The sequence below is a fragment of the Pteropus medius genome, unplaced genomic scaffold (assembly GCF_902729225.1).
Source record: "Pteropus medius unplaced genomic scaffold, Ma_sr-lr_union100, whole genome shotgun sequence".
NCBI lineage: Eukaryota > Metazoa > Chordata > Mammalia > Chiroptera > Pteropodidae > Pteropus > Pteropus medius.
In genome coordinates, this window is record NW_024347791.1 from 25,865,741 (window position 1) to 25,926,688 (window position 60,948).

Genomic DNA, 60,948 nt, shown 5'->3' on the forward strand with positions numbered 1-60,948 from the left:
TTGTGTTCCAGAAAATTTTTTTATTTTAATCTCACTCAACTTTATTTTTTTATTTTTCATTTCTAAAATGATAAAACACAATCTTAACTTTTTGAAATTTCCTTGCTGATAAAATTTTGTAACTATGGAAGCATGAAGAATTGAACTAGTAATGAACTGGATTCAGATACTATATTAATAGTCTATTGCTGCTATTTATAAATTACCAAAAATGTATTGACTTTAAGCAATACTAATTTATTATCTTACATTTCTGTAAGTCAGGAGTCCAATACAGATTTTCTTGGGCTAAAATCAAGCTGTTATCAGAGCTGCATTCCCTTCTTTGGCTCTAGGGGAAAATCTAATTCCCTGCCTTTTCCAGCCTTTAGAGGCCTCTCTCTGGTCCTTGCACAAAATCCCTACATTTCAAAACCAGCAATGAGATAGCATATTCTTCTCATGCTGTCAGCTTTCTCTGATCACAGCTGGGATAGATCCTCTACTTTTAAGGACTCATGTGGGTGCACGTGAGGGTGCACCCGATGTCTTCCAGGGTTTTCAGGGAGTTCTCTCCCCTCACCATTTCAACTTCTTTTGAATTCTCGCTCTTGTATGCATACCCTTCTCCTTCCCTGGCCAGTTTCATGTCAATAATTACCAGCTTTTCTGAACGGATTCCTGGCTCCTTCCTTCATCCCCACCCTCAATTCCAGTCTGTTTTATGCCATTTGTCTTCTCTTTTGGCAGAAAGGTCACTGTCGTTATAAAAATTTTTTGTCAATAAAGTCAGTGGCCTTTAAAAAAAAAAGGCTTTTTTTTTTTTTAACCCTATCAAATAACTTTATTCACACAAACGTCTCTTAATTTACAAAGCCTCAGTCATTCATACACATTAGGGGGATCCACAGTGTTCAAGTAACTTAAATATAATGTATCATACCAAACCAAGTAAATCAAGTACAAAAAATATTCATTTAAAGTTGTTCACGCATAGGTCCTAGATTATCAGCTTCTGTGCAGAAAAAGAAAATAAAGGAAAATAGATTAACTTATATTTGAAACGAACTTTGTACTTGGGTTAAAACCTCTCACACCCAAGTCAGCCCCACTCGACTGTTGAATCGTCACAACGTACTTCCCTGCTCTGAGGAAAAGAGGCCCCTGGAGCACAAAAGATGTCTTTAAAATGTCCCTAAATAAACTCCCTTCCAAGTCCTGTGGTTTCTCATGGAAAAAGATGTGGGTGCCTCCCTTCTGTTGCCCCTTACAATCTTAGGGGGGCTCTGGGCAACCAATGGAAGTGGGTCCATCTCTCGATGGCTGTGGATGCTTACATTAGTCAACCCTAGAAGATGGAATACCTCCCCGTTTTCCTCAGAGGGCCTCTCTCCAAACAGGAGCCCCTGACCTTCAAGCCTAGGTGGGCAGGATCAGAGATGGACCTGTGTTGTCTCGAAGGCTGTGCCTCACTCAGCCTAGTGTGAGAGGACGGCCAAGGTAGTGTCTCTGGATCTCAGCCCCAAGCCTCTCTACCTGAAGAGCTAAAGAGTTCAAGCTTGGCTGTTGTCAGGCTGCCAGTTCCTAGGAGACTCCAGCAGCTATGTCTGTCTGGGGCCACCAGACAAACCAAGGAAGGGGAAAGGAGTCATGGGAGATGATAATCCAAGAGCCCCACATGCCCTAGATGGGAGGCACACTCGGTGGGTAGGACTGGAAGCTCAGGTGGCATGGAGCAAGACCAGGGAAGAGTTAGAGTCCCCTCTTTAGGGGGTGGAAGCCTGAATCCTGATTCTCCAAGTTTCCAAAAGATACTCTGAGGCTGAAACCCAGATACCTATCCTATTAAGATCTGTCTTCTAAAAAGGTAAACAGCCAACAGCATAAAGGAGTCTCACAATGCCAGCTCTTTTCTTTTCCTTAGAAAAAGACTCAAGCAAAAATAATCTTATTGCTCCAAACACTGGTTCTCTAGGAGACAACCGATATCTTAAGGAGCTGAGAATCTTGGAGGAAGGGAATGCGAGGCGGGGAATGTCCGGGGGCCAAAAAGCTGTGAGGAAGGTGGCAAGTGGTCTTAGCACTGTAGGGTCAGGGAGCAGAGGACGTGCAGGGTATGCACCCCTGCCCCTGGCATCACTGCCTTCATTTACTCTGGGGCCACCACTGGCAGTGCCATAAAGGAGGCTAGGCTTTCCAGAGAGTTATTCTCCACCTACTGTTGGGCATGTTTCTCCTCTGGCTGTAAACAGGTTATTTCTCAAGTAAACATTTAATACACTCCCTCGGAAAGGCAGCCATGAGGGGCGAACCACATGCGGGTGGGAGGACAGAATTCCCATCCCCTTGGCCCAATGCCTCTGGGATGAGAAGAGGTTGAGGCCTGCAACTGAGGACTGGGCCCACCCCAATATTCCAAGATGATCTCCTTATCTCAAGAGCCTTAACCTTAATCATATCTGCAAAATCTCTTTAGCCATGTAAGTAAGGTAAGTCATTTAAATGTCCCAAGGATTAGGGTCTGGGCATCTTTGGAGCCATTATTTCCCTTCATCAATATATTTAAAATCAACATTTAGGAGAGGGAAAAAAAAATGGTAACCAAATCAAAGTCGTGACGGAAACAAGGAGAAGCATCAAGGAAAAATTGCCTTGGATCTAGACGAACAAGCCATACAACTAGACAGAAATCCAAGAAATCACTTTGCAACGACAGAAGGAAAAAAACTTGACATTTAAATTTTGGGATCAATTAATCAATGCATATAGAAATATGGGGACATTTTAAACCAACTCTTCCCAGAATGTATAGTACCTGTAACAGGCTAATAATAGCCTCCCAAATATGTCCACATCCTAATGTCAATTCCAATTTGGACATACACTCCACGTGTCTCTGGCAATAGATCAGTAGTACATGGGCAGACATTCTTAATAGAATTCTAATATGATTGTGTCCAAATAGAAGCAAGTAAAGAAAATAATAATACTTGCTGATTTTTAGGTATTAGAAATAATATTTGAGTTGGCTCTCTGTAATACTCAATCCTAGAGGGTTGCTAAATCTACCATTTTATTCCAACTATGGAACTATTAGGTATCTTTTAGAATTCTAAGGTATCACATAGTGATTCTAGCCCATAGACTATGAGTGTCCAGATAGAGGTATATTAAATACTCTAGGCTGTACAGCCACATGAAATAGATCAAATTTCAAGGATGCTAACTGTTATAAGGATGATATATCAAAGTTTTGATTTGAGGGAAGTGATAAAAAATAGTAATCTATTCCCTTATAAAACTGAATGCAAGTTGGTGGATGCAACTAATTGGGAGGAAGTGATATATCAGGTTAAAAAAAAGTGATAAATAAGGTTCAAAAGTTATACATATATATATATATACACACACACACACACACACGTGTGTGTGTGTGTGTGTGTGTGTGTGTGTATGCTCTAAGCAGTTGACAAATGAAAAAAAAACAATCTCATTCATTGTAAATTGCGATCAAATAAAACCATATGGAAGGCAACGCTTTTTCAGAAAAGGAATATTTGTTGTATTAGGATATCAGAGATTTTTAATTGACTTTTACCTAAAATCATCTGATTTTAGTTTATTAATTTTCATTCAACTTTTGATGGGAACAGGGGCATACATAAATTAGCCACTTTCTCTTACTCCTCTAAATCTTGAGGTATATGATATTTTCTTTTTTTAATATTTTAAACCTGAATCTTAAATTGAATTAATCTATTAATAGAATTTATATTTCACATTTAAAATCCATAATTATTTATATATGTACAAGTTTTATTAATTATAAAATTCGTCATCAAATTTTTTAATCATCTTTATTCTACAAAATGAATGGAGAAAACATAATGATAGTTAATCATAAAAACAACTTGGTTGTACTTGATACACTGCTGTCTATAAACCTGAGGATGAATGGATGTCATAAGTGAGGTCAATTCTAGTAAGCAAACCATGGATGAATGATCTGAATCTTTTTTCTTTCTGAATCCTAGTGACTCGCAGAAAGAGGTCATTTTGAGGCCCTGCTTTTTGCATAGATGCAAAGAAAGCCAAAGAGCAAATTTTTTCATTTTCTTTAACACACCTAGACCCGTTTCTTAGTACAGTTCCACATCTTGTATATATTTTGTTCAGAAACAAAATATCAATGTGAAATAAAATCTACCTTTCCATAAATAGTATGGCCAATAAATGATCTTCCATATGATTTCAAGTTTCATTGTCAGTCAGCTTTGTCCTGGAAAAGGTAAAATTCAGGTGCAAAGTCACTACCACCAAGAAGGAGGAGGCTCACCAGGCTATGACCGCTGTAACTTTTAGTATTCATGGTCTCTACATTGAAAATCATTCCTCAAAAGTTTTCAATTCAATGCTTATAAGACTGTCAACTAAGAAAAGAATATTTGGCAGTAGATGAGAATATTGGAGCTGTGATTATTCTTAAAATACAAACTGCTATAATATATTGTCCCAGGAAATGAAAATAAGTGAGAATATTAAATCATGAATTGCTTTTTGTTTTGGCTTTGATATTTCTATCTGGCCAGCAAATCAATTATCCTGAGACTGTAAATTTGATTCTAAAAATAGTAACTAGTTAATTGGAGAACTAACCTAAGGATAATAGTTGAGGTCTATGTATAAGTAGAAATAAACCTATCCTTTCTTTGGAAACTGACTTCTAGCATGCTTTTTCCTTTTTGAAGAAAGACTGCTAAAATACAAAATATACTTTAAGAAGAATTTAAAAATCCAGTTTTAAACTGCCTAATTAATTATATTTGTAGAATTATTTTAAAAGAAGTATTCTCTAGTCTTATTTCAAGATTATATATGTATATATATATATATATATATATATATATATAAATTATAATCACTTTTGGAATTTAGCTTTCTATTGCTATTTTTAAAGATAGTTCAGGAGAATCTTTAAACAGAAAATAAATATATTACTTAGGCATGACAAAATCCTATATTAGGAAAAGTACTCTGACATGTGACAAATTGCAAAAGCTAAGAAGCTTTTAATCAGCAAAAGAGACACAAGAAAGAATAAATGGTATATTTATAATTAAAAAATGTACTTTAGAAAAATATTCACTTGAACTGACATGATATGTTGGAATCCAATCTTTTTAACACTTCAGTAAAACAACTGTCAATTTGTAATCTAAAGAGGTACTTCTTTTTTTTTAATTGAACATATTCAATTGTCTTTTTTTACGTTAATAGCAACATACACTTGGTGAGCTTTTGACTGAATAGATCATGACAAATGTCTAATTCTGGATATATGCATATTTCCCCCATGAGCTCTTTCGATATTCTAGCACAGTACTTTAGCATGGGACATATGAGTCATGTTTCTCTACGTACTAAAACATGTCAATGATTCTGCATGGCTTAATGTAGAGATTTTGTGCACTAGCTGTATTCAAACTGAAGAGAGGTGGGATGTGGGTGGCCCAGATTTACACTGGTGCTGGAACTATTTGTCCCTGGAGCCATCCCCATGCTTCTCCTGCTCTACTAGCTTCTAAATCCCACCCACTTCCACTGCCTAGAAAATATGTCCTAGGATCCAAAGTTAGCTGCCTTCCAGCAGTGATTAGCCTATGGAAAACTCTGACTAGATCTTCTGGTATGGGCAGTCTTTTGCAAAGACTACTTTTTTTTTTTTTTTTGGTCTCAAGTTCCACAGAACAAGTTCATCTGGTTGCAAATGCTCCTTGTAGTACTAGCAACTTGGTGCCAGTAATAACACCTTCTCCCTGTTTTCTTCATCTCTTAGTCCTAGAAATGGCCATGGTTTCCAGATAGCTTCCAAGTGCCTCACCATCCCCTTAAATACCAGCTTTTCATCATTTGTGCAGCAAACCATGTTCCCTCTGTTATAAATACATGTCAGATATTTGCCTTTCTTAGGCTTTGACAGATACAAGACCCCCACATATTCTGTAACTAGGACTGCTCCTTGTTTATACATAGAAATGCTGGATTTCTAAGAACTCTTTTGGATGAAGAGGGGGTTCTGAATTCACATAAAAGGTTTGAAACTCTTAGTCTAGGTATAATATCCAAATTCCTGGAGAACTCAACACCTTCAAGTCTCTATCCATAACCAGATTTGCCATTCTTATTTTTAGTTTCTGCCCAAAGTAAATTCCAGGAACTCTAGCCATATACTTTCCCATGATTATACCTTTTTGCTAATACTATTGTCTCTTTCTGAAAACTATCCTTTTTAACTATCCATGTTGAAATCCCACCCAAAGTTCATGGTCCTGAACAAATATTGGAGATTCTCATTATTTGCAGATTTCATAGTTGCAAATTTGCCTACTCAATAAAATGTATTTGTAATCCCAAACTCTATACTCATGCCTGTTGCTTAGCAACCTCCCCAGGAGCTTCCTAGGTGAAATCTGAAATTGGCTCCCATAGGCAGAGGATAGGGAAAGACCAAATTAAAAGGGCAGACCACTCCAGATTGGTAGGTGGGAAGTTTACTAAGTAAGGGTATTTACAAAGCTTGTCTTAGGCAGCCATGAGTAGATTTCCATACCCACCCACCAAATCTTAAAAGTTTTATATAGAGGCCTTACCTGGGTTCAGTTACTCACACAGGTTTAGTCATATACCCAGTCCAGATGGTCTCATCACCACATTACTATCTCAAGGCTGTGTCTTTGGGCTAGCTCAGGGCAGAGGAGGCAAGTGGAGTATACATTCCAAGGACAGTGAAGAGAGTGGGACCCTCCAATTGCCCTGGTCCAGCTGGTGGGTCAGACCAGCAGTCATGGCTTCTCGATGATGTTCCTCAACAATGGCATTTTCAGTCACTTGCAGACAAAGGTGAAATGGCAAAAATAATTTCCCATTAAGTCTCTCAACACCAGTATTCTAGCTGAGGTCAAACAAAGGTGGTATTCTGCCTTCTTATTTCAGCTTTCCTACTGTAAACAAATTCCTTTTTCACAATTTATTTAGTATCACATTTTCCATGGTTTTTTTGTGTGTGTGCATATCGTACATAATTTCACTGTTTAAAATGGCTCTCAAGTGTAGTACTGAAGTGCTGTTTGGTGTTTGTAAGTGCAAGAAGGCTGGGATGTGACTTATGTATAAAATGTGTTAGATAAGCTTCATTGAGACATAAGTTATATGCTGTTGCCCATTAGTTCAATGTTGACAAATCAATGATACATATTAAATAAGGTGCCTTTAAACAAGAAATATGCATGAAACAAGGTTATGTATTGTGTGACTTAACCTTGTGTTGTGACCAGCTGCTCAAACTCAGTATTCCTCTGGAAGCAATTATTTAGTACTCACAAATTCAGTGTTCACAGTGAATTTATAGACTAAAACTAAATGTGAATAAAGAGATTCTACTGTACTCCCCTTTCTAGGAAGCTTCCTCTGATATCTCTTTCTTCCATTTATTCCTGCTTTAATTTCCCATAACCTTGTATCTGAAATCCCTTCCCTCTTCTAAGTTATGCTTACATATTCAGGGTAAGCAACAGAAATATTTTAACAGAATTTTTCCAGAAAGCAAATTCAAAGATGCAAAGCAAGTCAAGAATAGAGAGTAGTTAAGGTCAGTAATCCAGCAAAGGAAGGCTAAATAGTCTGCCAAACCATGGAGCCACAGTAAAATATTGAAAACATATATTTGCAACCAGAGATGCGGTAGCTCAGAAAAAATACTAAACAAGTAGATTCCAGAAAAAGCTCAAATTGGTATTTCTATGTGTGATCAGCTTTTACATGCTCATCACAAGATGGTTTTAAGGAAGACTGGCGACATCGAAAGTGCCAGAAATTAGGCAGAACTCCATCATTACTTCGAACCTTCTATTATAGTTCTTTATAGCCATGTCATATCCTATATAGTAGACTATAAGCTCAGGATCTGAGTATGATTCATATGTTTTAATGTCTAAAAGTCTCCCACACATAATCACTACTACAAATATTTCTTCAATAAGTACATGCAAGAATAAATCTTATCTATACTCCATTAAAGTAAAAACTGCAACTTTTACTAGTTAACGATCTGAATCTCAGGGAGAACTTTTTATTACTTAAGTTTCAGTTACATGGCTTATGGTTATTTTTCTTTTAATATTTGAACAACTAGACAAACTCTTTATATAATTTAATATAACTAAAGTGTTATACCATTAGTGTGGGTATTAAATAACTTGCAGTTACTGTGTTTTCAGTGTTTACATTATTTTTACAAGAAGCTTAGTAAATATAAAACTTATTAAATTACTTATTTTTAGTAGATCAGGCTTTTTATAGAAATTATAAATTTAAAATTTGTGAAGTGGGCTTTATGTATAAATGGACTGACATGTTTTTAAGGAAATGACACTATTTCTATTGGTTAGTGCCATTACCTCTTATTCATATCTATCACATTTTCTCAAAAGTATTTTTGGTTTTAGAAAATATAAAATATTAGGTATAGGTTGAATTTTAGCTCAAAGGTGATCATTTGTTTTATAATTATTATACATGTCTCATGTAGTATAATGATAACATAGAATATATCTAAGTCTACTCTTTGTAAATTTTTTCTAGAATTTTAAAAACACTTTTCCAAAATCTTTGGGCCAATAAATCATTTATTATATCTCAGACATTTCTTGGGAAAAAGGTTCCTAAATTGATTTGAGAACAAGGATTCTTACAGAGGTATATGGCATTGCCATCGCCAAATATTTTTTCATTCATTTTTTACTTTGAATAATTAACTCCAATATGTAACTCCATCTATTTATTTTAGTTCTAATTTTACTGGTAGAAATTAAAAGTTGGAAATTAACTATTTTACAAATCAGTATCTTTATATCTAGTTAGCATTTTTTTTTTTTTTTTTTTGGTCTAAATGCTAAGACTTTCTATAATAGATAGGCTGTAAGCCATGCTCAAAAATCTTATTCTAGCATTCTTCTGGTTTTAAAAATTCTGAGTGGATCTTTTGTTCAATTCCAACTTCAAAGGATCTTTTCCATGAAATCACTGTGTGCAATAGCATAGGAATAAAAAAAGCTTGATCAAGGAGATCTTTTAATGTTCATTTACTAAAAAGCTGCATATGTCTCATTGCTATTTAAATTTGCTGAGGAATAACATGAATTGTAAGGTGATGATCTGGTGAAGTGTAGAACTAAAAATAGTTTTTTTTTCCATTATAGAATAGCAAGACATGAATTTATTTGGCATTTCTATCGAGACAAAATATCTATAGTTTTACTTCTAGCAACCATACATGTTTTGCCAATTTTAACAACATTCCACTCCATTGTATATTGTTAAATAGTTCACTGAATCCTAACTCTTAATTCTAGAAGTGAGTCAAAATGAACTGAATATAGGCTTGTCTTCATTGCAGAACACAGATACTATGATTGAATAAGTTTGAGTAGCTTATCAAATAATTTAATTTTAGAGATCAAAAATTCATTTGATAACATTAGACTATTATTGCCCCTGAATATCTCTCTCTGTCTCTCTGTCTCTCTCTCTCTGTCTCTCTGTCTCTCTGTCTCTCTCTCTCTCACACACACACACACACACACACACACACTCTTCGGCTCATTGCTCTTAATCTCTCTTTAAAGATTCTATCATATAGTAACTTTTTGTGGAACATGGAGGTAACGATGACTTGCCTGCCATTTTTCTCACTTCCTACCCAAGAACTTTAGAAATAAGGGGAACATAGTTGGCCTTTGAAGAGTGAACAATAAAATACTCAACTCATAACAGAAGACTCAAACCATGGAACTATAACAGCAGTCAAACCTTAGATAGGTCAGTAATATGTTAAAAGATAGGAAACCAGAAAGGAACAGTAGGTTCTGCAGGATAAAATATGGTAGTTAGCCTGCGAGCACACAGTTAACTGCATCACAGGAGAGGACAACCTTGTGGAGGAACAAGAATATTTCATCAGATTTCATCCTGGACTTGGTAAGTAGCCCACAGGTCAATCCATTTATCTTTGCTTTAAGTCTATCCTTACGACTAAGCAAACTTTTGATCAGTAAAGCAGATTCTCAGGCATCTTGGAGAAAAAAAGAAGAAATGTTGTGCTCTTGACAATGGATGTGAGCAGTCCAGTGAATGGAAAGCTGTATTCTACACTGGAATCAGGTAAATATAATTATTATTGATTTTTTTTCCCTAATAACCACAATATTTCTAGCCATACTGATAAAAGTTTTATTTCCCTTTTACAAAGATGAAGATCGTAAAGTCAACCAATTGTCTTTGGCACCAATCCAACCCAACAAGAATCCTCAATTTGGAGTGCAGTGAAGAAAGAAACTATTTAGTGCAAACAGCTCAACTGTGATACAGCATGGCTGTGAGGAGGTTCTGGGACAAGGTGCCTCTCCAGCTAGGCAGCTCTGCTCTGTGCTGGGGAAACACATTCTTCAGTCTTCAGTAGAAAAGGAAAATGTGATCTTCAAACTAGAGGGGAGCTGGCTTATATAGACAGAAATCTCTGTCTCTGGTATATTATTTGTCCATCCTCATGCTGAGAAAACTCCAAATCTTCTCAGTTTGATTGATCCAAAATGTACTGTCTTAATTAGTCAGAATGGAACTGCTCCGATTGATTGGTGAAGATGCTGTTGGCAATATAGCTGTGCAGCTCCCATTGGACAGGAAATCCTCAGTCCTATTAAATAAAATACAATTTCAGAACTCCTTTGTAAAGGACTGGCTCAGACAGCAGGAAAACTGTGCAGGCAGGCTGTTCAGTGCAGAAGCAGGCAGATCAGTGAAGCCTACTCCCTGAAGTTTGTGTGAGAGGCTCCTGTTTAGAAATGGCTGCTAGTCTGTTTTCTAAATTGGAGCCCAGTTAACTACCAGGAGCCCTTCTTAGTAGGTATTTTCTTTCTCAGAGTCTACTGTAAATTTAGCATAAGCATGCATTCTTTGAGGCCTGACAACTTCAGTAAATCATAGCACAACCACATGACTCTGTCAAACAATAATGATGAAAATATTATCTAAAAGTAAATTATACAAGTTATCTCTTAATGTATACTATAATTTTATATTATTTTCCTTACATTAAAATGAGAAAACAGCTTAGTTTTAACTGTATGACTTTTCTAATATTAGATATTTTCGACCTACAAATTTGACAATTTCACATGGTTTAACTTAAAACTTAGTCTCATTTTATTTCTCTGTTAGGATTACTCAACTTGTTTTACGTGACCACATTATATTTTGTCCTTGTTTCTTAAAATTCCCACCTCCCCTCATTTCTCCTTCTCAATATATACCAATAATATTGTTTTATACTTGTGGGCGCCTGGGCCATATTTTCTATCAGCTGCATTATCTCTCTAATTCCACTTTGGTGGCAAAGAAATAATTTCTGAAGCCTGATTTTCCCAGGCTATCTTCTCACATGGTTTGCACGCTGGGTTTGCCAATGGGAGGTACTGGTGGGACAGTGTAAGAGCAGGAAGGAAGAAGCCAGGGCACATCTTCTCTGTCTCTGTGCTTTGGCGTTTCTCTATCAGCATGTCCTCCTACTTTCAATGGGCAGACTTCCTCTGTTTCCAGCTTTCATGGTGTGACCTTAGCCTGGAATCAGTAACACCTCCTCCTCCCCATGACCTTCCAATACAGGAGTAATAGTGAGACCTTGCTGTCCCTAATCTCTGTGTTATCTGAGAATCCTTATGTGGGTGCTGTCTTCTGTGTAACCAGTTCCTTGTCTTGTGTTTTTTTCTGTTGTAAATCTTCAAGTGATTTCTCTTTTCTTCACTAAACACTGACTGATATAATAACAAAAACAAATACAAACTGCTAGATTTGAGTCCCATTTTACCTCCATCACTAAATCTACAAACTAGTTGAGTCTGAATTCATCTACTCTCATCCTATTATAAATTGTCCCCTTGTCAATGGCAGTCTTCTGCACATGCCCTTTGTATACTATCTCCTCTGCTTTTCTCAAGTACTTATTTGTTCAGTCTTAATATTTTAATTATGCGTAGAGCTCATAATACAATCAGGATCTACCAGAATCATCCTTCAAAAAGTGCTCCCTTGATTTTAAACTTCTATACAGTGACTGTCAATTTATCTGCTTTCTTTCTTAGCAAATCTAACCAAAATGTATCTAAACTTACTTTGTCCACTTCTTCGCTTTCCAGTCGATTTCAAGCTAACTTGCTAACTTCTATCCTCATCCTTCCCTCTACCTAAAACCTGTTGTTAATTTGAATCAATCTTTAAATGATAAAACCCAATGAACACTTTTCTGTTCTCGTTTCTATTATCTACACAGTATCTTTTGGCAAATAACCAGTCTCTTTTTTCCTAAAAGCTCTAATCTCTCCCAGACATAAGATTCTACACAATTCTGGGTTTCTTGTCAATTTCTTTGTTTACTGTTTTCATTATCTCTGTCTCATTTGCTGTCTGCATGTCCTCAATTTAATCTCAAAGTTCAGGATTTCCTAAGGGTTTAGAAGTTTTCCTAAACCTAGCTGACTTCATTCTCTCACTGGGTGATTTCATCTTTTTTTTTTTTTTTCCCTCACAGATTTAAGAATCATCTCTATACTAATGATTCCAAAAATTTTAACTTCATTAAGCCCACTTTTCTGACATTCATATCCAATTCCTCATTGAAATCTTTAATGGATGTCTCAAGTAAATCTTAAATTTAATCTGTAACAATTTAATCTGTTTCTACATTCTTGCCCTGTGTTATCTCATGAAGTGATATTGATACAAACCTCGTGGCCCTTGCCAGAATTATAGGACACATAGTTAAGAGCTTTCTAATTCCAATCCATTAGCACTATAAGTAACATTAATTAAATGTATATTATGTGCTGTGTACCACACTATGTTTATTACAAACATTAATTATTTAGTCCTCATAACCCACATATGAGGTATATATTATTCATTCTCTTTTTATGGATGAGAGAATTGCAACAGAGAAATCTTAGGTGATATACTGAAGGACATAGTAAGTGATCTAGCCAGGATTTCAGGACAGATGGCTCAGTTTCAGAGTTCATGTTTATAACCATTACACTATATCTCAACTTATAATAAAATCATAGTTAATCCATTTCTAGCACACATTATGGGCCAGGCATTGTTGTAAGTGCTTTAAATATATTAAAACATTTATGGAGAGCATATTGTTATTATGCCTATTTTATAGATCAGTAAATGTACAGAAAGGCTGAATAATTTGTCCAAAGCCAGTAAAGTATAGAGACAGAACTTAACACTGGGTACTGTAGCTCCAGAGTCTGTGTTCTTTATCATAATGATACATTTCCTCTCAGTTGTCCCATTGCTTCTACCGGTAAAATACATTTTGACATTCTTTTTCTACGGCCTTAGCATGCCATGCTAAGATTTTTAGGAAGGAAGAAGCCAAAATGCATAAATTATTAGAAAGCTAGGATGATAATCAGAATATTCCAAGCTGGATGAACTCGAGCTACACAGCGTAGGGCATATTTAAGGTTGTTATTAAGGTGTTTGGTTCCAGACAGTTCACAAATGCAAGACTTACAGGAGGAAAACCTTCCACTAATTCCTCCAGCAAACTAGCTGACAGTTAGGCAGAAATTAAGCAAAACATCCCTTTTAGTCATTATAAAAGTGTGATGTAGATATGCACGTAGAAATATCCATAAATTGTAGTCTCATTTTATAAGAATCAGAGATGTTAAAGAAGACATCTATACTGTTAAATTTATCTGCAGGTGAACTGGGACTTAGACGTAGGGCTCTGATTCGTGCTCAGGTGTTCGTCTTACAGCATGTAGACTCTCCCTGGTTCCTCATTTGGGTTTTCATAACAAGCAAGAAATAAGGCACTAGGTTTGAGGGCAACAAAAGGTACATGAAAAAACTATGCCAGGTGTCGAGAAACAAGAGAAGTTATATCTGGTGATCATCTTACTAGAGAGGAATTTTAAAAGATTAACTTCAGTACTCATAGATTTTGTGAAATACTCTTTTAAAATAAGTTTATATAATTCAGGAGAAAAGAGGAAGGAAATAGTGACAGGTTTAATAGTGGTATTTAAAAATAAATCTTTCTTTATGTCCTATTTAGCTGAAATATTTTAAACTAGGATACTGATGAGCTACCAAAGATACTTCTACAATTATAAAAATACATAATATGTGGGATCAGTTCATTTACATATGATTTAAATATATTATGAGAGAGATGAACAACAGAGACCTTTAAATAAAAGTATCACTCTTACTAGAACCTAATTACAAAACTGAGATTTAAACTAAAACTTAAGAAGTATCTTTGTATGTAGAACACATTTTGTAATCAGTTAAATTTTAGCAAAAGATACATAAATTCTAAGTTTAATTTTCACATTGCTATATATTGTGAATGTTAAAAAAAAACAATAAGGTTCATGGCACCAGGATTAGATGCAGAGGTCCTGTGCAAAGGTGGGGGCATTAGAGCTATCATAGATGTATAGAGTACAACTTAATTAATGCTTTCATTATCATTATCATTGTATTTTCTGAAAAATAACAAGAGGAATGTTGATGCTGGACAAGAATAGTTTATCAAAAACTCTTGGGTCAAGACAGAGAATGACAGATACTATATGGTACCATTTATATGTGGAATCTAAAAAAAAGCTGATTTCATAGAAACAGATAATATGATATTTGCCAGGGGCTGGGAGAATAAAAAATGGAGAGATGTATGTCAAAAGGTACAAACTTTCAATTACATATGAATAAGTTTGGAGGATATAATGCATAATATGATGACTATAGTTAATAATATGATGTATTATCAAAGCATCATGTTTCATACTTCAAATACATACAATTATATTTGTCAATATTCTTCAATAAAGCTAGGGAAAAATAAAATGATCTTAAAAAAAATCTTGGGCTAAATGTTTTTTAGAAGTCATAACCTGTTGTATTTGAGACATGAAATGCAGAGCATATTTTGAATATTATATAACCCTCCCCAGAGGTTTGGGTAGAACTTTGTGATCAGTCATATTAATATTTACACCAAGTGGGAAAGCAAGATTAGAGTTTGTTCACTGTCAGATCAAATTAGATTTTGTTACAAAGTAAGTTCAGATCAGGCTTTGCATCTCCAGAACATGTTAAAATAAATCTTGGTTTTCTGAGCTTTTGGATTTCAAAGTAGCATACACATAAAGCTTTATAGGTTTAACTAGACCATCGTGGCAATTAAGAGTGACATCTAGTGGTGAATGCATCAATCTGCATACACATACATGTTAATTATAATCCTGCTATAACTTAAAGTAATAAAGCCATTAATCAAGTATTTTCTGTCTGGGGATATAAAAAAAAAAAGATTAACATTTTTCCTATATATAATTAGTTTACTAGTAGATGAGTCAAGTACACATCCTGTCAATACAATATGATTAGTATGATGGAAGAAGATAATGAAGAAAAGGTATAAGATTGTTCCTATAAAGAAAATTCAGAGGAAGTTACTAGCAAGAAATACAAATTGATACAGGTATTGATATAAAATAAAGTTATACAGGCCAAGAGAAATTATTCAGGATTGCCAAATGGTAAACATCTTTGCTTATTTCTATTTGTGAATATTCTATTTAATTTAATTTCATTGCTCTTTATTTACAATCCTTAAGAGAATAAGATAAAACCATATATTATGTCTTATAGCTATAAGATAGCTTAACACCTTTTTTTTGGAGATATCAAACTATTATTTAGAAATAATAAAAATAATAGAAAACAAAATTTTAATAATTAAATTTGCAACCAATAATTTAAACTGTACAATATGATCAGTAATACAAAAATGAGAATACATGAGACATATTATTGCATCATAACAATTTATCAAGACAATTACTCTACTGATAAAGTACTATAAATTCTTATTTCATAATTTGTTTTATAACTGCTCCTCTTTTTTGAATTTTTATTTTATTTGCTACCACTCTTTTTTTTTTTTTTTTTTTTTTTTTAATGACTACAGTAGTTGGTATTCCTAGGTGGTCTCCCATCCAAGTATTAGCCAGGCTCAAGCCTGCTTAGCTTCTGAGACCAGACATCAGGCTGGTTCAGGGTGGCATGGCCATAGACTTATTTGCTACCACTCTTAATGAAAATCATTTTACCTTCAATTGTTTTGAAATGTTATATTTAGACATTCTAAGCCATGTTTACCAAATTATAGTTTTATTTTCTATTTTTAATGAAATATGAGTATTTATTTTCCTATTTGAGACTTTCGCATGTCACCACTCTTGAAACATTTTTTTTTTTTACTTAGGCCTCTGGATTAAACCAAAAGGACTCAGAGCCACTGCAATTTAGTGTGTCCTTATTAAGAGTATTTGCATGCTTATTTTCTAGGTAGTGCCTGCACTATCTACATGTGGACATTCACACACACGTCCACACACACACACACACACACACGCACACACACACCAAACAAATGCAACTTTAATATGATCAACCAAACAGTTACACTTGTTAGGTGCATTATAGTTTATTTTTTAATCTATTTCTCTTTTTTGATTTTTCTTTTGATTTTATTTATTTATTTATTTATTTATTTATTTATTTATTTATTTTCTGTTAGACACAGTCCTCTCTGTTGATTTCATAATCCACTAATAGATCTTGATTTGGAAAATATTGCTCTGGAATAAATATTAATTTTCTTGAAAAGAAAATTTGACATTGGCCTTAAAGGATATACAGGGAGTGAGGCATTCAGTTTGGTTGAATTGGTATATATAGTGTGCCAAAAGCTGATCAGTCTAGATGAATATAAAGAAATCTAGCAAGACAGGATATTAATGATGATAACTTTTTTTTTTCACTGATCGGGACTTTATTGTGACTTTGAAACATATTATTATTTAATTTATCTTTATATCCACCCTGTGTAGTAGGTGCCTTTAGCCTCATTTATATAAAAGAAGAATGAGAGTTTTAGAGGTTAAGTAGTTTGGACTGGATTTCAGATCTAGTAAATGAGAGACTGATGTTTAAGACTGGTTCTCCGATCCTAATGCCTATAATCTTAACTACTAAAATAGAGGCAAATTAACTAGGTAGAATGAACTACTTAGTAGAATATCTGAAATCCTGAGCTAAATAGTTTAGATTTTCATCTTGTTGTCAATAAAGATTATTAATAGTGTTTGATCACAGAATGAGACAAAATATTTGAAAAATATTTACTCATGTTGATCTAGAGTATGAGTATAATGTTATTAAGGCATTATTAGATATTCTAGGGTTAGGTTGGTAAGGGTTAGATTATAGTTCCTAAAAAGTCATGGCTGACCAAAGCATCAATAATAGCATTACCAAACTGGAATTGGCCACAGGAAGAAAGAAAATTGTTAGACCTTATAAGTCTTATTTAGGGTTGAAGATAGATGTTAGTATCTGGAATTTGAAGACTTAAGTTTCTAGTTTCCACTTTCTGAAGTATATCCATACTATTAGAACCAAAATCAGAGAGATTCAAGCTTCTAGTTTTTGGCTGAAATTTAAAATGACAGCAAATTTCAAAGACAGAAGGGATTAGTTTTTTTAATTGAGCAGATAATAATATTTAACAGTGGGCTTTAGTAAATACTTGAATGAACAAATGAATAGTCAAATTTTAATTTTAATTTTTAAGATTTAATAGAAGTGGTAGAGAAAATTCATACTCTCACAAAATTCCAAATAATCAGTTTAATTAAAAATATGTTAATCTATCTCAGCCTCACTACAATTTGTTTGTCGGTGTTTATACAATATGCTTTTCACAAAATGTGAAAAGAGACTATTGGAAGGAAGCATACATCTTAAAAATTCCAAAGAGAGAGACAGACTTTTCTTGACTGTATCCTTCAGAAGTATTAGGAAGTATGAGGACACTACAAAAGAGAAAAAAGAAAAAGTCAGTTGCATCTCATTCTGCTTATTGACAGAACATTAAAATCTTAAGGTGAATTCTTTTCAATGGCCTTGAGGAAAAAGTTCTTTCAAAAAAGGACATCTTTTTATATCTTGGCATAAGAGTTTTTTGGATTCCTAGAATTGTGGCTAAAAATGCTGCTCTAATGATTAGTTTCACTGCCCTTACTAGCAATGATTTCAAAATGACACTGAAATTTGGAAATTGACTAAATAGTTTTTTACTATGGATTTGGACAAACTTTTTTTCTGGGGCTAGCAAGACATCAAATTGAAAATGACTTAAAATCTCTTGAAAATTGAGGCCTAAATCTCAAATATGTTTTGCTCTACTTCTTCCATATTCAAGTTAAGTTGTTCTTTGAAGTGAAACATTTTATTCATTTTACTAGCATGATCCCCACCCCCCCTTTATTTTTGCCTGTTGAAATTCTAATTATGCCTCGAGAACCACTTTAATGAAAGGTGTTCATGAAACTCTTTCTGGATGTCACCTCTAGGTTTTTATAACTTTTAAATCGGTATCCTTTCCAAATTTTCTTTCACTCAAATCTTTCTTCCTCAAAACCACTATAACCTGTTATCAAGAGAGTAAGGGTTTGGAAATGAGCCTTGAGAAATGTCCAATTAAAAGACCAAGGAGAGAGGAAGCTAGGATAGTGAGACCAAGAGATCTAAAAGGAAATCAAAGATTGATAAATAACCTAGGAGGAATGGTATTTCTTAAAGCATGTTATACCTTTGGTGCAAAGTGAGTATGTAAAAATTATGTCCTCAGCGCAGCTCAGAGGCTGCAGCAACTCTCTGAATGTTCTCTTCCTTATTATTTTATTCCCTGTCCTGATTTCTCTCTCTCTCTCTCTCTCTTTTTTTTAACCACTGAGACCATGTGCCTCATTGCAAGATCAGTGAAATAAAAAATAATATTTTATTACATCTGCCACTGCTCATTAATCTTTATTTTAAAATGATTTTATATGGGGGACTGTCAAAACTATAACTTTAATCAATATTTTAAAAACATTAATTTTTCTTTTTAATTTCCACCCAGCAGTGAAAGGATGCAATCTTATTCAACGCTTCTACAACTGAGATAATTATTTATAATCATTTTAATTGGAAAAACTAAATACAAGTTGGCTAAAATCATAATGAAGAGGGCAGTAAAATATTCTACAAAGTATCTATTTTGGAGTTTAAGTAATAAAGCATAGTTATCCAAAGCCATGAGTTCAAAGGAGAAAGAAAGAAACAAAAGAAATTAAAGTTAGACCAGGCTGGGAATGAAATCAGTTCAGATGAATGGTCTTTTCCAATTCCATGAATATACAATTTTTGTAAAGTGTATATAGACTTCGTGCATTTTCCTTCTCAAATGTTTTATAACATAGAAAAATTCTTAAAATATTTTCTCTTTAGATATCGAGATTTTTTTTGTTCTCTTTCACAAATGGGGTTCTTTGAAAATGTCGATTAACAAAACAAAGATGCAATTTTATTAGTCTTTTGACTTCTGTTTGTTTCTAATCTTGATGAAAAGTGGGATTATGAGTCACTCCTTGATCAGTTTCTCTTATATTTGCGAATTACCAGCATCTTGTCATTCCTTAGGCTCTTGGGTCTTGGGATCCTGATGCTTTTTATTTCTCTGCTTTTCCCTTTAGGCAAAGTATCTGTGTAGCTATAGCTTACCACTTATCTTTTTATACTCTTTGAAAATTGGAAATCATATAGCTTACATTTACCTTTTTCATTTTCTTTGGGTTGGCACCCCTTCATCCACCCTTTCATCCTACTTTATATTGATTTTACAGCATCTTTTATCTTTATTTTCTTTATAATTTTTATTTTTGTTTTATTTTTGTTTTTATAAATGTAAGCATATAACTGGGCTCACTTTTCATCATTTTGTGACATTTCATTCAATAATTCAACAAATCTGCTGACGACTTCTTGAACATGGCTTTTATAATTCAACAAATTTTATATCTTCTAAATCTGGCTTTTCTATCATTTCATTTTAGGTCTTATTAATTTGGTTTCCATTTCTTTTGTCACTTTTTAATATTTTAAAGAAATAGCTATCTTTTTACCAGTATTAGAGTTTGTGTAAATTCAATAGTCTTGCCTGGACTCATGTCTTTTCCTACCACATTCTTATTAAATTCTAAAACACAAAAATTATATGTTCATGTAAAAATTATGTTCTTTCTTCCTATACCAGAAGATATATTAGATATGTTTGTCTCATAATATTATTTTAAAAATCTCTAAAATTACATTATCAATGAAAATCTGATAGTTAATATACAGATGGCTATAACTTCAAATTAATTTTTAGATTAGAAAACATAGAAATGTATAACATAAATAAATAAATAAATAAATAAATAAATAAATAAATAAATAAATGATTTGTTTAAAAATTATGTAAGGAAATAAAACCCTTCTTTTATTTTTTCAGTTTTATCTTCCAAATAACAACTGATAAGAGTTATATGTTAGTCTCCATTTTCTCCTCTACTTACAAGATATAGTAATATGTATATATCAATATGCATATTTATTGTTACAAATCTCTATGTATGTATACGCATTTTATTACATATCAGTGTGTAATCTGCTTTTTCACTTAAAATTAGCTTATTACGCATGATACATTTTCTTTGAAAAGATGTACAACACTATACTTTTGATTGTTTCAAATTTTTGCTAAAATAACAATACTGTAGTGAAATCCAGATATATATATTCACACATCTCATGGGTATGTGTATATATACATACCCGTATACATACACATATATATTTCTATTCTATTACTATGTTGGATAATTAAAAGAGAGATTGTGGGATACTTATTTTTTATTTCTATTTTTATTTCCAATATTTTCAGATTTTACAAGTAAATATAAGGGTAACTTCTTAAAATTTTGTTTCTCAACTCATGTTTTTACTCTCAAAACTCTTAAAGTGCATAAAGGATTCTCACCAGCTTTGTTCTCATATTGATTTGTGCTAACACTAATTTCTTTTAGGAGAATGTTAATATTATGCTATGTTTTATTGATTCTCGTGGCAATTGCCTTGGCGTAGCCCTTGCATATTAAAATTCATTCCTTGCTTCTTCTTATCTTCTCTTACCATTAATGTGATATTATCAATGAAGGGCATGCCTAACCTCAGTTTATTAGTCTCTGTCTTTCCCTCTTTTTTTCATGTTTATCCTTCATTTCTACTCATATATTTTCTCAAGAATGATTCTCATTCAGCGAAGAATTACATAAACAGATTTCTTTTTTTTAATTTTCTTCATCTGCAGAGACGGCAGTCAGTCCTGGCAGCCTGTGTCCATGTTTGAACCATTTGGTGAAGAAGGTATTTGAAAAATGAGTTAGAATTAAACATTTTACTTTACCTGCAGTGGTTTTGATTATACTGGGCCTCTAGCCAAATCACTTCCATGACCTTGATTTTGGACAGTATTAAGATGTTAATATCTGTTGAACAAAAATGAAACTGTTGCTTTTCCTCAGTGCCCTTGAAAATTCAGACCTATAAATCACTCAAATGGAGCTTAACGTCCTGCTAAAGAAAAAGATAAAGAAAAAAAACATGAAGCTCGATAATATTCAGGTCAATGAAGCTGGATAATATTCAGGTCAATGAATATGATTCTTTTATTTTATACTGAACATATTTATTTCTCCACCACTTTAAATTTTATCTCTTATAAACAAACAACCCAAAAACATTTCTCATGGGTTCACCTTGATGAATTTTAGTTCTAAAGCTTGGGTAGCATAGATTTACTTTCTAAATTTACATTTTTACTCTCTGGATTATTATCTTTTTCTCTTAGTACATGCACTGTTTTACTCAAAGTTGATAGGTAGAAGTACCCTCTACTCAGAAAAGAATACAAATAAGTTACTCTAATATTTTTTATAATGTTGATGTTAGCTTGGCACCTGCACACCTGTCATTTTTAAGCATATGACTTTTACTTTAATCAAGAACACAAAATATTTGAACTTTAGGTACTTACTGAGAGATTAAACTATCTTATTTAATTAACTATCTTATTAAATGTCTTAGTTATCAATTCATGACCAAGTTAGAGCCAAGTTTATTTTTGAGAAAGATAAAACAATGCCTGTCTAGCAGCCATTTCTTCGATTTTCTAAGCTTTATATTTATGTAATTACAAAGTTACAAACCAAGACCATTCACTTGTATTACTTTAGGAATGCCTTCCATAAATGGCAGTTTCAATAATGTAATATCAAGAGGCACTCATGTAAGAAAATATTTCTTCATCATTTATCAAAATACTCTTATTTCTATCTGACCCAAGTCATATTGCTTCATCTTGCCATGACAATAATTTCTAGGGGACAAAATTAAAGTCTTAGATGACATTATCTTTTGACTTTTCTAATGTTCACCTTCTAAATTCTATAACAACAAATATTAAAGAGGCTCCATTTAGATGAAAAAAATAGGGGAAAATTTGTCTTTTCTAAAGAATTGGTATGCTTCATTTACTAGGACAATGGATAGAAAGTCACCCATTGCACTTTTTTTTCTCCCTTGCATGCTAAAAAAAATCTCAATCAAATTTTATGTTCAGTTACTATAGTTTTCTTATCACAGTTCCCTGGCATAATATCTACCATCTCTATAATTGGAATTGGCTTAATTTTGAGTTTTTGAAATTAATTTTGCCTACAGCATATGTATTTTGCTCTAAGCCACCTTAACTCTTTTAAAACTTAGGTGAATTATAAAGATATTTATGTATAAAGACATTTTCACTTTGGCCATCCAGCTGTATCATTTGATTTTTAAATTTTTATTGCATATTTTCTTACATTATTTAAATAAAAAATTTATTTTGCTTTAACATAAAAAATCTATAGCTTTAATATACAAATCTTGGATAATTCAAATAAGTACATGAAAGAAAATTTAAATTATCCATTGTCCTTTTGTGAATTGTTTGATTGTAAGAAACCTAAACCTACCCAAACAAGATAATACCAGAGGGACACTGTCGACAGATGCAGAGACTTTTATAAAACCCACAGCTGGAAAAGCATGAAGAAGCTTAAAAAGGAAGAGTCAAGAGCTATAGGAATTTGTTTTCCCCTTTCTGTTTGTCAGCTTTATGTCCTTTCTCTGTAAATTTGTTCTTGCTGCTTTAGTATAGTACATGTCAATGCATGTAGTAGGAAATGACTGATTCATTCTTAGTTTTACCATAGATTCCAGTTTCAAATTCCCAATGAAAGAATTTGATTAGAAGATTAGCCTGGGTCAGATGCCTACAGGCAGATACATTTAAAACGTAGCTTTCAACAGCTTCTATGAGTAATAATTTTCAAAGAAGAGAATATGGGAGGTGCAACTTACTTTCCAAAAGATAACTGCAATTGCCATGTCCTTACTGTTATAAACTATTTTTATATATTTTTATAAATTTATTTATTTTCAAGGGTCATTTTATGACCATAAATGATATGTGTGGTCTGGATCCTATAATTTCCTCTTAACTATAGCATAGACGTTTTCTTTTCTTATTATAACTTTTCAAAAACATGTTTTAGACTCCAAAGTTTTCTATTGTTGCATAACAAATTACCACAAATATGGCAGCTTAAAGCAACTCATATTTACTAGCTGGAAGCTCTGTTGGTCTGAAGCCCAGGTGGATGCAACTGGGTTCTCATTGGCTAAGAGATCTCATTGGCTAAAAGCCCAAGATATGCCTGAGCTGAGCTTTTATCTGGAGGCTTAGGGGAGACTCCTTCCAAGCCTTTTTAGGTTGTTGGTGGAATTGAGGTCCATGAAATTGTAGGGCTGGGGGCCCTATTCCTTGCTGGTGGTCAGCTGGAGGGCCCTTTTTCTTAGCACCGTAAGGCCACCCCCATTTCTTCTTACTTGGCTCATTCTGTTGTCAAAGCCAGGATGTGATCCCTGTTGTTGGAATCCTCTGACTTCCTTTTCCACTGTAGCAGAAAGTAGAAAATTCTGCTTTTAAAGAGGCTCTTATTTTTAGATTGATTCACATGGAAAATCTCCCTATTTTAAGATCACTTGGCCATATAACTTAACATAATTATGGGAGCACTATCTCATCCTATAAGTTTCCAGGAATTATGTATGAAATCCTGGGGATCTACCGCAGAAACATATAGGTTTGTTCTGAAATACTAATCAATTGATTCAAAACCATTTATTGACTATGCCTTTGGTTCCTAATAATTTATAAATACATATTTTAAAACTATTAAATTATATAAATCTTAACAAAATAGGTTATATTTCTGAGTTATTTGTTCTATTATAGTCTTCTCATGCTCGTTGATATATTTTAATTCTAATAAATGTATCGTCGTAATATAATACTTAGAAAGACAAATTCTCCTTAAGATCTTTTGATTTTCCGAAGTATCTCACCTATATGTGCTTAATATCATGCTAGATATTCTTATGTATATCTTTTATTTTATAAAATAATCTTGACATGTGGTTGGAATTGTATTAAACTATCATATTTGGGTAAATTTGAAAACCAATCTAGGAATATAGTCAAGGTTTATACTTATCTTTCATTATAATCGTAGAAAGCCAGGTAATTTTTACATATTAAATTCTCAAAAATATATTTAAAGGCTTATATCTATAAGTAAACAATATACTCATGAGTTAAAAGATAATTCTGTTCCAAGAGAGCTAAAATGTTATTATGTGCATTCTATTTTTGGTTTATAGCATTTCTTCAACATTAAAAGCAATGACAGAATTATTTTAGGAATGGGAACTTCTGAAAATGATACTATTTTTTACCAAACGAAAAATGCGAACAATGCTAACAATTGTTTTAATTATAAACTTAGATGTTTAACTATAAGCACATACTCTAAAAGAAGCTACAAAAGTTGAAACAGGTTGGTAAGGCATAGAGATAATCAAATATGACAATAAAATAAATACAGCCTAGAAATAGATATAAAACATCAGAATTTAATAAAACACAAAAACCTCTTTTGATTGGTAGGAAAAAAATCTATATTTTTCAATAGATAGTTTTCTGAAGACTAACAATTTGAAATATTTAACGAATAAAACTGTGTCCCTACCTCACTTCTTGTATTCAAATAAACCATAAATCAATTTATTTATTTATTCAATGCATGTTTTGAGCACTTAATTTTTCGCCTGGCTCTATTCAAGGCAATTGAGATACAGCAACAAAGATTTAGAACTAGCATTATGAGTTATAGAATAAAACATTGTTATATCATCTTATACTTTAGGAGAGAAGAAAAAAAAAACTTTTTATGGCTGACACAGATCTAAAAGCCTAAAAGAAAAGAAAAAAAAATACTTTTAACTATGTAAATAGTTAAAATTTCTCTTGGAAAAAAAGCACAGGCATAGCAGGATTATATTGCAAGACATACTAAACAACAGAATGGTAAATATGTTTCCAGTATTTATGATAAAATAGTGACTCTAAATACAAAAAGAGCACTTTCAACTAACATGAAAAGAGTAACAGAAAATGCACAATACATTAAAGAGTGTCACTTTTACTCTTATTTAAATTAATGCCAATTTAAAAAAATAAGACTTTCCCCTTTGCCTGTTATATTGACAAAGATTACAAAATCTTATTGTATTAATTTTCTATTGCTGCTGTAGCAAATTGCCACCAACTGAGTGGCTTAAAAGAACACTTTTATTATATTACTGTTCAGAAGTTTTAAGTCTAAAATTTTTACCAGATCACCTCACAAAATTCAGGTTTGTATGCCTGATGCAATAGTAAGCCAAAACACTGAGACACCTGTGTTTGCAGATAGAAAAGGGTTTATTTGATTTGGCCAAAGTGAGAGAATGGAAGAGCAGGATCTCTCAAAGTCTTCCTCAAAATACAAAAATAGGGAGTTTTTATGCAGCTAGCAAGCCAGGGAGGAGGAGTTTTAGAGAACCGAGAGAGAAAATCTTGTTTCTTCAGTCACAGATCACATTTTGTGTAGCCAGACTTCTGGGCCGCAACTTTCTTAAAGGAATTTATTCCTTTTGCAAAATAAACTAATAACTTCTCTTTGTGACCCTAATATTATCCTTTCCTGCTTGACAAAGAAACAGCATATCAGCAACATAAAATTATATTGTGAGAACAAGGGCTGCTAGATTGAAGAACTAAGATTCTGCAAAATATTTAATAATTATGCATCACTGATGTTACTTAAAGCAAAGAGCAGCAACTAGACATATTGACTAAGATATCATTGTTTTGTGCTTAACTAGTAATATTTTTCTATGGTCTCAAATAAAGTGTACTTTTAAACATTTCTCCTGGAACTTGCTTTACAGGCAGGCCTTCAAAAGATGACTAACATATTTTGACTATAAGCTACTTGACAATCAAAGCAATTGAAACATTTGATTAAAAGCCTATCTATATCTCTAGAATCTATAATTCAATACCTAAACATGTTTATTGTTAACTGTCAGTTTCAAAATCTGGTTTTATAGAGATAAATTTAAGGTCTTGACAGAGTTGTATTCCTTTTGGAGCCCCTAAGAAAGAATTCAGGTCTTTGTATTTTTCAGCTTATGGAGGCTGCCCACATTCCTTCATAGTGGTCTCCAGCCAGCAATAACATCTCTTTTTCTACATCTTTCACTTATAAGGACCTTCGTGATTACATTGGGCCCACCTAGATAATCCAAGACAATCTCTCATTTTAGGATTCTTGATCACACCTGCAAAGTCCTTTTTGTAATGTAAAGTAATATATTCACAGGTTCTGGGGATTAAGACAAGGGGCTATTATTCTGCCTATTACTCTGATAAAACCCAGAACTAGCAAGGACATGGAAAACAGAAGAAATTGATGCAGTTTTAATAGGGCTGTTTCATAGCCCTCAAATTAAAATCCTACATGATCTTTAACCCAGTAGTGAATCATATATCCTCCCAGTGGTAAATAATCTGTCTATACTCTAGAAAGTATTCAAGAATTCAAAATATACAAGTACAAAGTACAAAGACATTTAATACAGTACTGTTTATGCTAGCAAAAACTTGTAAGAATTAAATATTCACTAATCAGGGATTGATTTAATAAATTAGGATATATCCATGTAGTGGTTGTCTATATTTGTATAAAAAATGTTGTGGTATATCTTTATGTTCTAATATAGAAAAATGTTTAAGATAACAATTAACTGCAAAAGATAAGGAAAAGATCCTATTTTACATATTTTGTAAGGTGTACTTTTTTTACATGAGCAAGAATTACTTCTATTACAAAAACCAGTTATACATAGTGTTATGAGTCACATTTCTCCACATTTGTTTAAGCAGAGGAACTGACAACTTTTTGTGCCAGACTATTCTTTCAAAGATGTTTGCATAGTGAACATCTTGCAAAGTCAGAAATAGTCTCCCTCCAGAGTGGAGAGCAGATTTGCTGTCAGTATAAGAGAATGTTACTCTCAGCTTCAATCATTTGGGCCAATTTGCTTGCAGTCTTCTTATAAAAAAAATTGAGGTTTCCTAAACTCTAGATTCTCCAGTTGTGACACAAACTCACTGCATGTTTAGGATCCATCTATGCTCACCAGCACTTCACCCCTATGGGACTTGGTGTGGAGTGGGAGGGACAAACACTGATGCCAGCTTAAAGCTCATACTGCTTGCTATATGCTCATACTGCATTGCCTTGAGTAAACACTGATGCTAGCTTAAAGCTCATACTGCTTGCTGCTTGCTCATACTGTATTGCCTTAAGTAAATAAGTCTGCTTCTAAGCCAAGTGTCTTGTGCATTCTGCCAGTGCCGATGCATCTGTGGCAGGCTAAATTGTTAGCTTCCAAGTATGGAAAAATTCCTTCATATTCTTGACCCATCAATTACACAAACATTTAAAATAAGATACACAAAATTGTAATTTAAATTACACCAAAAAATTAATTTATAAACTAACAAAATAAAACAGTTTGACAAAGTTAATTAAATACTCTGGATGATTAAATTGTCTATTAGGAGAAAGATAAACAAGGATTTAGCATTCAAGTTACTGTTGGTATTCTAAAAGAGGTTCACTTAAAATAGTATCTGAGAGTGTAGCACATTTCTGTTTGAACAGTGTCAGAAACCAACATACCTATTTTTTAATACTAAGCTGGAGAAAAAGCTGTGTTATACTAGTATATAGTATATCAATATAGAATTTAAAGGGTGATATAATAAAAATCAAGGTTTCATGTATTTCTACAAAAAAAGTAAATCAGACTACATACACACACACACACACATATACACACACACTAACACACTCAGTCATTCTTTATAGATTACTCACAGAAGCATCAAATAAAAATAAAAACTTTTGGTATCAACATAATTTTGTTGAATGAATTGCATTCTTCATGTATTTAAATGCGTTCTGCTTTTATGAATAGTAATGACTTTCAAGCATTGAGAGAATTAAAATTAAGTGGTCTCATTTACAATCAGTTTAATTCCTCATCCACTTCTACAAACTCTCAAGAGTTTACTTAGGATATTTTTCTGCTTGGCTCAGAATGTAAGGCTGGTACCAGTCTGAGGCAAAAGGCATCATTTCTTTTTCTCCACAGGACAGAAGAAACTTTAAGCGTGGCTGCTGTGACTCTGGGTTCAAACTCTGAGATTACCAGGACTAAAGATTTTGAATTTGTACTTTTGCATGTGGGGGCAAACAGCTGCCTACAGTCACCTAAAATCATTTCATTTGATTAATAGAGAGTTTTATTTTTCTCTTTTGCCTCAATTTCTACTTTTTTGAGTCAGATCATCTCCCTCCTTTGTCCAAAATCCTGAAAGAAAACCAATTTTACCAGGTCCTATATGACCTGGCCACTCAGTTTGGTCTCTGCTTCTATTTCCCCAAATTACAGAGCCTGAGACAAATGCATACAAAGAAGAAATTTATTTTGAGAAATCATTCCAAAGAACCAGAATGAGGAAACTAGAGACAGTAAAGTGGAGGAGAGAAACCTGTCCAAGAATGCGTTATTGAGCTAGTTATCTCTGTGGGTAACTAGCTCAATCCTCAGGACACCTTTGAGGTCACAGGTCCTCTGTGACTAGACATGATGCGGATAGTTTTATTTACCAGCAGTCACCCGCCCCCTCACCCCCGTCCTTTGCTCATGGGCTGCTCCAGGAATGGTATCTTGGTGCTTCCAGGTTTGCTTAGGAACAAGCAAAAGAGGAATGCGCGTCCCATAGGCATACCTGCAGCACTGTGCAGCAGCCCTAGGTAGGTAATGAAAACAAGCCCTACCTGCCCGCTGAAGCAGCAATGGCCAGAGCAAAGGAGTGAGAGAGAAAAGATTTTAGGTAGAACTCCCCTAACCACCACACACATTCACACTATGCCTCTCTGAGCTCGTCTCCCACTCCTGTCCCTCTCTATGATGCTCCCTAAACACACTGGGTACCACCTTAAGGCATTTGCTTCAGTTGCTCTTCTTGTGTGAAAAGCTATCTCCATAGACTTCTTCAAGTCTTTGCTCAGACCTCATCTTCTTAAGGATGCAGATACTGATCATTCTCATTAATATCACAACATGCCCTTACCCCTCTTCCCCATACCCCAAACTCAATCCCCTACCTTTTCAGTCCCCTATAAACTCAACCTCAATATCTTTCTCTATTTGTTTTCTTTCCTCAATAATAATTAGCTTCAAATATACCTTATCACTCGTTATTTATGTGTATCATTTATAAATTTACCTACAATCTATAGAATAAAAGCTCCTTTAGGATCTTTGTTTGAATTATTCACCGATGAATGTATTCAAGGAATCTTTGGATGGATTTTATTCCTTTTCTTTCATAAAATGTTTAGGTTCAGAAAAAAGTAACACTCATTACCCAGATTTGAAAAATGGAAATCAAAGGAGCAAAGGGCTTACCTTTTTTTGCAGTAACTATTAGACATCAGAGCTCTTAGAGGAGGATAATTGAAGCATTTAAAATTAGCAAATGCTAATGCTTGAATTTAAAGCAATTTGCACTTTTATGAACCTCCTAAAGGCACCAAGTACAAATCTCTTGTAGTTTAGTTTCCTCCTTAATATAAACCATGAGTCAATATGTTCACTTAATGACTATTTAAGGTTAAAAGGGTGACCACATAGTTTAATAACAACTAATGGGTTGAGGTAAAGAAGTAGTATTATAAATTTTATGTTTGAAACTTTGTTTTAAGTAATTTAGAAATCCTTCAGTTTTATTCAATGCTAAACAGAAAACCCCACAGAAAGTTTGCCACTCTTTTTTTGAGAAAGCTTATTCCCATGATTTAATTTTCTTGGATAAGCTTTCTATTTTGGCTGCATTGGCAACTATATTTTCAAAACAGAGACAAAACATTTTTGAGGTGACAGTCACCACTACGAAATTGTCAAATCAAATAATTAGACATAAGGAGAAAAAGATCCAGAGATGTCAGAACTGCTTCATGTTATTTCACGAGGTAGAGCGGTGCCATTAAAGATTGGTCCACAGGCCAGCGCCAGGTCCACTATTTGCTTGTCATGGATCATGACAAGATAAGTACAAAAACTGAGAATAAGTATTTGGAAAATCTTGTAGCAATTTGTCCTTACAGTGACATCAAAGTTCATAATGATTATACTGATCTAGTTGAACAGGGTATAGAATAGTCTGGATATTGTCAAACTCACCTAGTCAGTTGCTTATAGGACCATCAGTGTCACTAGTCATGTACAGTAGGACATATATTGAGTAGTAGGACATACACTATAGGAGAAAATAAGTAAATAAAACTGATCCTACTGATCAGATAATTTGAAAATTCTTCTCTAGCAGTCTTGTAATTCTCCAATCCCTATGCTTGAATTAGTCACGGGGGAGGGGGAGAGTTTTCAGTTAAATTTTGAAGTAAAGACTTCTTTTGATTTCTTAATTGTCCTCTACCCAGGCCACTATTTTATTCTCCTGAGATATTACACTATGGGCAGTAACTCCAGATTGTAGTGATCACAAAAATATGATTATCCCCAAGAATGTCCTTAAATAGGTTTTTATAACCTTCTTCTGAGAACATCTAGAAAAATTTTTAAAAATAAAAAAAAAAAGAATTTTTTTTTTAACATCATTTAAAAACATTTCTCTTTCCTTTTCTTTTAGCAACACTTCATTGCCTTTAGGCCAGTGTTGACAAACTCAACCTCTTGTTAAAGCCAGATAGGTGTCATAAAAATTATTCAAAACAGAAATAAGCAAAAGAGATTACTGCAAGTTTACTCAGTGCACTTTTAAACTCGACATTCTATTTATTGCCTGTTTTACCACTATATAAGTAGAAAAATTAACTTTTAAATTTTGCTCGATACAAGTGCAAAAAAAATTCTTTCTGGGGGGTGAAAAACTGTAAAGATTTATTGCTCTGTAAAATATTAACCAGTTTCAGATCAAACACAGATACGAGCGTTCCTTATTTACGATTGGTTTACGTAGGTTAAAATGTGTTTAATACACCGATAAGTAGGTTAAAATGCATTTAATACACCTACCCTACCAAACATCATAGTTTAGCTTACCCTACATTAAGGGTGCTCAGAACATAATGTCTAAAAACTGCTGACAACATAGTACATTGGAGTATTATCCATTGTTTACCCTTGTGATGACATGGTGACTGGGAGCTGCAGCTTGATGCCACTGTCTGCATCACAAGGGAGTACCTTATTGCATATCGCTAGTCCAAGAAAAGATCAAATTTCAAAAATCAAAGTATGGTTTCTGTTGAATGGATATCGCTTTTGCACCATCTTAAATTCAAAAAATTGTAGATGGAACGATCATAAATCAGAGACTATCTATGTGTGTGTATATATACTTCAAATACTTTTTCAATTTATTATACCATTTATGACATGTCTATTTCATATTTATGAGTTATGATTTTATGATTTTGAATATTGTATTTTAATATAATACAGTTAATATGAATTACTTTATTCTTCAGTTTAATTGAAATAGGTTTCTTTAAACTTTCAATTAAAAATCACAATGCATAGAAGTTTACTCATTCTCCTAATTTAAAATTTGTCCTTATGAACTGGGATATGATTTGCAAGTTATTGAATGAACTAAAATATATGCTGATAATTTTTTTTACAGAATAAAGACACACGAAACTGAATTTTTTGTGTGTAAAGAATAATTCATATTCATAGATATAATTTTACTTTTAATTTTTATAAGTGCATATAAGGAAGCACTGACAAAATGAGCATTTGAAGAAATATCCCTGTATCATAGTCTTAACACTGGCCAGTGATGTGAAGTATTATTAAAGTATTTGTTATTGATAAGACAGTTTGCATCTTCCTTAATATTATAACAAAAAATTTAAGGAATTTTAAAATGAAGAAAGATATGCAGAATAGCACTAATTCATTAAAGTTTAATTGATTTCCAAAATATTATTGATTGCATTGAAGAGTAAATATTCTTTCTCACTGCCTTTTAACAATGAAGATGAGGTAATATCTTATGTTCTCAGCCTAGAGAAGGAGTGCCACCATTTATTTTTCTCAGTTAAGTGGCTTTTAACAAGTGCTTTCTTACTCTAATTTAATTTCTGCCTTTATGTTGCATTTTGACGAAATGTATGAAGTATTAATTGAAATGGCTGACAAAGCAGGTGCAACAAACGGTACTAGAGGGACATAAAAAATTCCTAAAAAAATTGTTATGCTGGGTGATAAAATGCAAATTTTATGATATTCGGGGATGGTGAATGTTCCAGGAATTGGTGGTGAAAACAGATGGGAACAATAAGTTATTAAGAATTGCTACACATTATCTTATATTATAAAGTTCATCATAAAAAATTCTGCAGTCTGGGCAGAAGTAAATAACAATGAATTAATGGTAGTGAAAGAAACTATGTCTGAAGCCAAATCTCAAACCCTGAGGAGCTCATAAAAAGCAAACACCAACCATCTTGAGTACATCTCCATATGGTCTACACTCTTAAAAACACTGTGTAGCCCATTTGAGAATCACACCTATCTTTGATGAACATCATCTACCTATAGTTTTAATAATATTATGTGGACAAGGTGACTTTCTGATAGAGTTTGTGTAAGAAAATCCTAAGACACTTTTCTCCTTAGGGAGGAAAACAAATTGAGTTAAGTTAAATGTTATGATTAGCTATCCTGGTTTGCCCAAACTATAACTATGCATTGCACTTCATTGAAAAATCATCTGTACATATTGTTAACCATAACCATAAGATTGCATTTCATTTATTAGTGAGTTCGACTTCAAACATAGATGAAGTAAGCTGAGTAAATGTGCTTTACATAGAATCCAAAAGGATCTAAAAGAATAAATAATAATAGTACAGGCAATTGAATAATAGTTTCTTAAAGGAGGCTTAAGATATTCTATAACATATTATATAGGTATGTTAAGATTTATTTAACATGTTTTAATTACAATGAAACAATTTTTATTTTGGTGAAGAAATGACCATTGTGGAAAAAATAATGGCAATAATGGCGCTGATATATATATTAAAATATTTCAATCACATAAGTAGTTTATGGTAATAGTTAAAAATACCTTGTAGTAACTTATTTTGTTCTGTCATTTCTAAGCCAAAGAAATTATAAGGATTACACTATAAAGAGGAAACTCAGGCAGAAATAACTGTTCTGTAATGTTTCATCAACTAAAATGTTTTTAACTGAAATATTGATACGGATTTTTAAAATGCGTATATATATAATTTTTAAATGTTAAATAGTTAGATCTTAGAATTTGATAAAAATACATGTAACTATGTGGAACAACATACCACCAAGTCGAGTAATTTGATCCAATGATTTGAACAACAAAAACAACATAAACAGAATATGTACAATGGAACAAAAATCATATTGACCTCCAAATGTATCTGTGTAATATCAAACACTAGGAAAAATTGAAACAATATCTATAGAACTTTGAAATGAAAAATGAGTGCTCAGTCATACATCATCTAGGGTTGATAAAGATAAAAAGCTAGAGATCACCTTAATAATTATTTACCAAAAAAAAAAAAAAACCCTGATCAAACAGTGATAAATGAATTTTAAAAAGGAGCCTATTATCCAGGTATTATGACTGAAAATAATTTGTTTTGAGTGTTAAATCAAATATACATGTAAAGCTAAACAGATTCATTGTAAATTTACATGTAAAGTTGAGTAAAGAATAGAAAAGAGAAAAGTGAATAACGATTAAATCCTGATTAAGTTAATGAAATGATGTAAAAAGACAGGGAGAGAAGGGATACTATTATTCCTAAAGGTGAAATAAAAATGCTATATTCCTAATCTTTTTTATAGAAGTTTCAAAATTATTATTATACTTTTACATTTATAAGAAAAATGGGAACATAAATTTTTAAATAAGGAAATATTGAAATATTTTGACAGCAGAAAAGGGCTCCTAAAATTTATCATTAAGTAATAATCCCACATGAAGAAAGTAAAGTGCATAAAGGTATTCAGTACTACATTATTTTTAATAGCCAAAACTTGGAAATAAACTCTTTAACACTAGGAAAAATGTTACATAAATATATTTGTTCATAATATAGTTTAATTAGACATTAAAAATAATTCATAATAATATAGAAATAAGCTTAAAATTTTAGATGAAAAATGTATATGTATGTAATTTATATATGCATGCACAAAGCACAATATACATTACATACAAAGTATGTTAAAAATCAACTGCCTAAACTCTGTAAAATGTATGTTAAAATAAATACACAAAAAATAGTTTCTGTTTGTATAATGGTTGTAGAACTCTAAGTAATGTTTTCTTCTTCTAATACACATTCACAAACACATCACAATAGTTATGTTCTATAAAGTCATCACAAATGTTGAATTAGTGAATACTGAACCATTACTTTTTAAAGAAAAGATAAGGTTAGGTCTTATAAGCCTGTAATCACAACTTTTTCATCAAAACATCAATACATAACCTTGGTTTATGTGTTTATATTTAGACACATTATTTAATATATTTTTCTTACAAATAATTATGTGCAGTATTTATATAAAAAAACACTTGCCACAAAAAGTTTAACATTTTCCTGATTCTGTAAATATCTCTGGCTTTTAGCTTCACAATAGTAATGTCTAGGACACTTTTCTTTTTATTTGAAATATATTTATCATATAACAATGTGCAAATTCAAGGCGTATAGCATGTTAATCTGATACATTTATATATTGTAATATGATTGGCATTGTAGTGATAATTAGCACCTCTATTATATTACTTAATGAACCTTTCTTCTTAGTCACTGTACTGTGTATTAGATCTCTAGGGCTTATTTATTATTTGTTGCAAGTTTGTACTGTTAAACAATATCCTAGCCTCCCACCTTCATCCCCTGGTAACCACCATTTTACTTTCTGTTTTTATGAATTTGTCTTTTTAGATAAACATAAGTGATACAGTACTTGTAAGACACTTTTCATTGATCGTCATCTTATGAATTCATAAATCTAGCCATGTTCTACTTTTCCATAGCTTCATACAAATCAATGCATTATTTTTCTTCTGTTTCTTGGGTACAACATATTGTTAATTCATTAACATTTGACTCAGGCCAACAGCACTATAACTCACACCCTATTGAAGCTTATTCAATACACATTTTCTCCTTAAAACACATCATAGTCTTCTTGTTTTTAGGACACCAGAAAGCACTTCAGTCCTATGCTTGGGGCCCGTATTGAATGCCAAATTACCAACAAAAAGCACAAAAATGCAAAATGTGTGCCATCAAATGAACTGTGGCAAGAACACTTGTTTACAGTATAAGAGCTGAAACAAGAAGGCAGAGTGTCTCCTTATTTTACCTCAGCTGGAAATGTTTGTTGTAGAGTCAATTAAATTTTTGCTGCTCCTGTGCAAGTCTACAAATGATCTTGAATGACCTTGAAAGCACCAGAAGTATTGATTTGAGAGTTACCAATAAATTTTAACGAGTAAGTTTATTCGCAAACACAGAATCTGTGAATAATGAAGATTAAGTGTATGTGTCTATGTGTACATATATGGCACAGTTAATTGTATTCATATGTTTCTATAACTAGAAAATATAAAATAATCAGCTAATAAATAAAATTAATATGATAATTTGTTTATAAAAATTATCAGTTTTTCTGTTTAAAGAAAGAAATCACATTCATAAACAAAATACTAAATGCATAACAAGTTTTTGATGGTAACTTTTAATTTTTAAATTAATATTATATTTAATTATAAATTTAATCTATTAATACTGATCAAAATTGCCAAGAATTTATTTAGAAAAAATCAAAAATATATTTTAGAGAAATTTGGAGATATATATATGTACACAAAATAGTCAAATCATATTTTCAAAAGTGGAATATAGAATTTCATAGCAAATATTAAAACAAATTTTAGTCCAAAGAAGAGTAGACAGAAAAAAATGGAGCATAACAAATAAACTGGGCACATCTTATTATATATAATCACTTAATAAGTTGTAAAGATAAATTTCAACTCAGTAGAAAAAAATCAGTAGATAGTGTTAGGTTAATTGGGACCCTTATGCACCCTTATGTGTGTTTACAGATATAAAGTTTTATATTACATGCTACTTCAATATTGATTACAAATATTCTTTTATTAAATAATTGTTTGATTTAGAACAAATCACTTAGGCCCTCTGCATCCTGGATCCTTCATTTGTAAAATAAGGTGGTGGTTCTATCATTCTAAAAAGAATGACATATTAAACAGTGTTCTGGAGCAAGCTCACATGCTCATGAAAGCTGATCACGCTCCTCTCTTCTCAAATCCATTTTTAGTGACAGCAAGTTGGTAGCTTGAAATTGATCATGATGGAAATATTTATACCAGGGAAATGGGCAAAGTGCAAATTAGACTATTTTTTCCCCAACAAAATCAGTGTTCAGACACTTATCAGCATACCACTACTTATATCTTTACAGATGATATCTGCGCTATAATATAAAACATCGTTAATCCAAAATAATTTCTAATGAGTAGTAATTTCAAATAGAATAAAATATTTTTTATGAAACATTATAATTCTGTGAAATTATATTTGGTATAAACATTAAATTAGAGATTGAAAATAGGATGGAGATATTTGCGATATAAATTATGAGATGATGCCTCTTCAGGCATGTGAGTGATCTAGGTTAGTGACACTCAGCTCTAACTACACATCGAAATATCACAAGGCACTTATTGAGACCTCCATTCCACCAAAGCTTATGATTTATTGGTTTGGGTGGGGCTTAGGCATCAAAGTTTAAAAGTTCCTGAAGTGTTTCTTCTGTGTAGTCAGATTGTCCTAAGATAATCACCAGTGTTCTCTCTACGACCTTTGAAAGCTTTGTTTTCAAAGTTCCCATTTATGCTGAAATGTACTTGAATATAAAGTTTTGTTTAGTTTTAAAAGTTCACTTAAATATTCCAGTTTTTGTATCTTTGACATGTGGTAATAAAGGAGCTCAAAGCTACTTCCTTTGGCTATTAAAAAACCAATCTTCTGCTCAGACTAGCAAATTAGACTATGAATATGAGTGGCTGTGATTCTAAGGCTGGTATATATAATTTCCAAATCAGTAGAGGGGAAAACTGGGAATAAGAAAAATTCAGCAACCCAACAGAAAACAAAAATGGAGAAAAATAAATGATGCATAGAAATAGTAGCATTTCCAAAAACATTAAGACAGTAGAAAACATCAGTTACCATATATATAAATGAACTAAACATCTTAAAAAATGAAGACAGAATTTATTAAAGAATATTCAATTATATGTTATCTGTGTACAGAGAGCTATACCAGAAACATAGAAAAAGAGAAAGTTTTAGTCATTTGCTTGCTTTTTTTTATTTACTCAAAAAATTTGTACTGCTGTGGGCAACATTCTATGTTCTAACAGTACGGCCATAAACCAAATCCCACCCCCACTCTTGAAGCTTCTGTTCTTGGAGAGTAGGAGTGGGGTCGGGTGACAACACACTATAAATAAAATAACTGTATATACAGTATGTTAGTAAGGGTAAGTAATATGGAGAAACATAAAGCAGAAAAGATCTACAGAAAATGTAGAGAGAGTGTGTAATTTTAGGTAGAATGATCGGGGAAGCAAGACTGAGAGGATGAAATTTGAATAAAGACTAAAGAGAACAAAGATTCAGTAGCGTGGAAATTAGAGCAAGAGCCTTGCAAAAATTGGCCCACCTGGAAGCCTGTTTGGAAGTTCAAGGACAACCAAGTAAGCCTGAGTGAGCAAAGGTGGAGTACAGAAGACAAGGACAGGGAGGTTATGAACAAACTGCAAAAAACTTTTAAGTCATTATAAGTAGTTTGTCTTTTATCATGAGTGAAATTAAAAGCCACTGAGGTGTTATGAGCAGTGGATGAACCTGGCTTATAGTTTAAGAGAAACCCTCTAGCAACCATGCTGAAAATAGATTGATAAAGAACCACTTAGTTAGGAAGCTGTTGCATTGATCCATCTGAGAGAGGTGGTGATTTAAACCAGTATGTTAGCAATGGAGGGTATGGAAGGTAGAGCCTACAAGATTTTCTGACAATTTCATGAGAACAAAGAAGAATCAGAGATGACAAGTATTTTTGGCCCGAGTAACTGGAAGTATGAATCTGCCATTAACTGAAATAAGGGAGTTTTTAGGAGTTGCAGATAAAAGAGAGAGAGCACAGTGTTTTGAGTTCAATTCACTGTGAACTTGACAAGAAGAGTTTTAATGGAGATTAATGCTGCATATAGTAAACTTGAAAAGAATGGGAGAGGAGGAATTAGAGATAATGGGTTTATGCAACAGTTTCAAATAGTTTTACCGTAAAAAAAGAAAAGAAAAAGAAGGGGGCAATAGTTAGAGGTCAAAGTAATGTCAAGACTTGTTATTCATGGAATATATAAGAGCATGCTTGTTTGACGATGAGGAAACCTCAGTTAGGGAATCTTTTTGATGAGGAAGACAGAGGACAAAATTGTTGGTAAATACAGGAGGGTATACTATAAGGCTAATGAAATTTAAGATTCGATGGCTCACACTTTCACTTTTTCCACAGCCCTAAGAGGTGCCTTAGCAATTGACTTTTCATCGTGTGTGTGTGTGTGTGTGTGTGTGTGTGTGTTAATTTTCAAATACAAACTATTTTAAACATATAAGATTAAGATCAGTATTGCTATCCATATTGACTTCCCTTCCATCCACATTGCCCTCACATTAGGTGATGTTGGAATGACCACAGGCATGTTGGGAATCAGGCAAAGGGGAATCAGAATTGGGGGATATATTTGGTTTGGGTATATTGAGATACATTTTAGTAGTTTACATTCACTGCTACGTGACCTGGTGTAGAAACATCTTCCAGACATTCTATCTCTTACTCTACCACAGTGCTGACTCATCTGGAATCCTGACACTAAGGTGTAGAAAGAGAGGTTACATCTCAATTATGAAAGTGACTGACAGTGCTCAACACTAGAACTATGTTAGCAGTGGATGAATAAAACATTTGTAATATGTGGAATCAGAAGTTAGTCTATGGAAAATTCAAGTCATCAGATATCTTAAATAGGAGGTGGAATATTTGCTCCTCAGTGATAACTAGTCATAACATATGAACTCTCTTGTTTGGGATAAATGCAATAGTTCAGTATATAAAGTCATAATTATACTTTCTAAGAAAATAATTTTTCATATATTTCTGTAATAAAGCAATCGAAATTATTTCTGAAAGCCAAAATTCATATTTTTCTATTCATATCAAAAACAATAATTAATTTAAAAGGATACATTTTCTAATAGAAGTAATTTGAACAGATTCTTGGATTGATAGTCCAACCGATAAAAAAGAATGAATCATATGAATATATTAAAATATATTTACTTTTCTTAAAGATTTACCACAAAATGATATTGATTAAAAAAAATAGCATGCAATCTATAAGAGGACAAAATTATTAACAAACTGGTTACTGTTATCCATTCGGAGTATTTAAGCTTTGTCATTCATTAGAGTGAAGTCTTATAGCTCATATGTTAAAACAAAACAAAACAGAACAAAACAAAACAAAACTAAACTAATAGAGATTTCAACAATCTAACAATAATACTAAAAGTTTACATCTGTGGCCATGCCACCCTGAATGTGCCCTATCTTGTCTGATCTTGGAAGCTAAGCAGGGTTGGGCCTGGTTAGTACTTGGATGGGAAACCACCTAGAAATACCAGGTGCTGTAGGCAGTTGAAAATAAATAAAATAAATAAATCAATAAATAAAAGTTTACATGACATTATCAATATTCAAGTTGAAATAAACTTTTCTAAATCTCAATAATAAATCAAATTTTCATCAAAAATGCTAAAAGAATAATTAAATTACCATTCTATTCTCTCTATACAATAAAATTATAAAAATCTTGTCATATGAAGGGGCGTGAATATGCAATAAAATTATGGGGAAAAATGCATTATAGAAACACAGATTGTTAATTAATAAAATATATATATAAATGTTCTGGATATAAATATTGTTATAGTATTCCTACATCTTTTATTTTTGAAATTTGTGGTGACTTATTTTATATAAGTATTCACATTTATACTTAATTTTATTTGTTATTTTGTACTGTTTTTCCTAAAGAGGACCTCCAAAATTTACAAACTCAGGTCCCATAAAACCCAGATCTGCCACGTTGGCAAAATGTCCTTGAAAAGTTAAAAGTAATAAAATTTAGAATATGAGTAAAGGATTCATTTATTGAAATCAAAGAGAAGGTAGAGTACATGGATGAATATTCAGGGAAGTGTTAGAAGAGTTAATAAGAATTTCTGGAAAGGTTCTGATTTTTTATATCTCTTAATAAAGTAGCAGGCAAGGTGGTTATCTGAGAATAAAGATGAAAGAGCATGTGTTCTAAGTTTGAGGAGTGAGAAAGTGACATGAAATCAATGTCAAATAGAATTTGAAAGTGAATGGACTGGGGAAATACATGAATCTTGAGCAGCATTGAGAGCCCACTTGAGGCTGATGATCATGAATGTGAAGTGAAATTACTCAACCTGGTCTTTCAGTTTTCCTCTCCATGGGAGGATGCATAGAACAGGCAAAGTGGTTTTATCTGTGCGATTTCATCAAACTGAGAGAGAAGGGCAAGATAATTGAAGAAGTATGCCAGAGAGAATCAGAATGCTTGCTAAGAGAGTTTACTTGGGTAAAGAGGAGAATGAAAGCACCAGAAGTGAAGACCAACAAGAAGTAGAGGTATTGATGGATTTAGGTCTTTGTAGGGCTTGAAGTAGAGTTGAGTTGAAGTTGAGTTACCAGAAATGTGGTAGGTGATATATGGAATGTTGGTTATTTTGATAGAGATAATCGCAGAAGTCACCATTATTAGTAACATGTATACCTGCTAGGAGGTGGGTGGAGGCGAAATCAAGGAAATGAGTGGCCGGTATCCTACAGGATACTACAGGATGCAATTGACTACAGTCAACTGACAAGGGACTATAGAAATGAACAAGAATTATGTTAGAAATAGTGTTGCAGAAAATGGTGATGAATCCAAGATTCTATTGATGACAACAGTAAGGAGAGAGAGTAGATGATGTGGGTAGATGACATAATATTTGAAGGTGAAAAAGTTTGGGGAGGAGGAAATGGTGAATAATCTTAGAGCTGGAATGAGGAACAAGGAAAATCTTTCCTACCATTTGTCTCGATAACATCTGAGATATAAAAAAGAGAAGATCTGGGTGGCTCCCTAGTGTAGTGGTTAGCACATCTGCTTTACACGCAGAAAGTACTGGGTTTGTGCCCCAGGTGGAACCATAGACTAGACCCTGGGGGCCCCAGGCCCTGAGTGCGTGCCCCAAGCCTGTGAGAGGAGACATCCCGCCTTCAGAGATCCAGTTCTTAAGGGGAGACAGCAACATGCATAGGTCAGGGGTGGAAGTGTAGGGGGAGGATAATTAAAGGCGAAAAAAAAAAAGAGAGAGAAATTCTAAATGGCATAGGAAGCATTGTTCCCATGGGACATCAGTGGAGAGTGAAAGACACAGTAAGGAAAGTAAAAATATGTAACAGAGAAAAAGTAAATGAAACAAATTGGTGGTGCTGTATTAATTCAGCTCAAATTAACTAAGGCAAATAAACAATAGTGAGATGATTTTTAAAAACTTCCAACTCCATCTGTTCTTCTAGACATTGCCATAATGAATAATTCTACAAGAATTTGACTAAGTCACATAACTTTCATATCCTGTCCTCAAGAGAATCTACTTGGCACCCCCAATGCACCTCCTGGAAGTGCAAAAGACAACACTGGTGTGGCCATTCTTGATCAATGAGGATGAAAGCAAAGTGCTTTGTTTCCTGGGCAGTTTTGACATATGTCCATGTTTATTAAGAACATCTCTGAAACCTACCACTAGGTGCAAGATCGATGACCAGCTCCATAAAGTGTTCTTGGTTGACTTTCCTTCCATCTCTGTTCCACTCGGCTTTCCCCTTGCTTCTGCTCCCTGGCATCATCTCCAGATAAACTACTTTGTCTCAGGCTCTGCTTTTGGAGGATGCCAAGCTAAGCATGTGATTATCATATTTTGTGGCCGGTCTATATACATACATGTGTGTGTGTAAATGGAAATAGGTCTTATAATTGGTCTTACTGTGGTGATTTATGTTCAATTTGTGTACTTTTATAGGTTTTAAACATGTAAGAGAAGCTGATATTAGTAATGTAGTTTCAATCAAATATTTGGGATAATTGATTAACTATGTTTAACAGATTTATAATATCAAAATATTAAATAGTAAGCCAGGTCATGACAGTTCTCTACATAAAAGACCTCTCAGATATTAGGATAGTGCAACAATTCTAACCAAGTTTTTAAGGGGCAGAGAGAAATTCTAGAATTTTATGAATTTTTTTCTTGGAAATTTATAAGATCCCTGGAGATAAGCAATTCAGGAAGCTGAGGATGATGGCCCTTGGCTCAGAGCAGCATAGCCCAAAGCCTTAGGAATCTTGAGGGGTGGGATGTTCTTCCATGGTTCCCAGTCATTGTATGCTAACTTCATCTGGGGTCCCCCATAATATATGCCCGCTTCCCTGATCCCTACCCTTTTCTTAGCCTTTTGAAAGTGTAATATCTCCACTTCCCTGGAGCTTATCAGGGAATTTCCAATTTCAGTAGCATCATTGGCTAATTTCTCCTAAAGCCTAAATAGTTCTTTTTATTCAACTTGCTCTCCCTTATGCAAGGAAATTTAGAACAAAGATGTAAAACCTGATTCTACTTCTTCTGAGAAGAGACAGTTAAAAACATTTTTTGTTTATTAATTTATAATGACAAAATAAGCAAAAAAAAAACCTCATTAATCAATTAGTGAACATGTCACTCAGTAACGGATATTTTCCCCAATTTTGAAGTATGTCTTTTGGAGAGGTTCCCAGAAGTGGAATACTAAAAGTTATTAAAACATAAAAGTGCACATTATCTGATACACACTACCAAACTGAACCCCTTAAGCCTTAAAGTACTCAAAGAAATCAATAAACATACCAATTTGTCTTCATTATAACTGGCATTGTTTTTAATTTGCTGATTTAATAGTGAAAATAAAAACTGATCACACAACCACTAGCATCCTCTCTTACATCTGACACTTTTTCTAACACTATTCTGTAATTTTTCTAAATCATTTTATCAACAAGTAAGTAAAAGCAGACCATTGTTTGTGTACAGTTCTCATTTGAAACAGAAATTATTATTTAATTACATCATTATCCACTGAGAACAGTCATCTGAGCCATTTACAACCAGAGAGTCCTCATTATCTGTAAAAGGCAAGTATAATCAATTAAGTTAAATGCTTCAGTGAAGCTGAAAGAATTGCCCCCTAAATATTTATTTTGGTCACTTACCAAGAGTATAATGTATACATAGCCAAGTCTCAAGTTTAAGAACAATCCATAGCAGATTGGTCTCTCTAAATCGTAGCATTAAGAAGTTACAGATGACCACAAAATTTCATTAGTATCAGCCAATATTGACTAGAAATATGCACAGTAGATTAAAATGATTAAACATGTTGCGTAATTAGTAGAAGGAAGTTTACTCTCCTTCTGAAGCACTCGACTTGGGCAAAGTTAAGTTCATGGGAATTACAGCTGAAACCACTTTCCCTGTTAGTTCGACATTTAACAGTAATCTTTTATGATTGCTCCAGTTCGTCTTCATCTGGCTAGGATATAATTGGGAGATATTATGCCCACTATTTCTAAAGTTAGAGTTATTTTAAGGATGTGGCCTTGAGATAGTAAAGTGTTTTTGAGACCAGCTGGTCTGTATATGTGACTGATCCCTGTTCAGGCCGCTAATAAACTTTTAAGCTCAAGATAGATGCGGAAATTTACTCTTGCTGTGGCTACCTAAGACAAGCCTCCTGAGTAAGTTCTGTTGTTTATTAAACTTGCTGCCTGCCAATCTGGAATGATCTGCCTTTTTCTTTGGTTTCTCCTTCCCCTCTGTACACAGGAGCCAGTTTTGAATTTCACCCAGGGAATTCCCAAGGTTGAAAAAGAAAAGTAACACAAGTTAGTGTTTTAAAAAATCTAAATGTCACAACTTCACTCCAATAACCATTCATTATACATTTTACCCATCTCTTGAATGTTCTTAGAAGTAATGACCCTTGAAATTAAAACACATAAATTAACTCGAAAATGAAGTACATACTACTACTGTTCTCGCTTCTTCTTCTTCTTTTTTTTTTTTAGGCGAGGCAACCCTTGTTTGACCTCACAGATTGCAAGGACTTTGTCAGTTTACAATCCCTTATTTTTATTTTTTATGCCTATTTTACAGCACCTGGTCTTCCTAGGTGGTCCCCATCCAAGTACTAACTAGGCCTGAACTTACTTAGCTTCTGAGATCAGATGGGATCTGGCTTGTTTAAGGTGGCATGGCAGTAGACTGTTCCATCTTCTTTATTAGCAAACTCTAGTCTCTTGTATTGTTTCTCTTAATGTGCTCGGGAAAAATACAGCTCTGCCAAAGTATTTAAAAACTAGGGCAAATTGCACGATAAGCTCTACTAATATCATTTAAATTATAGTCTCCATACTTAGTTATTACTTTCCTATAAAACAATATTTCTTGTAGAAATTATTCTTTATAGATTGGACACAAATTTTCATTGTAAGTTAAAATACCAACAAATATCCCAAAGCTAAAGAATATATTAATATATTCTTAATAAAAATTATATAAAGCTCTGAATACATGTACCCACATTAAAATCACTCAAGCTATTCCCTGTGTCTGTAATGTTTTTTCCTCATCTTGCCTGTTGCAAGATGTCACTTGTTCATGACTTAAGTGAAATTGATTCGATCTAAGGGTGAATCTGTTTACGTCAAGGAGGCTGTGCCAGGATGTTGTCATACACATTTGTTGCTATTGATAAGCACTCAGTAGCTCAGCAGTTGACTTGGGACTTATCAATAATAACATGAGAAGGAGCAACAGTCACAAGATGAGCATTTTAACTTTAAACACAAAGAATCTGTGAGGACTTACCAGGGGTGTTTGATCTGGACAAGGCTATTCTTTGCTGATATAAATAGCTCTTCGAAGATCTTGAGGCATTTGCTCCTACCGTGGTCAGGCTACTCTTGACTTGCAGGGGTGTTAAATGATGCAGCAGTTTCTGGAAGAGAAGGGTCATGTGTTCCCTGCCTTGGTGGAGCTACGCCCAGGAGGCAGTGGTGCAAGCTATGTATTGGTCCCTGGAGTAATTACCTTCAGAACAACCCACCTTGCCTGCAAGCACTAGAGCTATTGCCTGCTGAGTGACTCAGTAGCAAGAGACCTAAATCGGCAGCTGATATCTAGCTTTTCATTGAAAGGACTGACTCTACTGAGAACCAGCTCTAAGAATGATATACCTCAACTAAATTTGGAGGTTATTCCTTTCATTTTCCTTTTGCCTGGAACAATAGTATGATTAATCTATTATTGGTTTGGAGTATGTTATTTCTTCATTGGTTCATTAAAAGACATTATCCTCTATGCTTTTGGCTTGTGAAATATTGTTATTATAAATTATAATTTCCACAGTAAACTTGTGTTAAATAAATTATTGGCAAAGACAGACTCAGTTTCTGAGCATAATTGGCCTCAGACAAAATATTGCCAAATTTGTGAATGCTGCTAGTTAAGAACAAGTTAATTCTCTGCCTTTAAGAGTGTTATTGATAATATTGCCTCTAAATTTAGTTACTTTAAACAATGGTCTCCTATTTCCTTAAATTCCTGAAGCATTTATTGACTATGCCTTCTCTTTGGAAGTTAGCTTAAGTTGGCTTTGATTATTTCTTATTTTTTATAAGTCTATCATCTCTCTAAAAATTAAATGCTCTCAGATCTGAGGAGTCTTAAAACTGTATGCTCTGGGCTTCACATGGTATCCCTTTGTGCTTATTGGAAGTCAGAGGAATTCTGCACTGATTAAAATTTTGAGGCTGCATTATATTATTTGTATGATGATTAGGAGAGAGAAATAACAAATATCGTAAATATACATGCATATGTTATCATTGTACTTTTATTCAAGCGACTTCTTCATGCAATTTGAGAAGAAAAAGATAAAATTTGTACTTTAGAGTCAGGTTATCAAACTGTTTTTATAAAAGGCCAGATAATAAATATTTGAGATTTTACGGGCTATATCATTTCTGTAGCAACTGCTCAACTCAGCTGCTATAGTGTGAGAACATCTACAGATAATACACAAAGAAAGGAGCATAACTATGTTCCAATAAAACTTTATTTTCCAAAACAGGTGGTAGGCCAGATTCAGGTGCCCAAATCTAGAGGGCTAAAGAGTTTTTCTAGAGTGTTGTTCTAGAGTGTGGATCACGATATATTAAATTTTAAAAAGCATACATCTTATTTCATTTGTACTTAGTGATACAGAGTAAATAAACCAATATTCACTCAGGGCTTACTTATTTTTTTCACATATACCCTGGTAGTCAGCAAAATTTATGCTAGCAAACATATAGTATATAGGCTTTGATATTGCAAATTTTGAAAATACTTTGTAGTACAGCATACTTTTCTTTGTTTTAAAGGTGTTATAATATCTCTTCACATATCTATGGTTTCAATGGTAAGATTATTTAGATAAAATAATATAAAATATGTTATATTTTTTTGAGAATTGAAACAATTATTTGCTCATGATTCAGAATTCATTTTAAACAGTTAATCATGGAGTATTTTTTAAAAATTAATCAATAAATACATTTGAGAATCTCTTAAATGCCATTTCAAGGGTTATTCTAGGCACTTGGAAAAACTTTGCACAACTACCTTTATCCATTTTGTCCTAAAAAAACATTCCATGTTCATACTTGATGTTTCTCTTTTGTGTGACTCTAGATTTCCCGAAAAAACAATTATAGACAGGTATATGGATAGACAGACAGATAGGCTTGCAGGCAGACAGCCAGCCAGCCAGACAGATGATACATACATACATGCATACATATATACTTACGTACATACATTCAGAGAAAGAGATACACAGATAATCAACTCTGTATAAATCAAAAATATTTAGAAGTCAAAGTCAAGCTTTGACTTTTTATTTAGAAGTGTTATTAAAAATAAAATTATACTCATTTTTGCGAAGTTTATTTTCCTGACGATAATCAATAGTTAAAGATAAATTTTAACCATTTTATTTTCACTGCTCTAAGTGTGTGGTAGTGCCACCTGCTGGTGTACTTTAAGCAAATGATAGTATCATGAATAAAAGCAATCTATATGTTGGATATGCTATAAAAATGCACTGTGAGAAGCTGTAAAATTAAATAATGTTGAAAATATCTATTTTTAATTTTATGTTTTAAAGATTTATTTTTAAAGACAATATAATTGTCCGTCTCACTCCTTTAATGAACTTGTTTATAATAGTAAAAATTTCTAATAAGGAATTTATAACTTTAGATACTGAAATTGTTTTAATTTATCTTTTTTGTTTGCAGTTTTTCTAAAATTTCTTTATATTTCTCAGTTTACTCAGACAGATTACTCAGAACACAATTTATCTGATGCATACTCATTGATAGCAAACATGCTTTAATCAGCTTTCCACTCTATTTCCCGTCAGTTAATGAACCATCACTACATGCTGTAATCAGAAGATTTCACAGTACTAGACTTTCTCTTCTTCCTCAATTCTTTTATAACCTCTTGTATTCATGTAAACCATCTACACAATTTTTAAATATTAAAACTGTTTAAAATAAAAATTTTAAATAATCAGAATGGAAGTATTATTGTTAGCTTGCAAAAAGACATGTTATTTAATGCTAAAATATTTGTGGGAGGAGGGAGAGAAGACAGATCTCCCTGCCTTAGAAAGTTTTTTTTTATGAATAAATGAATCCAAAGTTTTAGTTCCATGTATTAATTCTCAGTAACTGACTCTAACCTTCATTCACCCTATTTCTTCAATATCTTTTGGAAAACAATTAACTGCTTTTTTTCTTGGGGCAGAGAAGCAAAAGTACATTGAAGGTGAAATTGCGTAGTAGACCAAGTTTATATAAATGTAGTAGTTCCTTCCTATTAACTTTTTGAGCATTTCTTAGAATCCTCTCTGGCAACCATCCCCCATTTAGTATCCATGTCTCCAAGTAACACTCTACACAGTGACTGCCGCTAAAACACTGAATGCATCAGATATTTACTGTCTCCCTTAATGCAGCAGGTCCTGGAATAATGTTGTTTCGTTCAACTGTCTTTCATTATAACATTAATGAGATGCCGAAGAAACTTAACTCTTGTTTATATCAATTAGCCTATGGTAAAACTGGTTTTGTTCTATGTTGCTTCAAGTCCCAGAAGCTATTGATGACTTTAAGTGAAGACTTACTGCACCTCCCCCTGGACCAAAAATCATTGTACAGCTCTCTCCTTCTGCTACATGGCTTTCACTATTTCTTTTATACTTCATTTTTAATTGTCTAATGTTAAGTGCTTTTGCCATAAGCAACTTCCATTTCCTTTAAAAAAATAGTCTGGATATAAAGAATAAACTTATTTCATAAATAAATACCTGTCGTTGGCTTTTTTTCTTTTGAAGACCTTTTTCTGAAAAATGATCAGTAGAACTTGTAACTTCTCGTTAAAGCTTTTGTGGTTGACCCTTTGAAAACTTTGTTTAAACCAAAAGGAGTCATATGAATGTGAACATTTTATTTACTTGATATATTAGTGCTAGATTATGGGGAGATATGGGTCTTCTGGGTCCCTGGAAATCCACAATTTGTTTATTATTCTTACTACCCCAAATCAGAGCTGACCCTATGGGAATTCAACAGTGAAGGTGTCAGGACAACCGTTATTTTAGTTTTTATTTGCATCACAGCCCACTTTGGCAAAAAAATCAATAGAAGTTCTAAAACTTTTGCACGCTTGCTATTGTAAAACTAATTTAATGTGACTTCAGTAGCAAAAATATTTAATGCTTTATAATGCTTATATAATTCACCAAAATATAGCAAAGCCATATAAAATCACCTCTCTCTGTGGCACATTTTACAGAATATTGTATATTGATTCAAAGCATTAATCTTTTGAGGAGAAAATCTACTTTGTTGTCCTGTGTTGCTTCATTATTAAATAATGGTCAATGCTGGTCATCTGCTTGAATGAGCAACAGGAAAAGTGACTAATTGGGGCTAATTTGTTGAGTATTTAAGTTGGCATGTCGTTGAGGAAGTCTTCTTTTATTTCTTTAGACAATGTATCTCTTTATATAAATTTGCTAAAAGTGCCTTATCTGTCTTTAAAATCTGTTTTGAGAGATAGTTTCAGTCAGAAAAAAAAACTTCAGCTTATCTCATTACACTTAAAATTCTAAATCTATACTTGGAGACTGCCTAACCCATGTTCCTGGCAACTAACAACGTAGACTTTCTTAGTGAATAAATCATTCTGTAGGAGTAGACTGGACACCTTTTGAAGCTGTGCAGATTACCAAAAGCTAGCAAAATGAGAGTTAGTAAAAGTGAAAACTAATTTAGTGAAAAGTGCCTGTTCAGATGATAGAAGATTATTTGCTATAAGAAGATGATGACAAATTTTCTGCTTGTATATTATTATTAATGCTCATTGTGACTGGTGGTCATAGACTAATTCAAAGACAGAAAGTTGTGACTGTGATTTACTTGAGTACAAGAATGCTTGCAGTAGTGGTGAATGTGAATGTTTAATAAAGGTCCTGGAGCCAACTGCCTAAACTTTAAACCTCAGAAAGCACAGTAAGGATTTCCCAAGTCATGAAGATCCTGTACCAGAAAATACAGGAGCTCAAGTGTTGGTCCATTTGCCTACCTAAGCAGAAATCAATGACAGTGTAATTTACTATTTTGGATATCAACTTGGTATATAAAGTTTTAATGCCTAGTTATATTACTTGCTTTTGAGATTAAATAAAAATTATTAAATAGTTGAAAGGCCAAAAACAAATGATCAATAAAAATAAATAACCAATAGACATTCTCACTAGTAGTGAAAAATAATCAGATTAAAAAGCAACAATCAAATACCATATTCTTTCTAGCTATATATCATTCAGTAGATCCAGGGTATGTTGAGAACTTCACACTCATAAATAGCTAGTAGGAATATAAAATTTTAAATCCTTTATAGAACATAATTTGGCAATATGCATCTAAACTCTAAAAATTTTCCTATCTTTTCAACAATTTATTTTCATTTTCATAACAATTCATTTTTATTAATCTTGTTAGTCTAAGGAAGTAATAATAGATGTTAGCAAATAGTTATATACAAAGATTTTTATTGAAGCATTATGTGATATTAGTCGAATATTGAAATTGTCCTAAGTATTCAATAATAAGTTAACATGATCAAATATAATACTAGACATGATAAAATTTTATGTAGACACTTAAAATATCTTTATTAGGCATTTTAAAGACATGAAAATGTGCTCATTTTAATAAATAAAGATGATATAAATATATATTGACAGAAATTATGAACCAAATTATATTTGACTAATTAAACACATATTTCCTAATGTTTTTGATGTCTTTTCTATCTTGGTCTTTTCTTTCTTACATAGGAAAATATTATTTTGGGCAAACAAAATAGGCTATAATTAATAATTGATTGTAAGTTTTAAATTAGAGCTCAAATACTGAATTCAATAAAAATTTACATAACTATCACAATCTAGTTCATTAAGGAAGAAATATACCTACTCATTTTGAATGATATTAAAAAAAAAAAAGCAATATAAAAAAAAAATCCTCAATCTTTAAGATACCATAGGCAAATCTGGATAATGGATAGGTTTTTATTTCGTACCTATTAATCTTTACAAGATAAATACCATGGCCTTCCTCCATGTTTTGCATGTATTCTTAGCCTCTCAGTCACAAGTTGTCCCACCAGGAGGCCCAAATTAAGTATTTCCACCATCCAATCCTAAAGTCCAAGTTAATAATGCTTGTTATATGTCCAGCTGGAATTCTGTTTATACAATATAAATCTTACAGTTTATGGTTATGATGGGTTATAACTAGGTTTCATGTAGAATGACAGAGATGCATCATATAAAGTCATATGTCTCAGTTTACCCAGTGCACACCTGTTGTTCAATATAATTTTTAAGTGTACCCACTTTCCTTCTAAAGACTGTCCATATTTGGATAATAAATTAAATGGACACCCTAATCATAATAGAAAGGAACTGTTTTAATAAAGTTTAATGAAGGGATAACAAGTAGTTATTATCAAAGACTTGTCAGTGAAGATAATTATCAGAGAGTAAGAAAGGTGTGTTTAATAATATCATGTAAGTAGCTATTAATTAACCTTCATGTAGGCCTAGTCTTGTTATTGACTTAGTGTCAGAAATGAAATTATTCAGTGCATTATTATAATCACTCATTCTATTTTTGCCACTGATTAAAATAACTTCTTGAACCTTAATTTCCTCATCTGTAAAATAAACTGATATCTCTTATAATAATTACTAGAAATAGATTGTATAATTTAATAAATTATGTATCTTAAATTCATTGGAAGAGATAATATGCAACATTATTTTACAAAGATTTGCTTTTTTTCGTTACATCTATTTTGGTTATGTCTATTTTTTATTATTGTCTAATTTATTTGTACTTTTATAAAGCATTATAATTTATTCTGTATCTTCATAAAAAGTCTGATTTACTTCTAACCTAGGGGTTAAGTCTGATTTTTAAAAATCTTCCTATGAAATTATTCTTTTCATTTGCATATATAATCTTGTAGATTTTAATATTAAATATTAATTGAATAAGGTGTAAATGTTCTTTCTCCAAACTATGTTTTCAGTAAATGAGATAATCATTGCATTGCAAACAATCATTTAAAACCAATAGACGTACTCATGCCAGGATCTAGGTCCTCTAAATGTAGCAGATGAAGCCAAGGAGTAGGTGTAAACAACATGATTTTTACTTATCTCAAAGGTATAATTAAGAAAACATAGTAAAAACCATTCTCTGGAAAGAAGTACATATAAAGAGATTTTAAAAGGATTATATGATAGTAATAATCCTTTTAGGGCTTTTTATTTTTTTATTTTTATTTTTTTTTTAAGTTTAAGCTCCCTTCCACAACCTGGATTATTTATATATTTGTTTGTCTTGTTTGTTAGTTTGGATAAAGTTAGATTTGCATTTTTACAAAGAGCCAATATCAGAAAACAGCAGTGTAATTAGGATATTGCCCTAGTAGCCATGAAAATAAGTGGAAAAGCAGTCCCAATTGCTTACTGTATTTCCTCCAACAGCCTCTGCAGTTTTTCTAATTTGGTCTTCAAGTTCTTCCAGTCCATAGTGACTTTCCTTCAGTTCTGTTACTACCCATGCTTCATGGCTGCTTTCCAGCAATAAGCTCTACATAAATAATTTTCATGATGACTTCAACTTGAACAATATCTTCTTTTTGTAATCTCCTTTAAATAAATCTTAGAATTTAGGGCAAAATACTTCTTAGAGATGTTACTTTTGATTTTTCTACATTTTCTCTCTTTATCTTTTCTTTGCATCTCTTCAAGTGCTTCCATGGCTTTTGTTGCAAGACTTTCTAGATTGTTTTCAAAAACCTAAAGACTTGAGGAAAGGTTGATGTGAGCCTTCAACAAATTCTTGCAATTGAGAGAATAGAGTGATGTTGATACTTGGAGAGGAGGAGACATGCAGACAACTCTCTGGCAGGACCCAAAGGATCTCAGAAAAGATGGACACAAATGCTTGAGAAGATTCAATCCACACCCAGACTTGGCACTAAAGATTTACACGTCTCAAGCATGGCATAGATGTAACAATGAAGGCCTAAAGTGATCATGGGGGTCAGAACAAAAGTATCTAAACAGTCACCACTGCAACCAGATAGATGATCATACCTTCAGGGACTAAAGAGCCAGAAAAAGAGTGCAGTTAGGGATATTCAAAAATACTTTAAGTTAAATTACCCACCAACCTTAAGAGATAAGATATTTGAGTTAAAAAGGACATGACTTACAGAAATTAACATATAAAGCATTTCTTATATATCTGAATTTATAAATGAAAGTTCATACATTTTGAAATTATTTCATAATTGCGGGAAGAAATTATACCCTATCGTGATTCTTCATTTTAAAGTAGAGCTGGTGGGAAGAAGTTTCTTAAAGAATGCCTTGGTGTTTAAATATGGATAGGCCTGAGAACTCAGATTTCTTCATCAAAATTGTTTTGTTGTTGTTGTTTTTACCCACTTCACGTCTGTTTGGTGTGTGTGTGAGGAGGAAGGGGCCTTTTAAAATTAAGTTCTGCTCTGTGAGGTGACTGTTGTTTCTGAGAGAACTTGTTTTGCCCTTTAGCTGCTCCATTCCCAAAGTCAAACGTACTGTTGCCCTTCCTGGACATAGTGAGGAAGTGTCCTATGGACTAGCATGCCTTGAAAAGGCATAAGCTGGGTCTTTTCAGTGAGATGTAGAGCAATAGAAAAGAAATTACGGAACAGGGACAGCCAGAAGATTCATGGGTTCCCATCCAGAGCTGTTTGTTTCCTTTGAGTATCTCTACACTCACCAACTAACACTTAATTGCTTTACTTTTTTAAAAAATAGTCTGAGCTCCCCTTCTCTTAATTATGAATAATCTGGTTTTGTATTAGATAACACTTAATTTTTTCTGCCAATGTCTTTATTTTCTTCTTTATTTAAACCTCAATATTTCTTTGGGTAGCTATACCTTTATTGAATATAATATGATATATATTCATATTATGATTCATAATATGATTCATGTATATATAGATGAAATGTGTGACCACTCATCTCAAGGTCCTGACTATTAGTAAGCCAAACATTCACTTCTCTGTATAAAAATCTAGATCTGTTATAGATTCACCAAAGCATTATCCTCATTTGTTTTTATTATCTGGAGATTTTTCTTTCATTTTCTTTTTTTTTTTTTTCTTTTCTTTCTCCTTTTATGAGCTTATACACACACACACACACACACACACACACACACATACACTTTATATACGCAACATATTTATTTGTAGCAGAAAGTTTCTAGGTTATATGAGAGCCTCTTTTCTAGAACTGAAAGTATTAAAATTAGTGTATCTATGGTGATTTTGATATATGGACCTTTCTTACATGCATATATAGCCAAATATGTATGTCTTTTCCATAAAGAAATCCTTTTATTTTTCTTTAAAAGTCTATTTCCGTCATGAGATTGCATAATCACCTATAAATTCTACTTGCAAGATTATATTTTTTTAACAAACACTTTAATCCATATATACTTATTTAATATATGCTTGTAAGTGAAGCTCTTATTCTGATATATTTCTCAAAAATAAGCCAAGTGTCATAAGAACATTTATTCAATAACACTTTCTTTTCTTACTGGTTATTAAAACACTTCCATCAAAAATAAAATTCTCACATTGATACTTGTATAAATGATGTTAAAATTATTAGAATGTGAAAGGTTATCATAATTATGAAACACTAAAAACTATTTTGTTAAAAAACATTTCCATTATAATGTTTTTAGGTTAAAATCTTGCCTTCTCTGTCTTTTGTTTCAAAGCATTACAAGTGACCTTTTACAGGTGCTGGGCATTGATTTAAATATGCTGATGAAATCACTTGGCTTGCAAGATGTTTGATAGGAAAATGAAACTTTAAACTACCAACTGTGTTTGAACAGATGATGTTTTTCTGCTTAATGCAGCAATATTCATTAAACAGAAGTATATGTCTAAAGTTCAGGCATGAATAAAAATGAAATGGATTTTCTGGGTGCTTACATGTTAATCTCTATTAGGTCATTGTTTCTCAATACCCTTATGATTTGTCCTTTGTTCTTCAATATAAAAGAAGCAATTAAAATATTACAAAGCCCCCATGAACTCCGAAGAACTTTTGTTCTCATTACTAATCATTTTTTAAACTGGAAATCTGTAGTGAGCTTTATAAACTTACGTAATTGCCTAATTCTAGGAACTTGTTCTACTCCTATTTTCATTTTCTTATCTGCCTAAGTATTCTCTCCAGTTTATGGATATCAAATAGAAATAGAGGAAATTCTAAGAAGAATAATTTAAAAAGAGAAAATTCTTTGTAATATTTTACATTGTGCTTACTATCTGTATCATATTGAACTGAATCATATGATGTAGTAGATTTTTCTTTTACATATATCGCTTGTGAAACATGACCAGCATTCCCTGCCTTATATATTCCATGTGCTTTTCCTTACCTACCCTTACACTAGATTATCAGTGGATCTTCTAAACACAGGATATAATTAATTTTCTCCAGTCTCTTCATCTCTCTTCCTCCAACTCCCTCATCTTTTCTATCTCCTTCTTTTTTCTCCCAACCTTTCCAATCTATTTGATATCTTGGAAAATACGTAGAGTTAAAGCAAGAAAAGTAAAAAACATTTATTTCACTGTGTTTTTATTAAAGGGGAATGTATTTTACAAAATAATTATCATGTATTTTTATATTTTGTAAATATCGATATTTTAATCATTCATCATTCATGACTTTGAATCACTGACTCATTTTTTATTAAAAATATAATGATCACATTCAATCTAATATATAATGTATTTTTAATTCATAGAGTGAAGTAATTAAGTGATCTTAGTTAGATTTTAATTTTATATTTCATTAGATGACTCATTAAAACTCACTCTTTAATTTTCATTTATCCATAATATCCCAAGAATATCAATCTTATTGGTTTTATTTTTTTATGCGTTCAACTTTATTGTCATAAACATTTTCAGGTCAATTGACTGTTTTACTCAGATTGATTATTTATAACCCTTTAAAATTCAGAATTTAGCAAATCTAGTTTTTAAAAATTCTGTCAAAATATTTTGTTTACACCCTACCTATTTTCTGAGAACCATGGGAAGAATAGTTTTATCCTCAGAGATTGTTCCTTTCTTCAGTGTACAACAGAGTAGTTGTCATTTGCAGAATCGATCTAGTATAAGGTAGGTGTCTCAGGGAGAGAAATTCTAACTTTATTTACCCCTTATTGAACCCTGCGATTTTTCTTAATTAAACTCCTAGGCTCCTGTCAAGAATAATGTGCATTTGTTTTTATTCAGAGACCTAAGATCTAGACAGCTAATTATTCATTAAAATATACATGTATAGACACACACAAGCGCACACACATACCACATATATGATTCATTGTTATTGTTCAGGTCATGAGGAAGTATTCTATAATTGTCTTCATCTGTTCTTTCCAATTTTCCCTGCAGAGACAAATGCATTCTACCTGCTTAACAGAGACACTTATGAAACTTGAGTTTATCTCCACATATTTGTTCAATTACTACAATGAAAGAATTCTAGGACTTGATGAAAATATATATGGAGAGATTAAGATTTTCAAACTAAGTACGAGTGAGAATATTTGGATATTCCTGTGATAATAACACTATGAGAAATATCAAAGAAGTATTTTCAAAAAAATGCAAATACATACTTATTTAATAATGCATATATTTAATAATGTTGGGGAAAGATAGGACAGAGATTAGCAAAAAATTACTTGGAGATCATTAAATTTACATTTACTTAAATAATATGACATAATAACATATTTCAAAGCACAAATGAGCCACAGAGCTGATGTTCAATAAACAAGAATAGAATCTAAATTCAAGTTAGAAAGAAAGGACTTATTTTTTAAAAATGTTCTCTTCTAAAATTTAGGTGCTAAATAGTATTGTGTGCCTGCATGCCAAGAACAGCCCTCAGAACCATTCTTAAATAATATTCTCTTGTCATTGAGACATTTCAATACATTTAGTTATGCTGCCACTTAGTTCTTCTATATTCATCAAGCCATTTATTTTTACCACTTAAATCATTAATTAAAAAAGATTTATCCACATCTGATTTAGAATAGTATAGATTTATGAAAATTTAGATTATTAGATTGTCTGTTCCTCAAATGAGCATGCAGAAATTTAAAATTACTTCATCCACTCATGAAATTTCTGCATGAAAGATGAAAACAGTATAAATTATACTTTTAAACATGGTAGTAAAAAAAGAATAAGCAGAAGATGATATAAGTAGTATAGATAACATTTTAGGATAAGTAGTCTTAAAGCAGAACTTAGTATGAATCTGTTTTCTGAACGCCTTCTAATTCTTCATTGTGATCTGTAATAAGTCTTGCTTAGCTTCACTTTTTTACTGAACATTGTGAATTAAACAGAAGTCAATGAATTTTTTAGTTGATATAGTCCGTCTCTCCTCAGAAACAACATAAAACACAGAGGCAATCCAAAATAACCAAACATAGCCTTTGATCTCTATCAGAGGAAATGAAACACCTTTCTTCCTCCCACTTTGCACCCCTGTTTATATTGTCTCCCTTCTACAATCTCTTCATTAGATTATCTTGTGTCATGAACTAAGCCATAGCCAGATGATTATAATTAAATAATCTCATTGCAGTAACTAGGGAAAGCATTCTGCTTCTTTCATCTTCAGAGATGCCTAAATGAAAAAGGAGTCAGACTCATTCGGCACAATATCAATTAATTTGCTGTGTTCTGTATTCATTTCTTGTTACACCATATGATATCCTTGTGTCACCCAGTAAGACTACTAAGGAGCTAATCATTTTTTTTTTTACATCATGAGTTTAAGGAATAAAAATATAAGTTTTCTAATTCAGGTTCAAATAGCGAGCATCTCTTGTGAAAGATTTATATACTCCAAAATGTATCTCTATGTATCATGTAATAATGCTGTCTAATGAAACTCAGAGTAAAGAGATTTTCTAATTAAATTTATTAAGACATGTTGTTCAGACAAGTCTTACTCTATCTGAGTGAGACAAATGATAAATCTACCCATAAACGCCAGTACAACAGGAATATGGCCCTTATGGGTGAGCATTGTTCCTAAGTCAATGTCTCACCTTGACATTTATTTTCCATAAGTAACAAGTTTCTCCTTTTAGACAGCATTAAGAGAGCATTCATCTTCAGCAAGGTTGCAAACCATTGTCATTATCTCTTCCTTGGGTAATAAAGAAACTTGATTTCCAGATATGCAAAAATTTAAGCAAGAATGAACTGAATAATATGCACAGTTATCACTGCTTTCACTATCAATAAAGAGCCAAACATGACATGCATGACTGATGTGCACTTTAAATAACGTCTGTTTCCAATGTGACTAAGTTCCTTTTCAGCCCATATGACTGTATAATCTCTTTCTTAAAAAACTGCTTTGAGTAAAATTTACCATCTTTTCAAAAGTTATGAGTTGTGGGAATACTACACTTTATTGCTGCTTAGATTAACTGAATAAATTAATTTAGATTCATTTTCATATCCTCATTAGAATTCTCTATCTTAATCCTCCCACTTCTATCTATCATCTATCTATATCTATCTCTCTGTCTCTATCCTCCTATCATCTATCTCTATCATCTCTATCTATCTATCTATCTATCTATCTATCTATCTATCTATCTATCATCTATCAATCTACCTACCTACCTATCTAATAAAATAACCATGCATTCTAATCTGTTTGACATTATTTGAACTGCACGTTGGTGAAAAATGAATTATTAACAGCAATTGAACATATTATTGAACAAGGTTAACTTATTCAGCAGTGCTAGTCCATTGCCATAAAATAAATAATATTTATATTATTCATGTAATATTCCTGGGTACTAACATAGGTTTATATAGAGATCCATATGCTGGAAACATGAGAACACTATACCTTTTGAAGAATTAGGTTCTTTCCCATGTTTTCTCTCTGAAACTATGTGACAAACAAAATAGAGGTATGAAACTAGAGTTAGATCAATCAGTATCAAAATACTTTATCTTTATACAGTATAAGACATTATTATGTAGCTTGCTCAGGTTTTAAATGATTTGGATTTCTATACCAGCTCCACTACTTACTGTATGGCTTTTGGTAAATCGTTAACCTCTGACTCAGTTTCCCAGTCTGTAAAATGGTGCCTAGCTTACTGGATTAATGGGAGGATCAATTGAAATAATAACATAAAGCACATAGACTTAATAATCATAAACATTCATTGTTATTAGAAGTTCACTTATTAGTAATTGCTAACATTTATTAAGAATTTATTACATGCCAAGCATTTTTCTCAATGAAGCAAGTATCAGTATTATCTCCATTTAACGGATAAGATAAACTGAGACATTGAAAGGTGAAGTTATTTGTCAATCATTGCATAGCTATTAATGTGTAAAGCTTGAATTTAAGCTCCAATGATCTGGCTCCAGAATCTATCTACATGCTGAATCATTATATTATACTTTTAACTCAAACAAAAAAGTCAAAAAATTAGAAACATAGATATGAAAAAGATAAAACAAGCTTTCAATTCTATTACCTGGAGATAAATAGAGTCAAATATTATTTCTTAATAACATAATTGCTTTTCTTCTGGGTTTATGTTTTCTTAAAATGTGATTATTCTGTTAAAATTCAAACAGTTTATTTTTTTAAAAAAATAATCATTTGTTTAATTGAAGAGGAGATACAGTGAATAAACCAGGCTAGTTAATAAGCCTGACCAAGACTTCTGCTATATATTTTTTTGTTACTTTAACTTGAAATGGATTTTTCTTTTTATTTACCTGATTATTTTCAAATTGTGCTACAATTTTCATTTGTATCTAAGCAATTATAAGTGAACTCTAAAGACATAATAAATGTGGCAGCTGAAAATCTCAAGAGGAATTTTTTAAGGCTCCAAAATAACAAAAACAAAACAAAAACAAAAAGAAAGCCTCTGGATGAGAGAGAATTTTAAAACTTAAAATCATTATGAAATGCATGAAAGAAAAGACCGACATGTTTGTTCATAAAAAATTATTAAGTATGTCACTTTTAAATGTCTAACACACATTTGAAAGACAAGGAAGAAAAATAAAAAAAAAAATTAACCACAAATAATGAAATTAATGTTTTTAATATATTTAAAAACACATAAATTGATAATAAAACTGAATAATGTTAAATAGAAGGGCAAAATATACTATCTGTTAATTAACAAAATGGTAAATACAAATAGCTAACATAGATATGTAAAGATAG

General features: G+C 32.5%; 2 pseudogenes; one reads left to right on the top strand and one right to left on the bottom strand.

Moving 5' to 3' along the window:
* The first annotated feature begins 40,323 nt into the window (after positions 1-40,323).
* LOC120615176 (uncharacterized) lies at positions 40,324-40,442 on the top strand (annotated as a pseudogene).
* A 4,620-nt stretch (positions 40,443-45,062) lies between these two features.
* On the bottom strand, positions 45,063-45,180 carry LOC120615290 (uncharacterized; annotated as a pseudogene).
* Positions 45,181-60,948: the final 15,768 nt, after the last annotated feature.